The following is a 72089-nucleotide window of genomic DNA, read 5'->3' on the forward strand; positions in this document are numbered from 1 at the left end:
ACATTTATATTTTTCGTCAAACAGCTTGCATCAAAATAAGAATATCATTACGTTTTATACAGCTTTGTTCTTAGTGATAAGTTCACAAGGTAACGACAACGTGTTTAGAATATATAGCTGGTCTTTAAACCTGAATCATAATTTTCGTTTTTATTTTACATACATTCGCAAACATTTATTTTGCATTCCAAATACCTAATAATTTGCACATGTATTACCAATATACACGTTGTGTTTCATTTGCGATTAATATCCAGATTTTAATCGAATCTGCCTTAATTCCGTGGTTAGTGTATCAGACTCAGAACCACAATTGTGCTGGCCTAAACTTGGTTTTACTACACTTCCCAAGGCGTGATATAACCTTTCAGAATTTGATGAGCCATCATATACCAACAAACAATTTACGGCACAGAATGTACTTATTCATCTTCAATGAGAATTTGCATTCATAAACCTCATGTTTGCTTGTCCCTCATTATCTTTGTCGTAATCCTCAACCTTTGCCAGGTGTTTGAAAGCATAAGCTAGTATGTCTGCTGCTCCTCCAGATCCCTGCAATAAACAAAATTTAAAGATGCATATTTTCCTCCGATGATTGAGGAACACAATTTTTCATTCTCCTTTGTGGTCTTGAATTTTCAGTGTTCACCTAATACGAAAATATTTCCAGCTTACTTTCATGACTTAACACATGTAAGAAACAAAATTCAATCATTTTTGTGAAACCGATAAACTACGTATATGTTATGCATTTTCGGAATATTCTGTGTATACTCAAACTTTTGTTTTCATTTATATTTCATTATGGGAATATTAGTTCAAACTCTTGGTGTTAATGTATCCATGTTCAAGGAAGAAAGACCATTCACACATTCTACATGCCTTTTGTGTGTTGTTATGTAAACCATTCTCATACTTTTAGAAAACAGTCAACTCTGAATAAAACAATCAGCAAAGGACCCAAATCATGATATAAATTATGTTCCATATTTCTTATAAATGTTTTACATAATACTTTAGATAAAAATGGAAAATGATTGATAAGATTCAATATTTTGTTATATCTGATATGTTGGAATTGTTGACTACTGTCACATGTGGTATAACATCATGAAGCCACATTAGATGCTTAAGATGACTTGGCAGTAAGCATATTTACTGCATAATTCTATCGCTTTGTACATGGTTTATAGTATTCACTCATTAGTTCTGTTACTAAAGAGAGGCCCGGATAGGTCGAGTGTCTAAAGCGCTCACCGTTACCGATCATTGCCATCTCACCTGTGTGCGTGGGTTTGAGTCATGGATTCGGCCAATGTGGGTATGTGAGAAAGCTTGCCAGTAGCTTCTAGTGGGTCGGTGGTTGTTTCCGTTTTTTTTTTGCCAGGTTCTTCCTGCACCAGTTATGCTGCCGTGTTTAACTACAACTACAACAGTTACTAAAGAATTGACTTTTAATGGTTCCTAAATTAGGAGAAATTTACAAAAATCACTATAATTTTTAATCGTAAATAAAAAGTTCCAGACCCCTTCCATTAAATTAAAAATCATAATTCATTATAGTAGCTAGTTTTGTAATGGCAACATGTGTACTGATATGTAAAGTATTTTCACCTGTTGTGATTAGATTGTCTGCTTATTAGAAGGCATGCTGCCTTAATGGCAAACACTGCAATAACTTGCACTACGTAATATGTATAAATTCAATTTATAACAAAATTCATTTTTCATTTTAATTGTATGCAATGTTAAATATCAATCAAAACGTTGCCCCGATTAAAGTGTTACATTTGTCAACAACAAATTTGGTTTCAATGTAAATGCCTATCCTGGTGATAGTCAAGGTTACCTTGGATTGTATGATTCGTAACTTACAAACTTAAAAAGGTTGCAACAAATTAATATGTATTAATATGTAATGCACTTTAATGTTAGTGTGATATTTAAGAAAATGGGAGAAAATTGAGAATATCAATGACCACCTTGAATCGTTCATATGGGATTGGACAAAGGACCACATATGTGAAAAGCTGTTCAATTCTATATTTAAAACTAATATTCTATTATTATCAGTCAACTTTTAAGTATGTTTGCATTAGTCGTCTGCACCTTAAGTGTTACCTATACTTGTGGCATAACTTCCCAATCAAAAGCAAACTTCCCAAAACTTTGCATGTCTTTGAACCGTTTGGATTATTGTGGGTGTCAATCTATAGCACTGTTTGTATATAAGCAATGTTGTACAATTGAGAATAAGTTATTAGGTCATGCAAGCCTATAAAAAACGACTGGACAGTTTCATTAACGCTAAACTTTTTCTCACCACTAACTGGGTGATCTACTTATTCATACTTAATTACAGATCTTTTTGAATTGTTTTCAGCATTGAAAATGATCTTTTCACACCTGCATTGCTGTGAATCGGTGTAAAATATGCATTCGCCAAATTGTTTATTTTGTCAGCTCTTGCAATTCCTGTTTGTGTATTATATGTGATATTTAACATTTTCATTGCAAAAAGGGATCACCAGTTCATACTGCTCCTAGCATTAAAATTTTATCTACCAAGATCATTCTGCTTAGCTTATTATTGAATTACATGTGTAGAGGAAATTCAAACATTTGCTGATCACAAACAATTCAATAATATTTAACAGCGTTCCCATGCTTTCTTAATAGGAAATTTTGGTTTGTATAATTTCTAATGAATTGGGTTGTTCCACTTTGTAAACTTTATATATGCCTGCTAACTACAGCAATGTTGAAGGTACCAGTAACACAAAATAGCTCAAGCTACTGTCAATAAGTGGATGATTATTTATCGCGTACTGCGTTTAACTTTCAAATCATATCAATGGCAATTAACTGTATTAAACAGCAAAGGAATATTAATGTTTCAAGAGCATATACCATGATGATATGGCAATCACAACTGTTTACTGTTTACACGGTAAACACATGAACATGTTATATGCTATATGTTTTAAAGTGTCATATTAAGAATATTGTTTATAAAAGTACGATTGTATTGGACGGTTTGGCTATAACACTTTCGCTTGTTTATATTGCAAACAAGAAATCGGACTAGAAACATCATCACAATACAAATATTTTCAAGGATTTAACAACCAGTCCTTATTGTAGTAAACATCATAGGTTTAGTTTTCAATCAAAAAAGCCTACTAAACACGCACATCAGATATAACGATACATGATTTGCATACGAATGCAATTAATGTAGACCTAGGTTGACCATTGCTCTAACTGAACAACATTATACTATGTTTGTTTGAAATTTACAGTAAAAAGAATATCTTCTATGCAGACGATCCCGGTCTAGGTGATACACATTTGATTCATCTTGTTCTAGTGTAACTGCAGTATTAAATGTTATAATTTATATACAATTCAGTTTTCTGTTACCTCTATAATGACAACCGGTGTATTGTCCTTCAGAGCATTATTAACTGTCGTCAATGTACGACTTCGTCCTCCTAGAACCATTATTAATACAAGTACTGGTAGGACATCTGCAATGAATGGTATAAGAAACACAGATTTTACATTCAACACAGCATGCTTACAGGGCATACTTTAACTTCATATATGATATGCCACGAACACGTTACTTTACATCAATCTTTGTCCTTTTCATGTAGTTGCCTCAGACTAAACGTCACGCTGCTGAAATTACAAGATCCTGAGACGTTCCTCTGGATCGGAACGTTTGCTAGATAGAATAACCGTTAAACCAAAAAGTAATCCAAGAACGTCACAATTGTGTTCTCCAACAATATGATATCGGAAACCTTTGAGAGTGTGAGGATGTACATCTATTGGCACTGCAAGATTTTTAAAATGCTGGAATATAAGAATACATAATTTAGCGAAGGGAGTATATACAGCTCAACTCGATGGTGTAGATTTATTTTATCTGTGATATGCTATTTATAAAGACATCATGACATCTTTATATTTTAGGAGAAATACTCAAATTGGGCATGGTGAGTTGCTGATAAGAAATACACAGAAGCAATAGATAATTATATAAGTGAAACAAATATTTGTTAAATAACTCATATTATAGTAACGATATATAATGCACAACTCAGGAGGACCTTATAGATTCTCTTAATGTTGTAATCTAGCCTATAATTGGGACCACCTTCAATGCCTATACTATATTTAGTGTATGCAAGCAATGATGCTTTTATCACCATGTATCTTCTCACTAATGATACACTGGGTGATAAAGGTGCGAATAGACCACAACGAATACAGTAAACCCTGATCCATATACTGGAAGACTTGTCTTTGCAGATGATATTAGTCTGATGGCACACACTCCAGCACATGCAGCTAAGGAGCTTATTTTCTCGAACCCAAACTAACAGCCTAGAGATACCTGCCGACCATACGAAATGCTATTGAGAATGTCGCTAAGTTCCAATACTTTGGCATCATTGTTAACAAGTCAGGAGGACAGATGAGGGTTCCAAAGGCAAGCACTCTCGGGCCACTGGAGAAACAAAACTTCAACTCCAGTGACTTCATCTGCGCTGGTTCATATGGCAGAGACCGGGAGACAAACAAACTTGAAACACCAGCTACAGATTTTCGTCACTACTTGTCTCCAACAGATCCTGTACATCAGATGGCCACATTGAATCAGGAACCAGGAATTATGGCAAATGACATTATATACATAAATATCCAACTTAAAGGAACGCAACAGGAGATGGACTGGACATACCCTATCGAGAGTCCAGCCGGACATAGCACGCCATGCCCTGGACTGGAACCCTGAAGGCAAACGCAGAAGGGAATGATCAGCCATGACTTGTGTAGAACACTCTGTACCAAATTTAAGACCATCCCCATTTGAAAGAAGGTGGAATAACAGATAGCCCTAGATAGAGAGCAGCCGTGAAGACCCGAAGTACCAGTCTGAACAAAGAGGAATGATGATGGTCTAAACATTTTAGAAACCAAGACTTTGAAATACAGCAATTCTTAAACATACAAACTCTATGTGTGAATTTATTTTTATATTTTGATAAAACATGACACAAATAATTTTAAACTATAGATGTTGCCTACATTACCAAACATTTACATTCAGCCTGGCTCATTGCATAAGATCGGAATCTTTAAACTAAGTTTTGAAATTATACTTCAGTGTTTAGGACTGAATTTGTACATTAGAACGAATGCATATCTCTTCATTATCATGACAATATAAGTATGAGATGAAATTGAATAAATATGTCCCAAAATATTATCTTTTCCTTGAAATTATTTTAACTTCCATCTCCAGAATATGTTGAACCTTTCTGCACCTAGTAAGACCGGAAGATACTAAATTCTTCTTTTTCTACGTTACATTTTTACCACTGATAATAATAATAATAATAATAATAATAATAATAATAATAATAATAATAATAATAATATTATTATTATTATTATTATTATTATTATTATTAAAAATAATGAGCAGTACATGCGAAAAAAGTACATTTAACTGTGATACGTATAGATAATGTGATGTCAGATGAGACCTGAATATAAGAAAAACTTTTAACTTGATTGTGAGAGTGAATTTCCCTAATCAGCCAATTTTTGTAATGAACTACAAAAATAACATTGTTTGTGATTGGTCAACAAAAAATCTAAAGCTGAAACCCAGACGTTTTAAAGTTTTCGTTGTCTGCTTACCATTCTCAGTAATGAACTTGTTTTGTATGTGATTAAGTGATGGCAGATCTGGTCATCACTCTTTACAGACAGACATTGCTTGGATGCAGGAAATTATTAAATATCAAGAAAGAGCATTACCATGTTTTTTGTCTGTTGTCATTTTGGATATTGCCTGTTCCAGTCGAACCCTGAAATCACTGATACTATCGTTCTCAGTTTCAATCTTGTGCTGGATTCCATCATCCACTAAAATATAGTGACTGTGATTTGGGTCCAGAAAGCACTCATTTGAATTTGGCTTCCCGTTGATATGGTATTTCGCAGGCTCAGATGTCCCCTATATCAAGATAAAGTATCACAAGTTATAAAAAATCGTCCATTTGTTTAACTGATATTTTTTTCTTCTTCTGAATTTATCATTTTTATGTTATGCAGACATTAGCATGGTTGAGAAAGTGAGGGTTGACTAATTATCTAACAAAGAAGAAAAGAATTATGTTGTTTCCACAGAAAAGTCATTTTAATTGCTTATTTGAAAATGAACTTTGAAGCACACAAAACGGATTTACGGTATTTTTGTAATATATCATTTATATCATTGCATATTAATTAGAATGGCGGAATTAGGATTATGAGATACTTAGACTGAGTATCTGCAAGGTCAGTGATGTAATTCCTTGATCAAGCTCTATTTAGGGCAGTTGTAAATTAGGGATAATATAGTTATTATATTTGTGTGTAGGTGTCATTATATTCGCGTGGTCTAACCGATATTGACTGGCATCCTATACAGGGCTTGATGCCAGAGTCTGCCAGCATTGGTTCACAAACGTAGAATCGATTTAGTCATTTAAATTTGAATAAAGCAAATTTATATTCTCCTATAAAGAAAAAGTAAATGGATTAATGCAGGCGTGGAGACGTTTAGACCCATATCTTCGTCAATTAAATTAACTATATTCTGAGTATCAGCTTGTTTATGGCAGAGCAGTATGTGTGTATCTATAGGGCTTAATTATCACATCAGTACGAATTTGGCTATATAGTGCCAATGACACTAACTATTTTTAAAAATCTTCTATTTACGTTTGATAGTTTGTACAGTAAAAGTTCCCACTTTTTAACAAACATGCAACAAAGAACATAGTGAACAGACTTAATAGTTATTTTAAAAATTACATGGATAAACAACATCATATCACACATAATATCACCTCTTTGAGCTCCAGGTCCCTTCTGTTCTGAATGACTCCCCATGGTGCTATACCAATGGCAACAGCTGGTTTCCGATTTCTAGTGTTCATTGGATTCTTTCTTACTGCTTCTCCAACATTTTTCACAACACCAGCATAGGTCCCTCCAGTTATAATCCAGGCACCTGAAAGAAACGTAGTTGTGCTATGTTACGTCCCATCTATATCTTGAAAATCAAAAGGCACAAATAAAATTCCATGCAATGCTAAGTAATTGGAATTACTTTATTACCTGACAATACTATTAGTGTATCACATTAAACAGAATACAACTGTCGCCACGTCAAACCCTTTATTTGGAGGAATTAGCTGATTTAAGCAGAATACTAAGAAAGTATTCTCGAAAGAGGAAGTTCTGGTGTAACATGTATTTACTTGAGCCGATCATTGTCAGACCCTTTAGTCAGGGTTTGTCTAAAACCTATGATGCTTCTAGATCAATACTGGCCTGCACAAAGACAATTCTGGTAAAAAAATAAACTGTTAGGATATAATGGTTAATCACTTATCAACATTTAACAATGGAATATATACGTACGTTTTCGGCAATGATGTTACCGATTGAAATTTGAATTTGAAACAAATCTGATGATTGCAATTACAACTGTGCGTTGTTGCAGTGCACGTTGATTTTTACTGGAAAATCAGTTTGAACCAAGCTTATCAGCATCTGGTACAACTGACTTCTGAGCGCACGGACTCCATAACAAACTAGTCACAAGTGCCATTGATTGACATTAACACTAGTACGTTTAGCACATAATCATCCAATAATGTTACACTTGTTCAAGCAGCGGAAGGGGCCCAACTTAAAAATCATTTTGTATACTCCTACTGACAAAAGGACGGATCCTCCTGAAAATGATTATCCCTGTCAACTGATTATGGTCACCATAAATCCAGGAAAAGAATCTTCGCGACCGGACACTTTCTTCAAAATACCCGTACCCCATACCAATCAAGCGTCGAAATAAAACACTGAGATGCCTGCTCCAACCTCTGCTGCTTTTTCCAGTAACATCATTTTCAATGTATTAACATCACGTTAAAATTAATTGGAAACATTATAATGCTAATACGAATGATTGGAAAAAATTAAAGCAAATGGCTCCACAGAGGAAAGACAACTTATTATTGGCACATGCCAGTGGTGTACGTAAGCGGTGCAGACGGTCCTATTCCATATAAGTAATGAGTGTGGATGTGAGGTGAAAAACTGTAACGCACATGGTGGGTGAAGAAAAAAGACGGTGGAAAATAAAGTATGAATTCTCCTAACTGCACGCACTAAATAAATTATCCAAGGACAAATGAAAGGCACTACAATTGTCGACAATCAATTGTGATCTTTTATTCTTAAAAAAACTATACAGTTCAAACATTTTATATAAGTTTGTTCAAAAGAATTAAACCCTTTTATAAATGCATAATTCCTTGCTCATTTGGGAGGTATGATGCAATAGGGCCTATTAAAGCCTTAAAGATTGGGTGTCACGTATTTTTGATATAATTTAAATTTGATTTAATTTGTGCTTGTTTTGATTTGATTGCTTGTGGGTTTTGCAATCTTTTTCTTTTCTTTACCTGTCAATTTAATGTAATTTTGTTAGCTCGGAATATGATATTTTCCAGAAAATTCAGTTTGACCTGAATCTTTCCATAAATGCCTAATAATAAAATAAACTGTTTCTGGCCTTGACTGAGCGTCAAATAAACAGGATTTTGTCTGAGCAACATGATTGGGTTTTATCAAGAACATACAGGGGCTACGTAATTTTTATATGTAAACATGATCACTTGTCAAGTTGTTTTCTTCTGCTGTAACCAGTTTTAAGTTTTTTAGTTACATTTTCATTTTTCAGATTCTAAAAGATTAATTCGTTTCTCTGTAAATTGTTTGTGCTCATAAAGAATTCTTAAACAAAGACATTACTTAAAAAATTAATTTGGATTTCCAAGACCGGAGGATTAATTATTGTTTTTCTACAAGGAACTGTAAACTTTTCAACATAGTACACGTTACTGTATACGACATCGACTGTCATCTTGGATTCTTCGTCGGGACTCGAACTTGAATTTAATAGAACATTTTATTATTTGGACTTCAAAATATTATTCTTGGATTATTCTTGGATTATCTTTCGATTTGATTCTTTTCTAATATTTTTTTTTCATTTTCAAAATATTTTAACAGGGAAATAAATTATCCTATTTTTGAAATCTTGTTCCTTTCACTCTTTCCGGTGTTACTGCTTATTCGAGCCTAAACACGTAACATAAGAGGGGAAATAATTCATGTTTCCTTAAACCCTATCTTATGCACCTTCTGCATGAACGTGCTTTAGGTAGGTTGGCCGATTTTATGATTTACTTCTAATGTTCTCGTTATATATATATAGATATGCCAGTCTGTCATTTTTATTTTATCTTTCATTTTTGTTTAATTTAATTTTGTATCTATTGTAAATATATTTTATACTTATTTTTTATTTTTAACTGTAATGGAGAGGGGGTGAGAAATAAGGCTGATCAAGGCTTTTCTGTTCATAATTGAGTGCTTCTTACTGGCAATAATGAAAAATTTCAAAAGAGTTTTTCTTAAATTCGGCATGGGAGTCACCATAAACTACAAGATATGTACCATTTTTTAACATCATGTTTTGTTGGCTAATGTATTTCCTTTTCACAACTCTATTTCTTAAAATGTATGATACAGATATAGGCATACGGAAGTGTATTAGAGGAGTTAATGATACAAGCCAAGCACATCAAATATTTGTATGCTGTAACCAAAACATTGGAAGTTTTATGACATTTAATACGATTTACCAACGAAGTTTGAGGGCACCTGAACTTGATAATATGATTTCACGATATATTAGAGGATATTTAAAGCATTAATATGTTGATAGGCAAAATGTATAATACGATTTGACAATCATATTCAAGGATACATGTATTCCTAATATTTAACATAACTTAAATTCTAGGATATCTGAAAAGAATTATAATCTTGAATTGTTTATAAGTGGGATTGGCTACCATATTGAATTTGGACTTTAAAGACCATCTTTAAGCTATTTTAGTGTCTGAAAATGAGATTATTTTGATTTTCCGAGGGAACCATTCTAAGTTTACAGACGCCTGTGGCAATCAACATGAGCCGTTTCCCACATAAAATAGATTGTGGCCTACTATCAATATGCAAATGTTTCAATAATTGTCTTTAGCAACTATTTAATAAACAGGTGCCCTGGGAACCCTATATCACCTGGTTTTTCAGTGCTACCACTACCACTACTCATCTCTTCCTTATTTGATTTTTTCAACAAAGTGACAGAAAAGCTTAATGGCCTAGCAAACATTTTTTATTTGGCTTGATGACTTATGCCGGTTCTCTTGTATTATATTACCGCAACCCCAACCAAACCACACTGATGAATGTTAATGTTCTCGCCAATGCATTTTATGTCAGATAATTAAACAAATCAAAAGGATTATGAGACGAATGTTTGTGTAATATCATGTTACAATGTATAGGACAAGTATGAAATAATCTTAAACAAGATGTTAAATACAAACCCATGTTGTGTGCTGCTTTCATCAGGCCACTTTCAAACGCTAATTGTACACGTGTGTCCATCTTGAAGTCTTCTTCATCACCAGTCACAGAAATGATCACGTTTGGCTCTTCCATTCCCCACATTTTCATCATTGTCATCATCTTTGGCATTTCAGTTTTTATGTCAACACGGACAAACTGCGAAATTGAAAATAATATAGCATATGTTGACTTTTTGTGTTTGATTGTTTATATGTCGAACTAATTATAATTTTACAGCCTTGTTCAAGTATGTTAAACTATAAACCTCCAATAGGTGGCTATCTCTTATTACTGTGAAATCTAGCTGGACATAAATAAATAATACGGCTAAAATTACGCACATAGTTATCATTTGAATAGGCTGATTACCATTATGATACAAGTTTACTTACAAATCAGTACTTTGTTAGATAATAATTGCTTGATTGGTGCAAAAGATAGCATTTCATTTGTTACATATATATATATATATATATATATATATATATATATATATATATATATATATATATATATATATATATATATATATATATATATATATATATATATATATTTGCCAAATAACAAATGATGTTTTGCATCAGTTAGTGAAATAATGGGCTATGAATGCCTACATGGCCATTGTGTCTTGTACCACAGTCATGTACACAATTAACCTGATTCTACACAAGGTCAATTACAAATTACAATTAAACATAACACATGATTAAAAACTAGCAAACAATAAAATTTAAATATGCGTAACTATATATATATATATATATATATATATATATATATATATATATATATATATATATATATATATATATATATATATATATATATATGTGTGTGTGTGTGTGTGTGTGTGACTTAAAATGGATAATTATATTAAAGTACCAGAGTAGTTCCAAGAAATACTAATTGTGACCTAGGTCAAATACAGTGTTTTATAATTTTGTATACTAGAACAATTATTAATCCATGCGATAACATTTGAAGCAGACATCATTAGTACTGTTGCGCTCAATTATTGATTTGGTTGGAATTGTTTTTAAAAAATACTATTCTGTGGAATACCAATGTTCTTAAGAATATTCTTGGAAAAAATCATGAAGATGGAATTATACTGCATTCAGACATCGTGGATCATATTCAGATTCATCAAAAGACTGTTGGTACATCATCAGACCACAGTCCAAAGGTATATCAATACATTTAAGACTACAGGCATATCAACACAGTGTTGGATCTCTTTTTGGAACAGCACTAAAACGTAATCAGAACGTTATTCATTAGGACTTTTGATAGAACTTTGTGGACTATTTGGAATTTATTTCACAATGCTTTAAGTTCTTTTTAAAATTTTAAGACAAAATATTGTTTGTTGAAATTTTCAAAAGCTGTAATCTTCATATAAATACACATATGACCTGTATTTTAGAGAACAAGGTTTTAATTGTATACATAATTTTGCAAGTGTGTCATGTCGCAATTGCGGCGAGAGAGATCAACTGGTATACAGTCAATCTTACTTTTCTTTCAATATTTGCTACATCATCATCAAACTGAATCTTCCCAAAGGCATTAGTAGGTACAGGCACTGTGTCCATATCAACATTCCATTCTTCGTTAGCTCTAGCAGTTTGAATGGTGTCATGGTCCTTTTTGAGAGTCCCACACTTACAAATTCTGCAACAAAGAAGTATACATTGTGCATTGTGGCACGATAAGGTAGCATGCAGTGTTGATTAATAAAGATAACTTAATATCCCTCTACAATGTATTAATATGCTTTAAGATCACATTTGAAAATATTTGATATATAGTGCCTATTAAAATAAAATTATAAAACTGAAATGTTGAAAGAATTGCAGAAGAACTTTAGGAACATAAATCCTTCAAATTTCATTCACAATTGAAATAAAACAAGATAAAACAAAATATATAAAATCTACGTAACAATGCATTCTCTAAAACTATTAGAATGTAGGGTTTTATTTCATTATATAAAAACACACTGCGAACGATTTTCGCGCTAAGTACAACATCATACAGTTTCTAGGACAATTTATCAAAAAAAAAATAAGGTGGTAGTTGTTTCATAGACAACACCACGTGTTTTTCCCCGAGTGGGAGGAAAGAACGAACTTGATACGGCATTGAAAGATCAAGGCCATCTTTCTGTCTGCATTCCAGATATAGATTTACTCTGTAGCTTTGAATTTGACTACAGTGATGCATGGGACATAGGAATGGATTAAGTCTACAGTCACATGCAAGTGGAGCCTTTCCTTAAATGTCAAACGTAAAGTCACACTTCACTCGACTTACAGAATAGACACTTAACTTCCAAACACATTTCGAGGTATACTTCACAGATTAACAGTAATTATAGATATTAAAGTTTATACAAACGCTTACTGATCTCAATGCATTCAGGCTCACTATTGTCATGTTTTCGTTTAGTAAAGACAATATTGATGCATTGAACATAAAGTGATAAGTTTTGCATAAGTGATTCCGTAGAGATCGAAGATTCTGCTTCTTTCTAACCTTTACAGAAACACGTAATATAATGCAAACAAAATTTAATTTTCTCATTATTCAAAATGTGCATGAACTTAATTATGCCAATGCTGAGTCCATACAGATGACACATTTTAAAAATAAAAAAGCTCATTATATTGCAGGACACTTTCTGAAGTTAATTGTGCAGAATCCGTCTACCCTTGTAAAACCATAAATATGTTCTTCACAAAATACATACTTTATTGTGGAAATCATCTCCATTCTGAGGTTTAACTATATACAGCTGCTTCGGATAATGGCCACATCTTGATAAGGATACGATTTAACGGATTCATAGAGTACTTTTGTATTGATATGTTTGGCAGGTGCATGTAACCAACTGGCTAAATGGATTCGCAAATAAAAATGTCTTTAGATATAGATAAAAACATACTATAGTATACAATTCAATTGTCTGATATCAGTATCCTATTCAATTCCTACAGTTTGATTAATTAAAATGCTGACGTCCTAAATGCCCACTACAATTATAATCCAATCATTGGAACTTTCATTGATCAGACTACTAAAGGATCGTATGTCTGCCTAACAGCATACTTACATATTAAGCAATGCAGATATTAAAACAAAAATGAAAAACACCATCAAAGATAGCAGCAACAACAACAAAACATTTTACAAATTTGTTGAACCATTACGAAATGATCATGGCTGCGCTACTTTATAGATTCACCGGAACAAAAAGATATCCTACATGTAAGGTATGTATTGGGGAGCAAACTCAGAAGAGAATTTAGTTTATCTGTTTTAATAGCAGATCCATATCAGTATAACTGTCAAGGATGACATTATTGTATGAATAGATGATCAATATACATGCACAAATCCACGACAATGTATGTATGTATGTATGTATGTATGTATGTATGTATGTATGTATGTATGTATGTATGACTGACTGACTGACTGACTGACTTTATTTCCTCTTTAAAAAGAGATTACATCAGAATAAACAAACTCATGATAATACAAGATCATAAAATAAAACAGAAAATTGACAAAAATACAAAAGTAAAACTGTGTCAGCTACCGTATTGACAAAACGAAATATCTCAATGCCTGCAATTATGCAAATCTGCAGTCATTTGGCGGAGCAAGGCACTAATCTTTTAACAGTTGCTTGATGATGATAATATTTCGAAAAGTTAATACGTCTATAGTGTTATGTGCTTAACATTAAGTTCGAGATAGTAACGAAAATGAAATGAAAAACTTATAACAGTGTAATTCTATATGTAGTTTTTTTTACTTCATATGACGCATGTATTTATGCATATATATACTTGTTTGCGCGTATGCGTGCGTGCATGCATTTATCTATGACTGACTGTCTAAATGACTTAGTTACCTCTTCAACAAAGAGTATATCAGGTTGCTAAGATACATATTATACATATCATAGGATTATGAGACACATCATAGACGAGAACGCAAGCATGATATATACATCGTCAACTAATGCATTTACAAAATGAGATATATAAATACAGAAACCCATATAGAAATCTCTTGGAAATAAACATAAACAAATACATAAACAAATACATAAACACACACACAAACAGCTGTCATACAACAAAATTTGCGGATTTGACAAGAAGACTTTGGCCTTTAATTGTTTATATTTAATGTTAATTTACTACTTAATTTTAATATCATTTTAGGGCATGTTAGCTGATAGTAGGGCACATATTTTATTGTAGAATGAAGCTATGCTGTTTGCGGTCACCAACATGAGCCTATCTGATACGTCATCGTCAATAGACGACATGCAGTCAACCCTGCTTCCAAGAAGTGTCTCCAACAATATATCGTCTTCTTGATTGAATAAGTTAACCCCGTCTCTCACTTCTAAAGAGTCAATCACTCTCTCAAAGAAAACGTTTCGTTCCTCAAGCAGCATTTCGCAGCCTAAAATAAGATGTTTCGCTCTGTCGTCAGTCTCTTTTCCACAGAGTTTGCATACCATAACTTTACCAACAGGCATGATATATAGTTTCATTACTTCAGAGAGAGGCCATAACATGGATGGAAATTTACGCCCAAGAAACCATATATTACTTGGTTTTAAGTCCAAATGAATGTTTCTGAAGTGAATTAAATCATCCCTTAGTTCCATATTTGCTCTCCAGGTAGTTTCTTCATGGATTTGGATAATATCAATAATATGTCGATTCCAGATGAGTTTTTCTTCAGTTTGTACTCTTTCTGCATAGTCTAAAAGAACACTTCCCATACCATATTTCTTAGTTATTTTGTCAATATCAGGTATAAATCCCGTCTGTTTTAGCGGGTTGTTCAGATATTGACATAGGCGCATAATGAAAATCTTTTTCCAGATAAAAGTCCAATCGCCCTTACACAATCGGTTGAAAAAGAGAAATTTAATCCTATCTATGTATGCTTCCATTGATCAGAGTCCTAAGGTACTACTCGTTGCCTTCGTAGGCGAATATTTATCGAAAGCTTGCATACGTCGCGCTGCATATCTCTGGCATAACTCAAGTTCTTCTATATTCGAGTTTGTGATACCTGACCATAGTTCACATCCATATAGGACCGAGGGTAGAATAATTCTTTTCCAAATCTTCAGACTTGTTAGAGGGTTCATTCCTCCATCTTTGATACCAATAAAATATAAAGAGTTTAACAAGTGTTTGCCTTTATCACATGCTTCTTTTATCGCATCGTTTGGTTTTAAGTTGTATTTTAGAGGTATGCCGGCATACGTCTTACTTTTGACTGCCGGAATTGGAGATTTGTCGAGCATAAAGGAAGGTATACCAGTCGTTCTTTTGTTAGTAAACAAGATGGTGCAACTTTTATCTGCATTATATCTTAATCTCCACCTTTTCGCATAGTCGGAAATTGTATCAAGCAGCTGTTGCATTGAATGATGCGAGTTAGACATTACAGTTGTGTCATCTGCAAATAAGACACAAGGCAGGTGGAGATCAACAAGATTTAGACCTCGCAAAGTGTGATCTAACTCCGTGATCAAATCATCTATCATTACAAGAAAGAACCAGGCAGACAAGATACGGCCCTGTCCTACACCCTGCCTAATATCGAAGCGTTTGGACAGCTTGTCCGCATATAAAACAGAGCTTGTTACTCTCTCAAACGAATCTTTCATGATGCGCCAGGTCTTCCCTTTGATGCCAAGTCTGTACAACTTGTAGAATAACCCGTTATGCCAAACTGTGTTGAAGGCTTTAGCATTATCAAGAAATGTAGCATAGACAGGAGTATTTTTATCCAAATAGTAGCATATAGATTCTTTGATACAGAACGCTGCAGTGATACTACCGCAATTATTTCCAAAACCATGTTGCAACGGATTTGGAAAAGAAATCTGCTTAGAAAATATAAGTAGTCTACTATATATAATTTGTTCTAGAACTTTCTGAAGCACTGGAATTATAGTTATATCGCGGTAATTATTCATATCTAATTTGTTCTTTCCCCCTCCTTTGAATATTGGTATAACCAAACCTTGTTTAAAGTGGCACGGGTACTTCTCGGCCTCGTACACTTTTGTGAATATAATTTCAAGTAATTGTACACTGCTTGGAGGGTCCGCAAACAGTAAATGCTCAGCAACAATACCGTCGTGGCCACATGCCTTATCTTTATTGACAGAGCTAATTGCACTACTGATTTCGTCTCTAGTGGGAATTTTATCAACAAGTTCATCAAAGTGTGAATAGGTTTCTTTAGTTTGTTTTCTGACCTCTGCTAAGACCATCTGGTAATGATTTTCATCGTACAGATAAGTATTGTCAGGCAGTGATAAACTGGAAAAACGATTTGCCCATAACTCTCTAACAGAGTCGTGATCGCGTACGATTTTTCCGTTTGATTCGATTTCGTGAATGTAATCGCGTTTATTTCTTTTATTCCGTATAAACTTATAGAAAGTAGAAATATCGAGCTCTGCAGCCTTTTCAAGCTCATTAAATTGTTCTCTATCGTATATTTCTTTAGCTTTCAATAATTCTTTTGCAAACAATTTCTTCGCTTTCTTATAGTTCGCATATGATATATATTCCCAGCCTCTTGGCCTACCATTAGAAATCCATACCCTGCGTTTCAGCCGCATTTCCGTGTGAAACTTTTTTACGTTTAATAGTTTCCAGTAGGGGTTAGCGTATGGGCAAAACCTCTTTATGGGAAGAAACTTAGAAGCTGCTTCATGTAAAATCTTTACCGTGTCTTGAATAATAATTTCAATATCGACGTTCGTCGCTAGTTCTGCTTTATGCATTTGCGCTAACAATTCATTGCGTGTTGCTTCCTTATATCTATTTATTTGTTCTGCTGAGGCTTTCTTCCAATTTATGGAATGAATGATATGCTCGTCAGCCATTGGTGCCTTATGTACTAAAGGTGTGACCAACTCTATTTTTACAGGAAGATGATCTGAAATGTTCAAAGGATGATCATCTATTATTTCTGCCTTAACCACTAAATCGAATTTACTTTTTTGCAATAGTATATGGTCTATCAAAGATTTTGATTTGCCATCAGTTGAGAAAAAAGTAAAATCTGGCCCTTCACAAATGGATTGACAGATATTAAATGTCTATTGCTCAGAAACTTTTCCAGAATAGTGCCTCTAGCGTTTGATGTTAAACAATTTGCTTTGGAGCTAAACAGTGAACTTAGCTGACCATTGAAGTCTCCGGCAAGTACGGGAATGCCTTCTTTGCAGAAAATATCAAACTGATCCTTTAGTTCTTCTATTGTTTCGGAGTAACTTGCAATAGGAAAATTAGTTGATGGCAAAAGTGCTCCGAAATATAAAATATTTAAGTCTATCATTACATTTTACCTCTATCCCTAAAACTCTGTCACTGCCAGCGCTCGACAAGGGATTAACGCGGAGTGATTTCCTATAAAGGATTGCTATTCCCCCGAACCCAGTATGCCTTAGCCTTTCTTCGAAATTTACTGCTAGTCTTTTGTCAGAGCGTGCGAATGATTTAAAATCTGGATGTATATTATCTAGGAAACTGAGCTGCTCCGGGAGAAGCCAATGCTCAGTAAGTACAGCAACATCTACCTCATTTAGCAAAGAATACAAGTAAGGCGACCCGTACATGACTCCTTTTACGTTCCACGTCAACAAACGAAATGTATGACTAGACATTAGTTGACTTAACGAAAAAAAGATTTTCAACACAAGTATTGCAAAGACTATATAGCAATTTACCATAATATATGTATTTTACTTACTGCTCCTTTATTTATTTACGCCAGTACTGCTGGGTGTCCTTATCACCATAATCCTCATACCATTCTCTTGCCCATACAAAATTTGGTCATAAACCTTCCTCTAAAACTTTCTCAAAGTCTAACTTATCTACCGTGATTAAAACAGTAAAAGTGTCCTTTCCTCCTTTTACTCGCCAATGCTTTAATATTTGAGAGTCAATTACTTCTACTCCTTTAATTTTAGCGTGTTTTTTAATACAGGTTCTCATCTCTTCTCTTGTTCTATCAACTGGTATTCTTGACATTAGAACTCGACGTTCATAAGAGTTCCTCATTCGTGTATGTGGTCTGCAGTTTCTGTTGGTTGTGATAACTAAAATCGGTTTGTTTACTTTATCAGTGTCCTTCAATGAGGTGCCCGGATTGTTTGCTAATGGTGACCTTCTCTCCCTATCGTTGTTCCTTGTGTGTACTCGTGCCGAGTATTTCTGATCTTGGTGATAATCACGTACACCGTTATCTTTAACTAATGTATGTTCTTCGTTGGAGGTATTGAGTATGGTGGACAGTGTTAACGTCACTCCTTCCCTTGAGTCAGTTGACTTGGCCGTATATTCCGTTTGATCCGATAAATGCTTCCGCCGTTTGATATAATCAGAGTCCAGAGCATTTATCGCTGTAGCCCTCTTTTCCGTTTGTGTTTCATTTGAATGATTGCCCATACGCACTATATCAGCTAGTAATGTCTGAGTTTCTGCCTCACATTTTGAAGTTACATTTTCTTTAGCCTTGTTATATACTTTATCACCGAGCAATTGGTGTAGAAACAGCTGGTGAGCATTTATAGTTTCCAGCTGGTTATTCTTCTCCTTGAGTGAGATTCTCAAGGCCAGGTTGTCTTGTGATAACTTCTTCTCTTCCTCTTTGCATCTTCCTAATTCTGATTGTAACCTAGTCGAGTTAACATCTCTACTGAGCAGTTCTTTACGTATCTTGTCAAGCTCAGTTTTCAATTCATTTCTAATGTCATCTTTCATTTGTTGAATACTGCTTTGTATAAAATGTTTTAGGTCTATTATCTTGTATAAGTTCTCTGTTGTTATTGAACTGTCATTTTTATCATTTGATAGTGAAGATACTGAATTGTGATCTGATAACGTTATCACCTGTTCTGGTTTTGGTTCAGATCGCTGAGACTGTTTGTTAGATCCTTTTCTTTTAGATGCTTGACTCACGCATGTACTGTTATCAATCGTACCCGTGCTCGGCTTCTGTCTCGACGCAAGGCTTTTCACTTCAGATAAGTTGTTATCTCCTGTTAAGAAATGGTATAGAATAAATATATCCTCAGCTAATCTCTCCTCTAGAGGAGCACTATCACATCTTACTGTTCTCTCAACTATACGAGTCACAGGGTAATTGATATTTTCCAATTTAGCCAGGTCGTGAAGTGATAGTCTTACATCTTTTAAACTCTGTACATTCAATTCCAAACACATCTTCTTTTTAAATTCATCTCTGTCCAGAGTTCCAAATTTCGAATCAATTTGAAGGTATATATTTTTTTCGGTCTGAGTTGCTATTAAGTCTTCTTCTAAACCGGACCTTTCATCACCACTGTAACGCTCATCTATTTCTAGGTTGTCATTCATGTTCAACGGTTTATAGTGAAGTCCGTATACAGTTGATAAATAGGTTAATACCTGTTATATATCGCACGCACTTGCACTAACGAATGTGAGCCCTCTTCTGCTAGGACAGATATGTAACAGTTGTATGTTCTGTTACCTCTCGTGCATCACTTAACTGAAATTGTTCTCATTGTTCGAATGATGAATGATATTTGGTCTAACTCAGAACTTAACTCAGAATTAACACATGGTAAAGGTACCAAAGCTAACGCATCCGCTACCATAATATTTTGAATTCGTACATATGTGATTTGCTCACTATCTACTCACTATCTACTCACTAAAAAACTAAATATATAACACATATAAGGATATAACTACTGGCACTAGGACTGAGTACACATTTACACTGGAATGAGTTAACGTGAACAACAGTTCACAAAAGCATCTCACAAATACATATAGTATTTAACAACGATACTTAATGTATTTGACATACCCACACATCATGTTTCCAACATCTTGATCCGAATGCCCCAGTGTGAATTTAAATCTTATCTAGAATCTGACTGTAGATGGCAAATCTCTGACATGTATATGGCATATCGTCATATATAGTAATTATGAGTACTAAATCAGAACCTGTACGAATCACAGATCGTGTACGAATTTCAACTCCTTTTTTCGCAATAACAATCACACACAACATAAAAGAGCACTAAGTGTATATATATATATCTATCAGGATATCTCTGCCATTTATAACGTCATATACACATGAAAACTAGAATATCATGTTCAGCTTTTCATCCCTTTGCACATTGTTGATGACCAAGACAAATATGCATTCTATTTTTTTTCACACGTTACATGATTAAATGGAGTGTCACACTCACCCACTGCGTCCATTGATCCAAGAAGATCTTTCAGAATAATCCAAGAAATTCAAATCCACAAAATATAAAATATAAAATATAAATTTAGTCCAGAATATAAATATTATTCACATATAATTCACATCAGTTATGCACAGCAAAGTTAAACAAAAATGGAGCAGTAGCATTTTGATTATTGAGATGTGTAAGTATTTGGTATTATTGGTACTCATCTACATCCTTATGATTTTTCCCGATACTGGTTTATGCACTCGCTAGTACAAGAATATAACTAATTTTCTCTCACATAAGCACAGTGCCAGATTAAACCCTGTCGAGGCCAATAGGCAGTCAAAATCTTGGGGTCCCTCTCTATGACTTATGTACTTTAAGTTGTTAATGGGTACATTTCATTAAAATAGTATTTTCTCTAAGCAGTCTTTAGCGTAAAGTTTTCGTTTCTTTGATTACTTTTTCTTCTTCTATCGTTTGGAAACAATTTAAGAAAGCTTGATTGAAAGTTTCTTTTAAGACCAAAACATATTACTTTGATCCGAAGTCGATGTGCCTGCCCTGCATATTTGGTAATCCGGCACTCCATAGGCACTTGGTGGTAGTTTTGGTATGCAATCGGGTATTATGGGAGGGAAAAGTCAGATCAGCGTACATGTATACACATGTAGTAAATCAAGCAAACAGCCTATATTTCTATGCCTTTAATTTTTGGAAACAAAATCGTTAAACCAAATATGGAGTAGTCTGGTGTGTCTATAATTGTCAAAGCGGAATAGAACATGTTTTGCCATTATACAAGAGACGGTCCAATTGATAACATCAACGTGAAAAACCAATAGTATGTTTGTTGGTGGAAGGACTAATTAATATTTGAGACATATAAATTACAACCTTGGACAATTTTCCTTACCACTACACGGCTTAATATAATGTATGGGTTTATAAAAAAAGTAATGGAATGACATTTCAGATTAATTTATTATAACAGAGATGTACATGCATGCCTTCATCATAGCTGTTAGAGTTCTTGTACTAATTTGTTACGAGTTCCTAGTGGATTAATTGGTCTCCATGAAATGCTAGCGAGTCATCTTCAAACCATACTTGCGGAATAACACTGTTTTCAAATAATGAGTGAGGAACTTCAAGCTTAGGATGATTGTACAAGAAACTAAAATTAGTCTTATGATCCATTTTTGCAACTAATTACAATTAGGGGCAAACACATAATGCTTTGTAATTTAATTTGACCAGAGACGACATCAATTATTCATAGTATGTCATTTTTCATGCCTGCTTCAAATCTGGGATTACAGATTCCATCCGCTTAATAGACACTGACCGCACACGTCAAGTCACTGCAAAACATTCTTCTGTAGCAGCTCAAAATCACAAGCGTTTTTATAATCTCATATAAATAATCTTGTTATATATATATATATATATATATATATATATATATATATATATATATATATATATATATATATATATATATATATATATATATATATATATATATATATATATATATATATATATATATATATATATATATATATATATATATATATATATAAGTTCACAAATAGATGAGCATAATATTTTGAAATAATTTATGGAGATGTCAAGCCGCAGTATGTTTGGAGCGTAAACCATACATATTATATCGGTGTTTTATTTGACAGCATCTTACACATCTGTCAAAGAAGACCAAACGATACTATATTACTTTCCGAATTCATATCCGGAACATGCTCATAAATTAAGTAATTCAAGAATCATCTTGGAACAGCTAAGATTTGTGTTTGGTAAAATACCCGAAAAGTCATTATTTGCTATTGTGCAAGAAACAAAAAAGAGCGCTAACGTTGCGTACAAATGAATGTTGCAATGATTATGATGATGAAGACGATAAAAATGGTTGATATAACAAACGAATGTAGTAGCTGGTGCAGCAAACAACACGAGAAAGATGTTTTCGTTTTAATATAACGATGGCGTCCACACTCATCTGTCTTTTCTATATATATATATATATATATATATATATATATATATATATATATATATATATATATATATATATATATATATATATATATATATATATATATATATATATATATATATATATATATATATATATATATATATTACGGAGCTATGGATGTTATTATCGGCGTGGTTTTGATTATGTAGCTTTTGAATGATTTTAAAATCGATCGTCGTGGTTTCACGGTGGTCCATTTACGATTTTCAACCGCAATGAAATCAACAAATAAATCGTAAAGATTATCAATACGTTAGACAAATTCACCAATCGTTGATATGAATGATCCTCTTGAAAGATAGAGTTAAAGAGCATATTTCCCCATACCAGCCTTTTTTAAGTTCGAGTTATTTATTAACACCAATGTTCCGCCACGGTCGGTGATAATGTAAAAGTCAGTGACGATCGGTGTTTTAAACAGGCAAAACTATCCACGTTACACCCGGCTGGTGATCATCGAGATCAGGCGTGTAAATATCAGAAATACCAGGACGAATACAGTTTTTGGGAATATGCCATTTCTGTTGCAGGTTACTTAGCCAACACTCTAGACGTTTGCAACACTGAACCCGGGTATCGATGTTAATGCATTCACGTAAAATAACAACTTTCATCCGCCTACCCCATCCCGACATAGTCAACGTGAGCAGATCTATGTGTATAATGTATTTCTTGGCTCAATTCAGTATGTTTTGATAAAATATTTTTCAAGTAGCTTAACCGACACAATAAGTACCAGGGTAAGAAATATAGAGACAGACGAGACGTTGCATGCAAACCTCTAGCACTCAATAACTTCTTGATTGCCATAACTTTTATTAAGGTGTAATCAGTCAAACACCACAGAGTAAGATTATGTCAGAACCTAGCAAATATGCAGTTAAAGTATCTCGTCTGTGCGGACTGTCTCAATGTTTCTATGGAAAGCTCAGCTTCAACGATCAATACATAATAAACATACAGCATGCAGCACAAATTGATGAACAAGTCCAATGCGGGTTTTGTTACAATGCTATCAAGCTGAGCCGCCAGTGTTGTGTCGTTGATGTATTTATTAAATCGCTCGGAGTTGCATGAAAATAGATTCTGCAACAGTTCCATTCCCTCGGCGATATGCTTATAATCAGTAATGATTTAAATGGGTTTTGCTTTGTGAGGGTATTTCCAGCATCGTCTGCACGTAAGCAAACAAAGTCTGGTCCAAATTAATTCGCAAAAGTATGGGTGGCTATCTCGATCTGTATATGCGCACCAATGTAATAGTCTCTGATGTGTTAGAGTCATTTCATGACTCCTATGCAAACGTAGAAGCTCGATCTAGCGTAATCGTACTATTTTACCTCACCTAATATGGTTTGGAATGCACTACTATAAAAAGTTAAATTGAGTTGAATTTTGTCGACAGATATGGATATGCATATACTTATCCGGCGCTCACTTAGTGACGGAATACCAAAGGCAAGGCATCGAGGTACACTTCAAACAACACAAAGAGTGATCTCTCTGCCCCTAACAGTCACATCTTGCATCTTTACGACAAAAAGCTCAATGAACAAGCAATGATGCATCCATCACCAATTGGTGGTTTATTGTGGACTGATCCCGCTGATGTTGACAAAACTCACATACACGATTACAACAGCAACTACGATCACGGATATTTCAATGAATTTGATTTAAAATACCATAAAGAACATCGCCACGCTCATTAATCACCAGCTAAAGCTATAAGCAAAGTTAGTGTCTGGTGATTGGTTGCCACCTGATCAATGAGCAATTATTGATAAATCATGACGTATATTTCCAAGGTTGTTTCAGTTGTCAGGACGACAATGCGGTGAAAGAACGAAATCTACTGTTGTACCTGCGAATATGAATATAAATATAATTCAGTGATTCTTTTGGAAAAGGGCTATGATGGCGGCGTATGCAAAGATTAATGCGGATTTACCCACAGCCCCCACCAACAGCACTGACAAAGATTTCTTCAAACTCTCGACAAATTTCGTATTTGGCAAACCGATGGAGAATTTACGAAAACGGATTCGAGTCGACCTTGTTTGTGACAGTGAACAAGATAAGCTATGAAAACGTATTGCTGATATGTCCTTTAAATCCTGAAAGATAATTGATTGTGGACTTATATCCGTTCATAGTCAGCAGCAAAACTCAAGTGGGCAAAACTACTCTCTCTCTCTCTCTCTCTTGGTTCAGCAGCAAATGACTTGTCAATGCTGTTCATGAATGAGTTTTATTACGACAAGATGAAACCATTTTACCAATATCGTATCAACATGCATATTACCAGCATCAACTGCTGTTGACGCATATAACCACCGTTGATGTGCATTTGGAAATCGCATCATGCACGGTTGGGAGCCAGTTTGACAGCAGCAATTGTCTGAAAAACATGTGTTGCTTAGTTTTCCTAATATAGAGTTTGTTGGCAAAGTCAAATGCGAATGCTAGAGGCAACTAATCGAAGAATATGTTTGACGTTGACCTAAAATGGATTAAGTTGTAGTTAGACAGCAAAGCGGTTTCACTGGTGGTTCTAAAGGCCTTGGCAAGAGGATTAAAATGGCGAAAAGACATCCCATCGTTATTTTTCAGCAGGATCTAAAGTATGATATGTATGTGGAATGTCTTCGAAAATGATGTAAATGCACACAGGCAGCTAAAATCATCTAGTCTCGGAAACTAGCATGAGTGTATGTCTATGTAACTAGGTGAGTTAGTCCCCGATTAACAGTACACAATGAATATTTCCCGATGGAATTACGACATATTTGTTTGGTCATTATGCGTCTGCATATCAACTTGTGATTCATTGATGCACTCGTGCATTGATACATTAACGTAAGAAAATGTTTCATGGTGGTAATACATCATCGGCTGGAAGGGCTTTCAATTTATCTTGCACAAATGCTCTGCTTGGTTTTGGTCTAACAGAAGAAGACCTTATAATTGTCCTGGTACATAGTTAATACCGAACAAAACTATTTACTATTATATATAACCGTGGTGCTTATAAAATTATATTTTGATTAATAGTTGCTCTGTACAATTGCAGCTAAATCGGATTACATTTGTAGTTGTATTATTCAATGATGTCATGATTAATGGAAGTCGTACTACCGATTTACCATTAGGTCAAAAAATAATACTTGCCAAACGGATTTCCGAATAGCCGCTCTTCAAGGGTGAGATAAAATAATTCCACCATAGCATGGTTACTATGTATTTTGCATGGCAAACAAGAACGCTCACATGATGTTTTCTTAATAACGCAGTAGCATATCCGATACATTCTTTCCCTGTATCGTCACATAATTATCGTCGCCTTGTAAAATGTACGCGGCATAGATACGTTCGAGTGCATCAGCGACACTCACATAATCTTTGTATCGTCTTGAAAAAGAATGATCAGTTAACGCACACCTGTATGTGTGTAGACGACAGTTGTCGTTTGCATCCTAGTCGTTCATGTACAAGATGATGTGGAAGAAATAAGAGATCACTACGATGAGCATCCGGTATCTGGACATAGGTCAGTTTTGTTTTGGCACTGATAGGTAAATTTGCTACGTGACATGTTTGACCAACCTATAGGTGACCTTTGCCGCGCTTGCAAAGTTTACAGCGAATGGTTCACCTCTCAATTAACTCAGGACTGTAATACATTTTGGATATAATCCACTCATTAACAATTATAGTAACGTGGTTTACCTTCAATGGTAGAGTTAAACAGGTTATGTCCCTTATCTTGTTTTTCTACAGGAAGGTTTTAGGGTGCCAGCGAAACTGCGGTGAAGGAAATATAAGTTGGATGAAAGAAAGAAGTGTAAGAAGAGAAGGACAAGATTTCGGATGCAGATAAGTATTAATACCAGCAACAACAATAAAACGGTGCCTCTCTTAGAAACAGATTGTGGACTTTCGAATGGTGAGTTATTATTTTAAATGATAGGCGAAATACTATGTAAATTTTACTTAGCAGAGACTGAGAACTTGGTATTGAATATATTTATTAAATATACTCTTTATATTTTGAAGAGTCTTGAGGAGGTATTTGTGTTTACAGTGTCAACTTAATCAGAACTGCGGCTCGAAAGTTTTTAACACACACATTCCTGCCTATTATCCAAAATGCTGTAGCAGGTTCATGACAGTATGCTTGTATTATATGCAGTAATTGCATTATTCAATGGCATCACCAAATGGAAATTCATTGTCCTCGAGTTCTCTGCACTTACAAATGCACCAAATCTCAGCGACATATTTCCACACTCATTTCACGCAATAATGATTAGTCCTGCTTGATCAGGAAAAACCCATTAAATATCATTTTACAATTACTGAAACGAGATTGTGCCCTCAGCTGATGACCAAGCCTATTAAAGTGTACTCAAGGATTTAAAGAAAGGAAATTATCAGGATGCCAAACTTGCCACGTGAGTATAAGTCACAGTTGCAAACACCTCCTTACTTTAAGGAATCAATGCCTGAGATAATCTTCACAAGTCCTGTGCATATCGTTCTTTTCTGTCCGGACAACTTGAATAAGAACATGGCAAAATTACCATCAGAGACACGTGATGAATACATGGAGAATAAATGGACCAATATAGTGCTAAGGGAATTTACTAAAAAGGAGCATTGCGTTGGTGAGCGGTGGAATCATTTTGTAAAAAGGTTAAAAGTATTTAAAGAAGGACAAAGTTAGGAAGGTGAAAATGTATGGAGGAAATATATGATGCCTTAACGAGTATAAACAAGAATTGAGAAGATAACATGCATATGAGAAACAACAACAAGGTGTATTTCAAAATGAACGACACCGTGCATATGAGGAACAACCACAAAGATGGCAAGAATGTATAGAACCTTTAAGAGAACAGTTAACAGCAACATTTTGCAACAAAAAGCACACTCTAAACATCCGTACGATCCTACCCAAAACTCAAAGAATTTAATAGGGTCGTGAAAGCAACAAACAACAGAAGGAAGAGGTGTTTGTAGATTGTGTGACCTCAACGACATTGTGGACCAAATGGAACCAAATGTGGGATCAGTTCGCGCTGTCAGCAATGCAACAGGCTGAGGCCACATTATGAGACATTAATGAGGCCTCATCGATTTCTCAAGGATCGTTCACTTAGAACAGCATGGACCAAAATAGCATGATACTTACTGAAGACGTTGATGACGTATATTACGATACCGGTGATAATTATGAAGTGACTTTACCTGCAATCTATGCAGCGATGAAACGTGTTGTTGTAGAAGACCTCAAACGTTTCCTCAATGATTACAATCTCATTACTACAGCCATCATTTATTGTGACTTTATCCACAGCTGGTGTTGCTGGTGAATCAGGTACAATCGAAATTGCATTCATCACATCCGTTTGGTGGTCATCGTGCGAAAATAAAATTGTGTTTTCATCAAAGACACCAACTTAAATGCTATTGTAATCCATCCATGCAACGAAGAAATTCGTTGACGAATTAAATTTTTGATCGAAAAGGAGCCTACAACTTAGATAAGAGAACATGACCCCACGCTAATTTCAGTCATTTCAATCAATTCAGAACGATCTGCGGCTGATATTAAATGGTCGTCAATAAGATCCGTTTTAGATTGGCCTGACTCCATTTTAGATGATAAACTAATTATAAACATGGGCTATCATATCACGCCTGACATTTTCAGGATTACATCAACAATTCAAATCATTTAATACCTGTATCAATGATGCTATAAGGAGCAGTTATGAAATCGGATCTGAAAAGACGGACATAGCATACTATTTGTGTTTCCACAAACTCTGCAACTAGTTCTTTTAATATCAATTACTCCTGAGTTGCATGTGTAAATTCCATGTCAGAACAATCGTTTCTCGCATATTCGTTTTACACTCGTTGATCAAGACGGCACATTGTTCATCTTCGTAGTAAAATATTGACCACGGAACAATATTGATCTGCATACGATTTAATTTAATGATAATCTTAAGATCACGTATAATATCAGTGTGCGCGTTATTAACGTGTGAAAGCCCATTTTCCAGATATATTGCAACACTAGCCTTAGTGATGTTTATCGTGCATTGATTCCATGGGTATCAAACGTGCTCTCGGATTTGTCATTGCGCGCTGCGCCAATTGCTAAACAAATTACAATGCGAGTCGTTGATAGTTCAAAACATGTGATCGCGGATCGGTTGAAAAATCTGGGATAGCGAGCGGTTTAATTAATTTGAAATCTACTACAGAGATTAGTGACTAATGCGTCATCAAAAACGGCTGAACCTAATTCGATTACATTGCCATCTACATAAAAAATACCGGTTGAGGCTGGTAAACCTACTGACGAAGCCTCTCAAAAATAAATAACAATAGGGAGCAGAATTGAGTGGCAAGCACCTAGGTATTTGACAAAATCGAAAATATATAAACAATGCCTCAATTCAACTATTGTTTTGATACCGCATTGGACATGTATGTGCCGGTGTTGATGGATCAAAAGCCAACTTTTTCAGCATATTCATACCAGCTACGTTTCCTAATCAATTAAAAGTATAATTAAAAGTCCATGAGACATCTAGTTTTTTTCTATCATTGGAAAACCTATTCATCACAACATTGCTGGTGATGATTGTTACCATATTTGGATTTTTTTAGAATGGCAGTTTGGTTATGTTCAACAGTGCGCGTTATTCAAATGATGAAAAAATAGTCGAATCAGTTCTTGATAACCATGACATTTCAGGAAGAATATTGGACTCGCGAGATACAGCAATGATTATGCGATATAAGCTAATTCATCTATGATCATCATCATGATAATGTAGTATTTAATTAGGCGACCTCGACAACGTAATAATGACCCGGCTACCAAATGCTGTAATTACATTTACATCATATCACAAATTGTTGACCCATGAAGGAGAAATAATAAACAACAAATGTTCAAATTTTTAAAACTGTTTTATTGGTTTTGATAAACATAGATCTTCCATCAGGGTCAAGTATGCTAGATTTGCATGCAAGTATTGTTTGCCCACAGCCTTAGCAACCTCAATTTAAGTTTTCATAGGCGTAACATACATATCAGTCTCTGATTCCCACGTCCCCGTGTTCACTGAGTGCAGGAAGCTTCTTCGCTATAGAGCCTTTGTATTAGAGAGCATTATATTACATTTCCGCGTTAGACATTTGTAATTTACCAGATTGATCTTGAAAAATCACAAGATCGCATAAGTATAGGTTGGTAATAACAGCACTACTGTTAAACACTGTCACTTTGCTGTAAAACCTGTTTGGATGCGCAATACGATATCTAATTGAGTAACGTCCGGTAATGGTATTAAACAGTTCGCACAATATTAAACATACTCTAATTCTAGATCATAACCTATTAACCAATGAAGAATAAAACTGATAATTATTTTAATATCAAATGGTCGAATTTTTTGTTACTTTAAATGCATTTGATATAACTAAATCACATATCTTAACGACACTCTAGTCCCGATCGTATGTATCTATCATATTCGGTTAATACAGATGGAGGGGTAAAGTAACAGCATCTGTAAATAATCAGCCTGATGCATGATTACTAATATGGACGAACCATGACTAAGTTTTTTCAAATATTTCATATTTACGAAAGTAATGTCATTCGTAGCTAAATATAAAATTCATTTCTGCTTAAGATTAATTTTACCACTCCATACAAATAATGGATTCTGACCGCGATAATAATGTTGCTCCCTTGAATAAGGGAGTGTTAAGCCAATTGACAGCGGATGCTGACAGTGATGGTGATCTTGTTCCATCTGTCGACGAATATCTGAGTCATGGTTGTGTTATTAAATCCTCGTATGCACTGAAATATAACCGATTCAGATATAAACTAATAGATGGGACGAACCTAAAGAGCGAATACCAAGCAGAGGTCAGTTTGGTATTCTAACATTATCACGCTCAAATCCACCATTGTCTGGCGCACTCATGGATTGTCTCTACAAAGACGAAACGGAATTCACTGCATTATCCACCATGGATACCTTCTCCAACGAATATGTAAAACCAATTTTAGCTCATTTCATGAAGTCAACGCTTATCGTGTATCTAGGCAAATAGTTGCTCAACAAAGTTTCAAAGGCGCATCAATGCGTGTATTCAAAGCGGTACATGGAGCGCGCAGTGGGCAGACAGTTACGCAAATGAAATTTGAAAAATTAGGAGTATCTGAAGTTTCTCTACGATTACACTTTTATCACGAGCCATTCAAAGGCATTTTACTGGAACATTTTACAAGCAACCAAATCGTACGTGTATATCGCAAGTTGGTGTCGTTCATGGGCCTTGCCAAAGCGTTGACATCGGTTTTCCAAGAAGACTTCATTCATTTGTACCCGATTTATTACTTTTTGCTAGAACACCTAGACCTAAACAATCTATGATCAATATGCACTTCATGCATGTGCAACTGAGGTGACCAGTGGTTGTATTGCCTACTCATGCTCCTATGCAGATGTATAAATGTACGTGTATCTGTTAATATACTGTTGTTGGAGGGCGGAAGTAGTCGAAGTGGGGTATTAATTGTGATATGGAAGTTCCGTATTTATTTATGTTGTAACTAAAAAAGCATGAATACAAATGGGGTTTTATCATTAATTTGTGGTTGGCCTTGGCCCAAAGCAGCTTGCAACACTACAAGTGCAATATGTACGAGTGCGAGATCGCATTAATGACATCACAGTTGTCCAGGCCGCCATGAAACTAATACAAAAAAGGTAGAATCATTACATTTCTTTAGTCAGTTGCAGCGTTATTGGTGACTGAGGCTTCTGTGGTTCCAAACTTGGCTGCATTAGTAGCAATTGGAAATGCAGCCGGGATGACTTTATGAAGGCGTTTAGTAAAGCATCGGCGACTTTTCTGGAGGCCGCATAGGGTCTCAAACATACGAAAAGCTCATCGAATACCCTGGACGATTCTATATATAGCCTCAAGCAGAGGTCTTAAATTACCCGGTACAACTTGCAATAAACCAAATGTCAATTAACTAATCTCGATTTAGTAGCTATGAAATAGTCAATCAAGCATATATCCCGAATGGTTTCGGAGCCACAGACTCTCAGGCGATGGTCCCCCGCAAGTGGGAAACCAGGATTATTAACCTGGATTCATTAACAGCACCTGTCGTTCTTTGGGTCGCATATGTTGAAACGCCTTGAGAAATTTTGTATTTTTGCTCGTTTGTGGTTGCTCCACCACTTGAAGTTGATTATTTACTCCGAGGTGGTGGAGGGCGACAATTGATTTATTCGACTCTGTCGTTGTAAACTCGGCGGAAAGGCCAATATGTTGAAGTCTTTCTTGTTCATGCACTGCGTACACTTGTGCATTCGCAAACGCTGTGTGCTTGTTAGGTTTACCTCGTCACTTAGAAAATACAACTGAGAGTACATCAAATGACTATTACTAATATTTAGTACATCTGTGTACATTTTAGATGCTTATTCGCGCTTGTTGAGTTATGGTCGGCTGCATAGTCATTTTGACATTCTGTACAGAATATTTCCAGATAAAAGAGTATGTTTAAAAAGAGGCAGCTGCACGTGTAATAACGCAACCCTAGCTAATATGGCCATTTCGAATTACTTACCAATGCCACATGAATAAATAAATGTATTTGAGACATTACGCTCAACCACATGGGATTTCAAATTGTTGTAGTCCTTCTGGACAACTTGAATGGCGATGTTTTCCATGTGTTTTGAAGTCAACTTTGATCATAAAACATATTTAGAGATTTTCATCCGTGTGCAAGAATACTGTATGCATTGCACAATATGCATTTATAACATTAAGCTCATATGTAAGTGTCACTCTCAAAAGAACTGTACTATAATGTAACAGATCGTGTGATAAAAATAGACTCTCATCTACTATTATATGCTGGTTTAGATCCATGTTCCCAATAAAGTCCTGTTGTATATTGTACATTTAAATCCTCTCTTTATCAATGATTGAAGGCGAACAGCAATGTTCAATCATGAGAAGTAATAATTTTCCAAATGTCATTCTTGCGGAGTGTTTTTTTAATAATCATATTCGATCCGACTAATCGTTTTTGAACATATGTAAGTAGAAAGCTTTATAAAATCAGACAAAAATATTTGCTTAAGCTAACCATTTTTCTCCGATAAATTCCTGATTTCCTTGAAATTTGTCAATCAATTAATTAAATAAATACCATCAATGGTCTGGCGCACGTTAAAAAGTTATGAATACTAGGCATGTGTACGGTTTGCAGTGATATTAAATGTGAAATGATCAAGTAGTTGTAGATGTACATACCTCCTTTTTAAATGAAGTTGTATGCATTACCAATAAATGGGTACTTTTTACGAACTCTGTGTTTCATTTGCACTTGTAATACATGCATAATTCCTTTCTTTTGGTTCAGTAGCATTAAATTCACTTATTTCAGCAATTGTTTTACTATTTTTCGTTAAATTCTCAGATATTCATTATGATTTGTCTTCATCGCTTCTATTCTTCACCTAATTTTGTGAACATATGATATTTTAAGTACATGTGAAAATTTATAGTACCTGGGTTCCAGTTTCAGGCTTGCTCAATATGAATATGTGAGAAAGCTTGCCAGTAGCTTTCCGTAGGTCGGTGATTTTTCCGAGGTTTTCCCGGCTCTTTCCCCATTAGTTATATAGGACGTCATATATAGCCTATCGTGTACTGAAAAATGCCTTTAAACCCCACAATAACAACAACAAAGCAAAATTACGGATTATGTGTTCGCAAATATGGTTTAGTGCTTCGTTCGATTTGATAACAGAATATTCAGATGCATCTCTAATGAGACGATGATATCATAGCATTCTTGGTTGTTTTTTTGTATGTCTCAACAAGATCAATGCCATGTTTTGAAAAGGCTGGAAAAATACCTCTCAGTTCAAACAATATGATCTTGGATTATCATGTCGTGGAACACTACTTGCAGCTTGAATATTATGTTTAACATGTTTGTTTTGTTTAGTTTGTGTTGTGCCTTCGTAGTTCTATGTTGCACGATTGTCTCTGATAGGCAGAGACAGCACGACTGATAAGCCATATGGATAAGTAAAGATCATCACGCCTCCTTGTTTTTTTAAACGATTGTGTATTTTTACCTGTCCAATGTACAATTTGGATCATCACGCCTCCTTGTTTTTTTAACGATTGTGTATTTTTAATTGTCCAATGTACAATTTGAATGAAATTCAAAACAAGTTAAAATGTATCCAGTTGATTGTATGTACTAAGGTTGTATTAATGATGTCAGCACAAACTTTATAGTAACTGGTCTTAGTATGTGATACTGAAATGGAGGCTGAATTCATATTAAATGCATGATCAGCCAAATACGATAAATTGAGTGTTTAGTAAAATATTGTAACACAATGCAAATGAATAGAAAGATCTTACTCTTTGTTATTTTCATCGTCCGACGGCATATAATATATACATTTTCTCATGTTGATGTTTTCTTTGATCCATTTCCACCAGGCTTCATTCTTTAAAGAGAACACAATTCAAATTAGTCAATGAAAAATGAATAATAAATGTTTCATGATGGCACATACGTTTATGACATATAAAATTACGTATTTGAAAATGAAAATAGAATGGCATACTAATACTTCCTGACAAGCAGCAACATATCTGTGATTCATAACAAATTTGGATTGTGAAAACAATTCCGAATGAAAGCATCTAGTTACTGAAACCATACCACTGCCAATGAGGCACGCAAATCCTTAATCTTTATCTTATCTTACCCTATTTGTATCTACTGAAAACAATTTCGCATCTTGGTGAAACGTTTGGTAAGTTTGTCGGAAATGTTTGCAAATTTCAAGAAGAGGAAAATTTTGCGTAAAACACTCCTTCATGAAAGCATGAAAATGCATTCAATAACTTCTCATGCAAAAGACAAGCGTAAAGAGAAACATTTTCAGAGAAGATTAGCTAGGCTTATGCAGTAATATGGGATGTAATCCCAACGTTCGTTTCAAATTCATTGTGATTCCACTATACAAAAACGGGAGGCCATCACGGTGTACATTTGAGTTAAATGCAAAAACAAAAAGTGAAGCATTTTATAAACATATGATATAATAATAGTGTGTGTATTAGTATGTTGACTCATCACAAAACTCTTTTGTTAGTCATTCTACTACATTTTGACGTCTGATTTATGTACAAATGCAATAGCAGTTAGCATTAAATCTGGATAGGTTTATGTTGAAACAGTTTTAACGCTATTTTCTGCATATATTATAAAAACTGTTTCGTAAAGATTTTTTAGCTTTCGTATCTTCATCTATACGCGATCGCATATCAGAATTATTTTCTTTATACTGCAAGGCCACTAGGCAAGGATTCTCTGTGTTCATGTGGATCAAAAAATGTCAGAAAATTATGTAAATGTCGTCCCACCAATAGTAAAAGAAACGAGATTTGATGGCAGAATGCCATCGGTTGTATACGTAAAAGGTATCGAAACAATTACATCCTCGGTCAAATTTATTCACACACTTTTAAGCAATATTCAGAACAGGTTATTGAGTGGATTTGGATATTTTACTATCTACAGCTTATCTACAGCCATATTTGATTTTTTGACTGGCATAATAAAAAAAACTTTAAAACCATTCATGCAAGAATATTTTTTGTTAAATTAGATTATATTTATCTGTTTTTGATTAAAAAATCATTTAAAATAATCTCCATTAAAGTAAGTTAATACTGTTCAGATAAATTATTGCCATACAGCAAATTGACAAACCGGATAGAGTAATGCCACAACATATTTCATCAATATTTAATTTAGTAGCGAAAATAAAATTTGTAAGAAAGCTAAACACATTTACAAACAACGCTCTAGGATGAATATAATGTTTAAACTATACCAGACGCTTAAAAATAGTATTCTTATGTACATTGTAAAGAAAATAACCGTATTAGTGTTGCTTATGCTTATAGCGATTGTATGCACTGTACTATTTTTCTTTTCTGAAAACAACACACAATTTGCCTATCTGTAAGACCTTCCTGATACGAAACCTAAAATGATATTTGAAGCTTTTAAATTTCAGCTCCGAAATAAAACACGATTTAACTTTTTTTCCAGTATAGATACAACAATCATAGGATCGTCGTCTTTACTCTATTCCAGTCAGAAATTGTTGTTACCTTAAGTCATCATGCACCAAAAACGGTAAAAGGAAATGTAACTGGAATTCAATGTTTGGTTTAACGTTTAATTTAGTAAAAATATATATTGAGCCATATTTTAGTTGAACTGCACTCTAATGACTACAAATCTGATCACAATGCAACAAATTAGTATTAGATCCTTTAATGCTTTAATATCAATAAATCCATACAGCTTAATCTTTGCAGTATTTTTTTTTAAAACCTAGATTTCAAGCCTCTTTTATATTCTAATTATATTAATATATTTTAAGTACAAAGAATATTCCAGATTGTATTTATTAATATGCCTACAACAGAAGCAGCCGCTTTTTGTGATTGAAGCTTGTACTTCGTGCTCCTGCTCGTGATCATCTTCGATATCCCGCCTGTATTATATTCTCTGGAGCTTAGCACTGATCCCATGGTCCTGAGGTATGATCTCTTCCCTTTCCTGTATGGTTATCTTGGACAAAATAAAAACCAGAGGTGATAGATAGTGATTAGGTCTTGACAAAAAGTGACTATAGGTAAATAATATTGATATCAAACATGAAATAGGACGTTTTGATGTAAGCGAAATATTAACATTCAAACTCAGACACACTCGATGAATTTTCGTGCAGTCAGATATAATACATGTATTCAATTCAATTTGAAGATTTGGGAGATTCGTGAAAAACTATCAAATGTAATATTTAAGGATTTAATTATTAGTATTGAATTTTTATATAATATTCCAATTCAGATCTTTAATATACAGCTCGTTTCATATTTGCTTCCTTTCTTGTACATCATCATCGTGGCAAGAGGATTCTAATATATCATGCATCCATCAAATCACATCTACCCCTTAATCCACCGCTGCCTGTCTTTTAATCACTTGGTAAGCCTAACATTTTGTCATTTGTAGGTTACATGTGCAAATGTAATGAATGTATTAGCCCTGAACGTTCTGATTAAAAATCAGGTCTTTCTATAAAATGTTTCTGCTATCTATCCATTTAAGTATTTCTCTGAATTTATTTCGTACAGTAATATCAGATGAAATAGCCATATGTTTTAAAGCAAGAGCAATTTAGTACTGAGCTTTGCCTCTGGCAGCTAATTCTTAAAAACAGTACTGTTTTAATTGAAAAGAGTGGTTTTCACGAATCCTTCCAAACCCACATGAATGTGTTATTTTTGTTTTCAAATTAGTATTATAATTGATATGGATAGCTGTTATGGTATGTACATCGTTAAACAGTATTTGCTAAACTGCCAGAAATAGTACGTTCAAATCACGTGTTTCTAGGTGGATAATAAAAAGCTTAAAAAAACTGAAACTATTTCCGGTAGCCCAAATGTCTTATTCTATCTTCAGACTAGTGTTTCTTCACATGTAGTTCAATCACACAGAGATAAATATAGTTGGCATCAGATTTTGTAGAGTAGTATTCCAACAAAAATGACATTTATTGAAAAACTAGAAAAATTATAATTTAATGTAGCAACAAAATGTAATAGATGTTATTCAACAAATACATGATTGCGTAAAATTACTCCACTATAAATAGATTGTGTACGTAATGTCAAGTCTCAGTTAATTACACCTAGAATCCACGCTGAAAGCAAATTAGCCGACACATGTGTAATATCTGATTGATGACATACGAAACAAAACGTTTAATATCATGAAGCTTATTATAATATAGATTAGATTGTTTTAAATTCTTACTATGGAGTGTTGAATACAAGTCTGCTGGTAAATGCATACATTGGCGTGCCTGCAGCCACCAACCACTATACCCAATACACCCTGAGCAAAAAAATGCACTAAAAACAGTATGATACAAGGCCGTTCATTAACACATTTATTGGTAGCAGGCAATCTTTAATTTGTAGTCAATTAATAAACACTAGTCAGCGAAAACGTATGAAACATCAGTGAATGTTAAATGCTTATTTCGTCGCAGCTGGCATAAACTGGTTGATGACCTGTGGTAAACCTCGGAGGTGTCGGTTGGTGGCTGTTCTCCGTCGAGGTGTTTGGCATTTGGTAACCCCTTAATATAGACAGTTAACCTTCTGGATTTAGAGTGGAGAGTAAGTTAGGTTATTAGACCAACAGACACTCCGTGGAACTAGCTGAAAACAGACGTTATATTAGTCACCTTGGCGGAGAAAACAACGTATGCAATACTTTGATAAAACATTGTTAAATTGTGACAGAAATACTCATTGGTAGACATGAGCGACGCTGATATAAGTGACAACGATCTTTTTGAGGACTTTGTTGCAAATTTTAATAGCTGTTCTTAGCGGTGATGACGCGGAAGACACGTGGAAAGGTGAGAGACTGGAGACGAGACCGAAAGACTGGACGCTACGTGTATGATGCAATTGTTTGCCAGGTCCTATTATTCGTCTCCATTCAAATTAGGAATATCATATTCATGATTTGGAAAAAATGATAGTATGCCATTCATGAATTACAGAACAGAAAAGGTAGCCAAAAAAATGCCATACTCAAGATGCGTCGTGCGAGTTGGAGATGATCATTGGATTTATCAAAGTAGTGGTATAAATATAATATAAAGGACACTAAAACTAGTTTAGTAAAAGGAATGGATAGAGTTTGATAAAGCCTTTGGCGAGCTTATAGTCATTACATATTTCAATAAGACATTGCTGCTTAATTTACTATATGACAAGGTCAGTGCTGAGAAAAAGGCCGTTACACGTTTTAGAATTTGAGTTAGGTTGTTAATTGATTACAAAACTGCATTATTGATAAGTATAAGAACACTACACAATGTCAGTTAGATGTAGCTCATTAATAGGCTATCCACAAATATAATACCTACATATAAACGTTTTAATGTGTTGCTTTGCAGAAGGCCTATGACCACGCCAAATTCTAATTATCAGACCGTCAATTCATTGTCTTGAACAATAAATTCAAAACATGTTAAGCTCCGCAAAGAAAGTTTAAACACCTACACAGATGTAAAGGTTAATTTACACAAATAATTTTGTCTATTTGAAACAAAACTTTTGTTTTTTTATAATGAAAAGCGCTACCATCCATCTCAAGGGAGAAAAAACGGGTAAACAAATTGCCATCCACAGTAAAATGAGATAATATTACCTGGGGTTCTTAAAGAGACCATTTCCACAGTGCGTACTTACGAGATCAATAACAGAATGACAAAAATAATGTCACAATAGATTTTTTACTAAAATGCCTCGTTGGCAATCAAGGTATCTACCCACGTGTTTTCTATGGTCTTACCAAATATAGAGTTATTCCTTAGCTGGATACTTCTTTCTCTCCAGCTCTGGTTTCAAATTGATTTATGGGTCTCTTTTCAGTTGTATCATGGTCACATCCATGCTTTGGTCGTACATTACAAATATCCATAGCTCATATTGTCTGCACTTTTAAATATGCCGAAAAGAATGGTAATGTCGAGAAAAGAAAAAAACACTAAGATGAGTAAGTGTTTTTCGCAGAGCTAATATATATGCATGTGTTAATGCAGAACCAGTATTACGAGCAAGACCACTTTTTAGCACTGAATCTTGCTTTGGTCATGGACAATGTCTACGTCACCGTTTTGCCGGTGAAATCATTGATATGAAAATATGTCAGGTAGTCTTGAAAGCAGACACCATCTACATGGTTTATTAGGGCCGGTAGAGCGTTTGGTCCGCTCTCGGCATCTAGTTGATTGTTATCCCTATGTCTGGTCAGCAGTAGTTATAACACAGTTGATTTTTTCCCGGGATACTTGCTACGGGGCAGCCTTTCAAGATCGGCATCGATGTCGGCGCCCTCTGATACCAAGTAACAGAGTCATACTTAATGATAGTGTACACTTCTTGGAGAACAACATTTTAATAGCTCATACGGAAGTTGAATGACGTAGCTATTGCTGCATCTCTTGACCCGCTGGATGAAATAGACCAAGTTCAACATTGTATTTCCCAGGATGACAGATTGCAAATGTTATTAGACCAACAAGAACGCCGCCTTTTTAATGCGGTATTTATGACGGGATGCTAAAGGCGCACAATCTCTATATTTTTACTTCACTCAGCTTTGCAGCCCTATCCAAAAATAATTCTTGACAGCGCATATATGGTTGTCTGCTTCCGTTTTACTGATGTTCATTGAATGAATGTGCACATTGCATGCACCTGGATTGGCACGAGTTCTGTCATTTCTTTGACGATACAACGAGCATTCCCAACAGTTTCGCTACCAAAGACCTTAACAGCACAGGCAAAGTTATTTTCAGATGGCTTTAATAAGGTGTCGGTTTTATCAAATTGTATATGTCAATGTGTTATGAATACTTTTAAACACCGTGTGATTTAACACACTATCAAGTTCGAAAGACATGATACAAACGTTAGAGGTGTACATGGTATGCAGCAACGATCTGTGTGATATATTAAACGCCTATCAACTCGCCAAGGCTGATGTCGTCGTTCACTTCTAATTACTCTAGCTAAGGTGATCGATGAAATCGAATACACAGGGGCTTAAATCGCATTGGTATAGGGACGGATACCAGCAGGCAAAAGTGCTGTCCAAAACCACTTCAAAGGATTGTTATTTGATTTGTATTCTTTATATATATATATATATATATATATATATATATATATATATATATATATATATATATATATATATATATATATATATATATATATATATATATATATATATATATATATATATATATATATATATATATATATTTCTTCGTTAGTTTTGTATTGTCAGTATCGTACAATATTTGTCCATGCAACATGGCTTCATACTGCACGACACGTGTGTCTTAAATAGTAGCGGGAATTAGGAACGAGTTTGTAAAATACGATGTACGCTCATGTGGAAGTCGCTTTAGTTATGACTCATGAGATTTGTTAGTGGATGAACTGAACAAGCTGTTTCGTCCTTTTGAAAGTAGAAATATAAAGCTGACGATGTGAACGAGTATACTGACTCGCAAATGAATCTTTCAGTCAAGACAAAATATAGACGTGATATTTAAAATACCACTCTGATCATTTAAACAATTATTAAGAGAACCATTCGGAACAGTTTGCAAATATAATAGAAATAGCCTACTAAAGCATAATGAGGCCAAGTGCTATCACATGTCTATCAGATAATAACCATTTTACAAATCCGTCGAAAACCTAAATTCGAGAAAAATTGCAACTGATGGTTCTGGATGAAACTAATGGCATTAGAGCCAATAAACCACAACGCGGAAGAAGTCTTGTTTCAACTGGTTAAATTGACCGTCACTCTCTGGCTGCTTTGCAATTTCCAAGTTTAATTATTTGATAAAATGTTAGGAAAGTAAACGAAACCATACAGGTCATAGCTGGGGTCCCTTAAACAAAGAACATGCATGAGACAGGGCATAAAAGTACGTCTACAATAGCTGACAATACAAATAACAATAAATATACTTACATCTATGCATCATGCGTTTCTTCACAATGTATTTTTTTGATAATTTCAAGCAATAAAATCATGTTTTCCCCACAATATTATTCTAAATAATCACTGACAGAACCGAAACACAGGTACAGTTGAGTCAACTGCTCAAATCACATGAACTTTGTACGAAATTGACCCTATAGGTCCAGTCCATCACAAGCGGAATTCAGTTGGATCAGCAATATCCATTCATTCCAGACTAAATGGAAAAGTTGTTTCGATGCGTATTCATTCACAATATGACTCTAAATTTCAATTTTAAGTAAACCAAAACGAAAATATTTTTAAAACTAAATTGAAGCGCGCGACCGCGTTCAAAGGTCGCTGAGCGGTGCTATGTTTTCATTGATGTTTTTACTGTGTATTGATGAATCTTCGGATGTGTACTTATTTTTTTGGAATAAAAATAAAAATTCAGTTATTTTGTTTCTGGTAGTGTACTTTTTATAATTAAGGTTTAAGTAAAATATCAAAATGAGTATGTAAAAAAAGGATACTACTACATTACTAGGTCATGCAGTATTACTCGGAAGGACACTTTCCTATACAGTATATATTTACTCATTTACAATTGTTCACGTTCGTGTCAAACAGCAGTGGTGATTTGCTTTTTTGTCCCATTTGGGTCTCTGGTACATTTGACAGCCTCTACGGCATGATTTAATTTGGGCCACATGCGATCCGTGCATGTCAGCATTTAATAATTCCGGAAAATCACCAGTCAAAGGGGGGTATAGATTTTATGATGTATATCAGTGACCCAAAGAGTCCTATAAGAGCCTACCGGTATTATCACTACTTGCATTGTTATGGATATATACAACATATGCAAGCACATATTTTGAGATTGCATGAGACAGCGATCGATATTGCCCAGGCAACTTGCTTATCAATCGATATATCAGGTTTTATGTACTAATTATAAAAAAACAGTCGTTTAAACATCCGGTATAAACCAAAGTAGTGTGGATTTGGGCGTGCTATGAAAGATCCAAAGCGAAGTTTGATACTGGCTTAAGTGGTACCGTGTGTAAAACAGAAATTTGCTAATATTTGTATGTGAACGTGAAATTGTAATTTAAACTGACGTATTTCCAATACTATCCTTGTTATGTGATGATCTCATCACGTGTTTTTAAAGCAATTTATTTACGTCAAATACAATAATTGGTATTCAGTCTGTCGGCAAAGTCAGTGGTTATTGGAGTTAGATCGGCTAACTTTGAAACACAAGACTGGCATCGTCTCTCAAGACTAACGGATGCCAACACACATTTCTGTATCTTTCTTGTTTTCCTTAAACCCCATGGTTTGCCAACATCAACTCTGCTTATATGACCTTTGCTGCACTAATTGTTAGAAGAAGAAAAGAAAAGAAAAATAAGTTGATACCACCCTGCACGCCCAAACTAAAATGTTTTTAACATTTTAACAGTTACATAATGGCATATTGTGCGTTAATAAATTTCAAAATTATATTAAAGATTCAGATACTTTTAGCTAAAATTTCTTCACACGACCATGTAGAACTAAAGCAGTGGCAGATTGTAGTCGATCCAGTAATAAAGAAAAGTCATAATTAGTTTCTTGTTTCAGTATTGTAGTATTATTAAATGTGATTATGTAATGACACCGTGACATTTGGTCTATTTACCGTAAAAGCTCTTTGTCCAAACATATCATAGTAAAGAAATCAATACTTATAAAAGAAAAAGGTAAGGAAAAGATGTCAAAAGTGCGAAAATAGAACAAATATCAGGATACACAAAGTAAGAAAACAAACGACGACAGAAGAATAAATGGAAACAAATAGACAGACGGAACACAAATTTGGTAAAGGAATCAAAGACAAAATGAAATATAATGCATAAATGGAAACAATTAATTATATTAGCAACAGAAACTAATTTATATATCTATATGGTTAGTTTTTCTGGGTTAACTACGAATTTTTAGCACATGATGGGCTAGTCATTGCGGCCAGTATATTGTGTATGGAGAAACTCTGAAATTCCCGGAAAGAACCACTCACCCACGTGAAGCTACATTGAAGCTTTCTCACATTATTACTCATATTGGCGAACTCATTGATCTGCAAAGCGCAGACTACCAGGTCATCCGGTTTAGAAAGTACTCTCACATTTTCGCCCGGTGTCAAACTACCCTAATGCAGATTTGTATCTACAAGTTTTAACACCATTCATTCATTCATATCTGAGGTGGGTCTATAGTAAACTACTTTACAAGAACATGTTGAACAAAGCCTCAATGTGACTGAGATTGTAATCTATCTAATTATACAGGAAACGCTTTAATGATTTGTGTCATGGAGGGTCTGCGCTTGTGAGAGAACTTGTACTAATATTATGTGGAAAGCAACATGATAATTATTGAAAAGGACTCTTTTGAAGCATGCGACTTCAATTTTTCAACTATTCAAGTAAAATGAGGCCTTCACGACATATAAAAATATTTCTGCAGTTATAATTTATGATCGTATCATCATTTATAACATTCTCAACGCAATGGTATATTAACGTTCTTCATATTCTTATGTTAACTTAGCTCTTGCTTACGTAATATGCCTTATGTTGGTATTGTGTGTGCAGTGAACTTAATTATGGGGAAATAAGAAGTCATTGAACACAGAGGTGAAGTCAACGTAAAATTAAAACTGTTGTATCAAGTGAAAAACTATATAGTAAAGATGTTGCTTTTCAGTCATTTATAATGAAATTAAGAATCGAAGATGAAAAAAGCAGGTATTATTGTGTCAGAAGAATAAGCGAACATTTTACCCTTTGAACTTGATCTCCACGAACGATACCTGTTCCATTCCTTTTCAAACTGTAAAATTAGTAGCGACAACTAAGGAATAATTGTGGAAAGTTTCATGTTCCTGTCTTTTAACATAACAATGTTGTTACGTGGAGAAATTGCAATGTACATTTTTAAAATAGCTCCATTTTCATCATAACGGGACGGCTTGTTTGAGACTCTGCGACAAAGGAATACTATTCTGTGGAGAAATACAACATGAGGATTATTCAAAAGGACTGTGTCCTGTGTTGATGCTTGTGATTTCAGTGTTTCCGCTATACGATCATAATTAAATCATACAATAATAATAACACATACATGGTCTTTATATGGGCTTTGTGAAGGTATTGTGAATTTTTGTGTGTGTGTGTGTGTGTGTGTGAGAGAGAGATAGAGAGAGAGAGAGAGAGAGAGAGAGAGAGAGAGAGAGAGAGAGAGAGAGACTTGTGTAAGATGAAGTTGCATGCATATGTAGCATGCATATTAAAAAGAATGTTGGCAAACTTCTATGTTATGTTCATGTACTGTGGCTGAAACGTCTTTGGCTATTGTACTTGTGGAAATTATGCCTGCTTTAAGCATAAAACTAATCAAAATAACAGCTTCCATGTGCTGGAACAATCAGCCATAATTAGTTTAAAGTACAGTATATTTTGCAGTTATTAAAGTAAGGAAAATAAAATTTGCCAGAATATACAATACTAGCTGAAAAGCGCATTGAATGAATTACCAAGGATATAAACTATACAAGTTATCGACTCTTTTTATACAAGTTTCCTCTGAGGTCCAGAAAGTGCAAATGATACAAGTTTCCTCTGAAGTCCAGAAAGTGCAAATGACCAAGTGTAGCTTGCTGTTTTTGATAGGTGCACATCTGAATTAAGGGCAAACTGTATTTTCAACGAGCAAAATTAAGCATATAATTATACACCAAAATTAGTGGATTAAGGTTCTTACAACAAATATATATATATATATATATATATATATATATATATATATATATATATATATATATATATATATATATATATATATATATATATATATATATATATATATATATATATATATATATATATATATATATATATGTGTGTGTGTGTGTGTGTGTGTGTGTGTGTGTGTGTGTGTTTTCTTTCTTCAAAAACCCATTATAACTAGTAATTCTAGATAATTGTTTCTTTCAAAAAATAAACCTAAGCAAAACACGAAACTGTTGAGCAAAACCTTAAATCAAATATAAATATTTGTGTAACTAATTTTCTTTTTTCCAAATCATCATTTATGATGTTCTCAATAAAATGATACATTAGCAAAGATGTTTTGATCAAAAATAGGCTAATTAAGCCTTTGTTCTCTTGTTTACACAATATGTATTGTGGAAACATTGCTTTTGCAATGACCTTAATTGTGGAAAAATTAGAAGTCTTCGAATACATAAGTGAAGTCAGCTTAGCGCTGTTTCATTTAATGAAATGAATATGATAGTTATAATGTTTCTTGTACAATGAAATCAAACAATATACGATGAAGAAACAAATTTGATCTCTTCCATGTTTTATACTAAAATGATATGCAAACATTTGACTCTTTCTTTGACCTTTGACCTCCATGAACCTTATATATTCCATTATGTTGTAAAATCTAAAATTTATTAATGAGGTCTCAGGAAAAATTGTGGCAAGGGTGTCTTTCAGCATTACAGTGGTTGCTATGTTAACAAAATGCAAAGTGCATTTGTAAAATTGCTCCATTTTCTCCGTGTTAAGAGAGGGGGAGCTTATATGGGACTTTGCCTCAAGTGAATACTTTCTTCTATGGAGACAAAAATATAAGAATTTTTCACAAGGACTATCTTCCAAATGCGTTTTGAATGCTTCAGATAGAAAACCAAAATTAAATCATACAATAATAATACTTATGTGGCCTTTATGGGGCCTCTCGACATATATTATGAGCTTCTGACAGCGTGATTTGTGGAAGGTGAAGTTGTTAGCATTGGCAACATGCGTAATGGAGAGCATGCTGACAAACATCTATGTTACTTGATTGTACTAACGCTGAAATTTATTTAGGTATTGTACTTATTGCTCTAAGCACCTAACTAATCCAATGTCTGATTCCTCGTCCTCCAAAACTCAGCCAGGACTTATCTAAAGTACACTATCTTTTACAGTTATAAGATAACGAATATAAAATGTGCATGACTTGATAATACCAGCTTTTGAAAGTGCCTTAAATTAATTACCAAATAAATGAAATTAAAAAGCGCTGTAGGCTCCTTTTGGCAAATCTCCCGATGAAGTCCCGAACTAAAATTACCAAGCGGGTCTAACATTCTGTTTATAGGCGCATATCTGAAATTACGTCTAGCTGTATACTGTACTTCCCAAATCAAGCATATAAATCATATAAATAAGTAAAGGGAATTACAGGTTCCTACAACAATATATATTATATACTAGGCCTTTTTCAAATAACTAGTAAGTGAGTAAAGCCTTGGAAACTCTTTTTCTTTAAAATTATAACATCATGCAAAATGAAATACTGTAGAGCACTGCCTTATAGCAAATTTGAAACGTTTTGAATGACTTTTATTATAAACGAAACGATACATAAACATTGAGGTTAGGCTTGAAAATACCCTAATTATGCTTACCTTTACTCTTCTTTGCATGATATGCATAGTGGAAGTAGTGGGTGTGCAAATGCCTTAATTATGGAGAATGTAGAAGTCTTGGAACACAGGAATAAAGCCAACTTAAATTTTAAAATGTTGCATTAAGTAAAAGGAATGTATAGTGAAACTGTTTCTTTGCATTCTTTGTAATGAAATCAAGAAATACAGTATTACAAAACACATTCACGTTCTTTCATATTTTAGTATTAGAACAATCAGCAATTAGGTTACTCTTTGAAGTCCATGAAGCATATGTGCTCCATCCCTTTACAAACTGTAAAATCATTAGTGACATCTCAGATATAGTTTTGACAAATTTCATGTTTCTATCAGCATAACAATTGGTTGATGTGTTGGGAAAAGGCAATGCACATTTTGAAAATAGTTCCCTTTCCATCATAAAGGGGGCAGGACTGGGCTTTTTCATGACTCTTCCACTAATGAATAATATGATGTGTAGAAAACATGAGAAGCTTTCAAAAGTACTGTTTTGATGCTTGCAACTCCAAGATTTCACCTATATTATCAAAATTAAATCAAACAATACTTATACAAACGTGGTCTTTATATGAGCGCTCTACAGACGTTATCTTCAAATCAACAAATATAAGAAATAAACTTTCTCAGCTAAAAATCTTATAACAAGATTCTGAAATGAAAACGTATTAAAAGGAAACAATGCGTGTGACTTTCAATATCTAATGAATGTTATGCTGACTTGCACAAGCTGATTATGGAACTCATACATTTTTTATTGTGTTAATGTTGACAAGATTGGTTTGAAAACAAAATGTAATGATTTCAACGTACTAAGTGGTCATATCTAGAATATGTCAATGCAATCGTGTATCCAGTCATAAATATTTAAGAAATGCTAATGGAATAGCTATGAAAATCATAGCCGATAAATGTGCTTTATTTAAATCTAATTGGTCGTGACGTTGGTGAATTCAGTGAATGAAAAACATGAAGTGAATGTGAATTTAATTCAGAGTACAGGTTAGGTTTCTCGGGTAAATTTGATAATGTGCAACCCATTCGTGGGAACTGCATTGCAACTTATTATTCTGCACATTAAATGATGTGCTGCATGTTGGAAATTGGAAGGACTGAATATCATATCTGGAACAAAACATTACGAATTTACGTTACAATATTGGTAAGGGGTGTTAAATGGCACCTTTTAGCCACAACATGAGCTTATTTAATTATCTGAACATAGCAGGTGGTTGAAAGATATTGCTATAGTTGCTCTGAGGCCAGGCACTTTATTGCTAAATACGTTCAATGCCTATAAAAACGCCCAAAAGTTCACAGACGTTATCTCTGTCTGCTCAGTAAGCAAATTCGAAACCATTCACAAATGAAGCAACTATGTAATACAAGATGCTATCTACCTTACACCGTTTTTTCGGCATGGGCATTCTATAGATGCAATTTATGCTCAGATTTTATATTTACATAATTATGCATACAGACAGACATAGCATAAATACTATAGGAAGAACGAGAGACGGAGCTTAATTAGGACATACCAGTAGTAGTAAAAGCAGTACAAGCAGCTTTGATAGTTTGAACCCGTCGATGAATGATTCCGAATATGGCTATGAAGACCTTGTGACAGACTTGATCTTCACCAGCAGGGTCGAAGAGCGCAGTTAAAGTAAGCATGAAACATAGTCAAGAACTATGTTTTCATTGATCCAGAAATGACATTAGTAGACTTTGATCAACTCTCATGAGAAATAATGTAGGGTAACACCTGAAACGATTAAGCGTGTGTTAACAAGGTATAATAAAACTGTCACATCTAGAATAACAAGTGTCATGGGAATGTTAGTCTGTGTTCATTGTGGTATATATATATATATATATATATATATATATATATATATATATATATATATATATATATATATATATATATATATATATATATATATATATATATATATATATATATATATATATATATATAAGGGTTATCACTTCAGCACTAATTGCAAATATTCAGGCTATGATAATAACTCACTAAACTAATAAAACCCTCACGCTTTAAATACAGTCCCTCCCATTTGTTTTCATCCCTATACAGCTTTTATACAAAGCATCAAGGATATGACAATGCAAACAACTTAGTCATTTCATTGATTGATTTATTATTTCTAACCTGACTGCCACAAAGGGGTTCCTAGCACTCTCCGATGAGTTGCATGTCAAAGTAAACGGAATTACAAAATGTAAACAAGCAGACAGACTGCTCACTGTCATTTCATGATTACTATAACAGCCCATTTCAGTAACTCTGTGTCCGCATCCAATAGTGTAACTGTATAGTTTGAATATTTATAAAATAAATTGAACAACTAAAACGAAGGAATGCTAGTACACATGCATTAAAAGAGATCTGACTGCAAAATTTACTGAATTATTGCGATTATCGTAGACAACATCACATCTTTTTCTTGAAAACAATGATTAACCCATGCAAATATGGCAACCGGCTGACTAAAGATACTCTGGCTTGAATCTGAACGATAACAAATTGATAGTGTTTAGGACCACCTGGCGACTATCAGGTTAGAACTTATAAATTAATGAATGAATTGAGTGTGTTTTGTGCATTTTGGACATTATTGATGCTTTTCGTTTTCAAAATCGGTATGTGGGTACTTACAAACGAATGGAGTATGAATGCTATATACTAACCCTAATTAATTCACGGTACTAATTGTATGGACAAATGGGAACCAGTCTTTAAATGAGTGAAGATAAAATAGAGTTTATACGAGTTAGGCTGGCCATGATTGTTTTAGAATGAAAAGTAAGATTTTAGTACATTGAATCTTTTGACAGCTTATCCTAGGTGTAACTGAATATAACCCAGAGAGATGGTTTTATTGACAGATCCAGAAAATGCTGCAGTTCAGAAGGCTTTTACCACACATATGCTGTCATGAGCTCACAGAAATGTAAAGTGTTTCAATTTTTAATATCATGAAATTCGCATAGGTTTGCTATGGGATCTAAATTACTACCGTGATTCCTCAAGTACGTTGGGAACACATGTATCTTTACTGCTTATTAACACATAGTGCGGATGGACTTTACATATAAATACTGTATTTTTCGGAGAGAGAGAGAGATACGAGAAGGGAATCAGCAATTAGACGTTTTAACAATATTCAGTGTAGGTGTTATTTTTTCCCATGACAATGCCTTACCGACGGCTATCGGTAAGGCTATTTAACAAAACAAATTTGCGTGCGATAATAAAATAATTGAACAAACAATATTTTGTCCTTTTCTGTATTTTCTTCAAATGAAGATAGATCTCCGCTTAAACTATATCCTGAAAATCATGACATAGAATTATAATTTTCCAATTACCATTAGTAGGCGTAGTAGTAGTAGTAGTAGTAGTAGTAGTAGTAGCAGTCGTAGTAGTAGTATTGACATGCTCAAAATTTTATCTTGGATATAGAATAATCGGTCAATAATTCAAACACTTCATTCATTGTACGATAGTTAGTCTCTGTCAAATTACCGTCTAGAATTTTACTTATATATTCAGTTGGGAGCGGTGAACTGAATGAATTTGAGGAGTAAAACACTAAATCACTAAAATTATAACCCTTTGTATGTTATATAGCAGATTCTTAAAAAAAAATGTTTTGAAATAATATTTATATGCAAAGATGCAAGGTATTTTTAACATCACAACATGGTCTTTCTCATACATATTCAACAGATAGAAACAGCAACATGGATAGGTAGATTATATAGAAAAACCTGAAGTGTGCCGATTTAAGATTCTGAACTGAATACAAAACGGTTTCCAGACAATAAAGTATGTGTGTGTCTGTGTGTGTGTGTGAGATGAAGAGAGAGAGAGTGAGACAGAGAGTATAAAGTGATCGATTGAATCGACTAAGTGAAATGGTTTTATTAAATGTACGACTTGTCCAATATCCATAGCTGATTGTGGATTAAATGACGTCCTAAACAAGTATTACAAACATGATATTTCAAACTATGAGTTCCAGTACTAAATGATAAACATAGTGAATTACATTTTATTTCGTTTCAATTGACGTTTGTTTGTAAGAAATAGATGTCTCATCTTTTTTCCCAAAAATGTAAAACATTTCAGGGTTTCGATTGTCTGTAAACAGAGTTTTACCATGTTGAATATTGCAGATTGAAATTGCCAGGCTTCGTTGAGGCTGTTGTGTTGTTCGTCATTCAGGTTAATACTCTTTGTCTACGTCATCATATTATGTACAGAGTTGTCATCTCATGAGCTTTAAAATCAGTAACAACTTTGTTTTGGACCAAGCGAGAAAGGTCCCTAAAATATTCTCTCTACCATCTATAAAATAAAAATGCTCGTGCTATTTAACCGATGTAAATATATATTTTTGTTTCATTTGATTTTTTTAAGTTAGGTTCAGTCTCTGGAGAATGTTTGGTCTCAAGTTGTTCGATGCCTCAAACATTCACGTCTTATTTTTTAAAGTTCCAGTGAACGGTTTGCAAGTTGCCTAGGAAGTTTCATTTCAGAGGGTGACATGCCTTATGGGAACTAAACTTATGTTCTTACCAATCATATTAACATCTTCATTTGTGTGCTCACTGTCTTTTATTAGTTTACAAGGAAATGTCGAAGCTTGTATCAATATACATTCCAAGTATAACAGAGATTACTTGTCAGCTGATTTGAAATTTATAATTTATTTCAAATATAATTCTGAATTAGACTGCGTATATAAAAGACTAATTTCAAGATTGTTATATATTGAGTAAGAAAGTTGCGTAAATGCCTTTACCTGTGTTATTAGAAATCATATATCTAGATATACAGTAGCCAATGACAAATTTAAAACACTGGGAAGGAGAAAAGATGCTTATAAAGTGCAAGATGTAAAGTAGAAGATATATTAATTAAGGTAAAGGATAAAATATCATGGATGAAACGAATATGTTATCTCTATAGCAAAATATATAATTTTAAGAACACTAAAACGAAATGTTAAAACAGACATGATTAGTATGTTTTAATGGAGCTCCGAGGTCACCGTTAGTTTTTCCCAATGACTTTCCTTATTTTTTCCATTATGACAACAAGATCGCAGACAATAAGTATTCTCATCATGATCGGCGAGCTATGCTGTGGTCTCGAGCTATGAAAACACATTTTGTCTGAATAAACATCTTAGAAAATGATCTGAGGAGCTTTTGGAAACAAAATATGTGTGAGCTCAAGAGCCGTCTATGGACATATTGCCATTTAGAGTTGCTGATCTCATTTATGTACAACTGATGGCTACATGAAGCTTATACAATGATTTAAAACAAATTTGATAGTGATGATGATAGCAGATGCCTGCATAAAATAACTATGTTAAACTAGAATATATTTCTGTTCCGTTTTGGAGAATATATAGTACAAGCAATTGACTTGACTGCTGTCTCACATAATCTTGTGAAAGCGGATCAGATGAAACAGAAGTCTTCAGATTGGTACTAGATTATGCCAACCAAAATGCGTGGCTTTGTTTTCATCACAACCCTTGCTTAATGTTCATTTGCATCTCATGAAAACGTAGCCAGAAAAAAAGACATGGAAAGAAAGAAGATTTCGTAACTTAGACTTATCTTTGGGAACATTAAGTGGACCATTCATCAGAAAATATATTGGTATCACCAAGGGAGGGAAAGGAACTAGAAACAACGGCTGCATCACAAAATAGACGAATATAATTCGAATGACTATATACTAAACGGCACTATAAGTAGGATTCTGGAATGTAAGTGTCCATTTCTGAGACGTCAGTTAGCTGCCTGCTTATTATTTGCCACATATGCTGTCCAGATCTAGATTTTCTTTCATAATACCATAAGATATAAACATACTGTAGATACGATGTTTCGCAAGTTTTTGCTAAGTCAATCTGGATTCTACCCAAAGTATGACCAAACCTGTAACATTAGAGACTATTACAGGTATGAAAAGGATTCGATCGCGATAGGCATCATTTGATTCGGTGGTGAGTGTAAAGCTCTTTTCGACTTCTACGAATCTACTGAGGCAGGGTTATCGTTGTTGCGGAAGACAGAGCTGCATACAGAATATGGATATGTTATCGCCAACGAGATTGCATTTCAGCCGCGATATTTAATAACAACGAGTATTTCGAGAGACATTTATTTGCCGTCTTGTCGTAGAAGCTTTCAGACTTGCTTACAATTATGTCGCTCGAGTGCCAGAGTATGACAAAACAATCAACAGCGATCTATCAAGATCGAGAATAGGTGTATTTAAAAGATAGTACTATACTGTACAACCTCGATTCAGAATAAATAATGGCAATGTACAAGTATGCATACAACGCTGAAGGAAAATTTTCCATGGCAAGAATATTGATGTCATCTGGAGGGTATAAGAAGTACGATCGTTGAACTGTGCATGCAAGTTGGTCAAGGACGTTCTCACAATAATTTATCAAACGCTAAAGGAACATACACGACGATAGTTATAGACTTCGAAAGACGCCCATACTAGCAAACTAACTTTGTACGAGTTAGCCAAGACAGCACCAAATTTTAATTCAGGTATCATTTATATTTTTGCACAAATTGTCGAATACTTGCTAACAAAAATATGGCTTAGTCCTACCACGAAGATTTCTACAATTCAAAATTATCTAACTAAATTTGCCATGTTAAATGAGCTGCCACGCACATGAGGTTTGATCTGGTTCAGAAGTTTTGTGTACGTGACATAGCCGTAATTGCGATCGTTAATGTAAACTCACTGTCAGTAAACCGATGCCACAGTGCACAATCATTCCTACCGTGTACAATCATTCACACATTGTTCAAACAATTATACCACTCAAGCCCCTGCGTGTGGATTGCACCTGACACTTGGGGTGTATCTATAAGTAGTATTTTAATAGAGGCATTTGCTGGTTACCTGATCTAGGTCACGGCCTTCTAAACCACATCACTATCCTTTTGCATTGGCACCTGTTGGTAACTTTCACTGATCGCATAAATACGCATGTGATGTGAGGACAAAGGTATTTGGGGCAGATGGCTGTAACCTAGATCATTAACCAAGATCTAAAACCGGTATTATAACACTATTTGAAATTAATCAAATTATGACAGCAGTTAACTTAGTAATGTAATGTATTTAGTTTCGTTTTTTGCTATTTTTAGATTAGTTAAATGATCGCGGTTATGAAAATAACAGCAATGTTTTCCGATCAGGCCGATTAAGATAACCTAATTCATCGTCTGAGTAACTTGTTTCAAACTGAAAAACATGGACAAATGACTATATGTATCTGCATTTACGTATTTGTGTCTGTGTACAAGTGCACGTGTGCGTGCGAGTGTGTGTGAATGACAGAGAGAAAGAGACAGAGAGACGGGGGGACGATAAACAGTTTCTATAACATATTTGACCATTAACTCCCTTGACGATTTGGGAGTTACTGACCTTTTATGCGACATTATCTTTAGGGCATTCGAAACTTCTCGGTCTGTCATACAGATCATACCATGAATATATGCCAATAACTGCTACTAGCTGTCATTCAGACTAATTCTGTTAATTAATGAAACAATGATTGACAGATATCTTGAGAATGTTTCAAACTATTTTTTTCATTCGCTTATCAATTATATGGTTAATCCAATCGTTAAAATTCAGAGGTGGTTCGAAAAGATTGGGGTCTCTATTTTGGCGAAGATTGATTGATTGATTGATTGATTGTTTGTTTTTTTACGGCGCATCAGCGCTTTTAGGCTATTTAGCGCCAAAGAAAGTGTTACCTTTATAATCTTTTAAAACTTATAAAAGGTTCTATATCGACCAGCGATATAAAAGAACAAATGGTTGAAATTAAAAACGGTAAGATGGTAACGGTGCAAAGTAAAGCTTCCCGATCAACGGGAGATGTAAAAAAGATGAATAGGTATTAAAATGGGACGGTATATATATTGCATAAAACTCACAAGGTGATAGCATAAAAGTCAGAGTTTAGAGTAAATATTTACGGCTTTCAAGAACTCGATAATACGAGTGATGTTTATATTATCAAAAAGTTCTTTCATGTCATGCACAACGTAATAACGATCGCGCGTAGGTTGTAGGTCAAAGCACTCTATCATAAAGTGATTGACAGTTAATGGTTCATTGCAAGAAACGCACTCTGGTGGGTCTTCACCTTTTAGTATGTGGGTGTGGGTGATATAAGTATGACCAATTCGGATTCTTGCAATGACTACCTCCTCCCTACGAATGGTTCTGTAGGAAGGAGTCCATTCTCCTAGAGTTGGTTTGATTGCATGAAGTTTGTTATTTACAGCATCATTCCATGATGCCTGCCACTTCTGACGTAAGAACTTTCTGATACAAGGTTTAAAATCAGTATATGGTATTTTAAAATCAGATGGTTCTTGAGAAAGGGCCATTTTAGCAGCGCGATCTGCTTTTTCGTTACCTTTAATACCAATGTGGCTAGGTAACCAACAGTATATTATATTGTGGGAGACACTCAGCTCGGTATTTTTTACAAGTATGTTTTTCAATAATGGGTTCTCCAGTTTTCTATTGTGTAGTGACTGAAGTACTGATAGCGAGTCGGAGAAGATGATACAGTTTGAAATACGATTCTTTTCTATATGTTGCAGAGCAAGGTCTATTGCTCTGATTTCGGCTGTAAAAATTGATGCTCCATTTGGTAAGCGAACTTGCGTTGTGTGATTTCCACAAACAAAGGCTGCAGCAGCCTTTTCCTCATCCTTTGATCCATCAGTGTAAATTCTCGTGTAGTTTTTAAATTCGGTGAGGAGTTCATGGTAAGAGTTGTGGAAGATAGAAGGGTTTGTTTCGGATTTTTTTCCATCGTGTAGCGTAAAACGTACTTTTGGTTGTTTAATTAGCCAGGGTGGTGTTTCGGAGATGGATGTTTTCTGAATTTTTGAAAGATCTATATTTGTAGTGTCAAGGCTGGATGATATTCTAATGCCAAAGGAAGGTATGGCGTTTGGTTTATTTTCGTATAAAGTTTTGTATTTGGGTTGAAAAACAGCCGAAAAAGCCGGATTCAGAGGGTTTGATTTTAATTTGAGAGCATACTGTGCTGAAAGCATTTCTCTACGATGCGATAACGGTGGTTCATTCGCTTCAGCTAGAAGGCTTTCACACGGGGATGTTTTAAATGCTCCCAGAGCCAGTCTTATTCCCTGATGATGAATTGGATCAAGCATTTTAAGATACGATTTTCTGGCAGAACCATACACAACGCAACCATAGTCTAGTTTGGAGCGAATAAACGTTCTATATAAATTCAGGATGACTTTTCTATCAGCACCCCAGTCAGTGTGTGCTACTACTTTAAGTAGGTCAAGTGCTTTTAAGCATTTGGCTTTCAAGTTTTTTAGGTGTGGAATAAAGGTCAGTTTTCTGTCAAAGATAATACCCAAAAATTTTGTTTCCTCAACAACTGGAATAGGTGTTCCATCCAGCGTGAGTTTAGGTTCATCGTGGTGTCGTCGTAATTGACAGAAATGCATACATACCGTTTTTGATTTCGAGAATTTGAAACCGTTCGTACTAGCCCAATTTTGAATCTTGTTGATATTTTGCTGTAGTTGTCTTTCAATTGTATGCATGTGCTTTGACCGATAACATATGAGAAAATCATCAACATATAGTGAGCAATCCACACCAGGAGTCAAACACTTGGTGATGTTATTAATTTTGATATTGAAAAGTGTCACAGATAAAATACTGCCCTGGGGCACACCCATCTCTTGCTCGTGCAAATCTGAGAGAGTACAGCCCACTCGTACCTTGAATTCTCTGTCGGAGAGGAAGTTGGATATGAAAGAGGGCAGACGGCCTTTTAGACCTAGATCGTGCAGGTCTTTTAGTATCCCGTACTTCCATGTTGTGTCATAGGCCTTTTCTAAATCAAAGAAAACCGCTACTAAATGTTCTTTCTTGATAAATGCATCGCGAATGAATGTTTCTAGTCTAACCAGATGATCGTTGGTGCTCCGTCCATAACGAAAGCCACTTTGGAAAGGAGATATTAAATTGTTAGTTTCCAGGTACCATACAAGCCGAGAATTGATCATTCGTTCCATTGTTTTGCACATGCAGCTTGTGAGTGCAATAGGTCGATAGTTGGTAGGATCTTCACTATCTTTACCTGGTTTGGGAACTGGTATTACTGTTGCTTCTTTCCATATTTTAGGTAGGTTACCAGTAATCCATAAATCATTGAAGAGTTTTAAAAGAGATGTTAAAGATGATTCTGGAAGATGTTTTAAAAACTGGTAATGTATTTTGTCAGGCCCAGCGGAAGTATCATGGGCCTTGTCTAAAGCCTCCATAAGTTCTGATAGTGAAAACAGCTGGTTGTAGCTTTCCGAGTTGTTGGATGTGAATTTTAAACGTGACTTTTCTTTTTGAGTTTTCAATTTTTGGAAGGCTTCGGAATAATTAGATGATGACGAATTTTTAGAGAATGTATCAGCAAGAACATTTGCTATGTCACGTTTTGAGCTAAGATTGTTATTGTTCACTTTTAGATGTCGGAAAGAATTGTGTTTTCTCTTTCCGTTTATTTTTCGGATCGTGTCCCAAACTTTCTTAATTGAGGAACGAGAGTTTAAAGAGGAAACATATTTCATCCATGATGCTCGTTTACTTTCTTTGATTGTGCGGCGAGCTTTGGCCCGGAGAATACGATGTTTACTTAAATTCTCGGGCGTCGGATGATTGTTAAATTTTTTCAAGGCTTCTCGGCGTTGCCGTATGGCTTCCTTACATTCCTTAGTGAGCCAAGGTTTTAGGGTTCTTTTACAGTTTGCTGAGGACTTGGGGATAGATTCTTCTGCAATGTCGGTTAAAATAGATGTAAAATGCTGAATGGGGTCGTTAACATTGAAAACTGTATCCTCATTCAGCCTGGTTTTACAGAGTGTTTCGAATTTGGCCCAGTCGGCCTTCTTTAAATTCCATCGTGGAATTACTTCATCAATTGTAGAGTTATGATTTACAAGGGAGATTGGGAAGTGATCGCTGCTGTGAAGGTCATCAGCGACCTTCCATTCATAGTCCAAAAGCAGCGAAGGAGAACAAATTGTCAAATCGATGCATGTGTATGTACCCGTGCCTGGGTGTAAATATGTAGGTGTTTTGGTATTATATAGACACAGATCGTGTCTAGAAATAAAGTCTTCAACTTTGTGACCTCTGTCACTTACATGATTCGATCCCCATAAAATGTTATGGGCATTAAAATCCCCGAGTAAAACAAAGGGTGCGGGAAGCTGTTGAACAAGATTATCGAGTTCGTTTGGTACTAGGTTAGTGTTTGGTGGTAAATAAATAGAGCAAAATGTAATCACTCGATGTAGAGTGACGCTTACAGCAATGGCTTGTAAATTGGTGTTTAAAGGAATGAAACTATGAGGAGCTCTGTTGTTCACAATAACAGAAACTCCTCCTGATGCCCTGTCAACATTTGGAGAGCAGGTGTTAAACAGGGAGTAGTTTTTAAATGTGATATTGTCTGTATCTTTCAAGAAGGTTTCTTGAAGGCATAGTACCGCAGGATCATGTTCGTTTAAAAGCAGGAGAATATCATTGTAATTTGCTTTAAGTCCTCGACAATTCCATTGTATGATAGTGTTTTTCATTATAAATTTAAATTAAAGATTGTGGAGCTAGGTTAGACCTTTCGCAGACGGAATTTGTTTTGTTATTTCTCTGGAGGAAGTACGGGGGTGAATTTTTTGTTTGTAGGTCTGGAGTTCCCTTGGGCGCATGGAGCAGATTCTTCTGCATCCATGCTCTCGATGTCTCCAAACCTGTTATAAAGTTTGATGGGGTCATCTGACCCCTTTTGTTGCCTGTTTCCGTGAGATTTTTTATTCTTTGGTGATTTAGGTTGTTGGGTATTATTAAATGTAGTCTGAGTAGATGCCGTGTTTTTCTGTGCTTGGTAATGGGGGGTGTTTGAATTTGGTGTTGAATCGGGTGCTTCTGTTTGTGTTTGAGCGTCCTTCGTTGTTTTAGGATTGCTCTTCACTACAGTGGAGAAGGATGGGCCAGGATGGGCTGTTTTTGCCTGTACAATTTTTCTGGCTTCTGGATAGGGAATATTATTTGTGTATTTTACCCTCGGAATTTCCTTCTCCTGTTTCCAGGTATCGCAATCCTTGGAATTTGCGTGGTGCTCTTTTCCGCAGTTGACACAATGCGGAGTTGCTCTACAATCAGATTCATGATGAGCATTGTCTCCGCATCGGCCACATATTTGGCTCTTGGAGCAGCGGTCTTCGTGATGGCCGTATTTTTGACACTTATAACACCGAAGGGGGTTGGGAATGTAAATCTCTACCTTTACTTGCAAAAAGCCAACTTTCACCACTTTGGGTACAGTTGGCCTGTTGAAGGTGAGTACAATGGTGTTGGTGTCCTGCAGATTGTTATTACGTTTAATACGTATTCGTCGGACTGCAGTGACACCTTCATCTTTCATTCCTTCGATGATGTCAGCGTCGGTGACTCCAGCCAAGTCACGGCAGCGAATCACGCCTTTGGACGTATTCAGTGTGGTGTGAGCGAATGAGGTTACTGGGATATCAAAGAACGTTTTCATTTTCCTGATATTGTCTGATTGACCTCGTCGCTCACACTCAATAAGAAGACAACCCGATTTCAACTTTTTAACACTTTTAGGTGTGCCAATCGATCCTGTGATAGTCTTTTCGATGACAAATGGAGATAGTGCGGCAAGCGGTTTCGTGGCATCTTTTGACTGTATGACCATGAAGCGTGGAAATGACTCCACACTAAATGGTTCATCGTCAGACTCTGATAAGGGTTTCGATCTTTTATTTTGATTTTTTTTGGAATTATCCATGATGGCTAGATTAAAAATTCAGCACCCGTGCTCCCCACCCACCAAGGAGCCCAACAAGGGGACACTTTTCAAGTGTCAGGGATACACAGATGCCATACTCAGTTGATAAAATTACCTTTGAATGACCCTGAAGTCGCCAATTTCTAAGGTCGGTAAAATTACCCCCCGATTGACCGGTTAAGCCACCGCCTTCTAGGAAGCCTTCTAAGACTTGGAAAAGGGAAATATAAAGGAAAAGAATATAGGGGCAACGGTGGTATCAAGAGAGATACAAGGAGAGAGAGAAAGAAGGTGAGAAAGTTAATAAAGACCTCCTAGGGCTCGGCGTGACCAGCCGATTTGTCGGAACCGGGCCCATCCCGACCACCCGTCTAAGAGAAGTAGAGGCCAAAGTAGTGTATTGCAGGGAAAGCCACTGCTCAACTACCAGGATCCTTTCCTCCCCCGACACGGGACGCAACCCACGGCAAACAGGTTGCCTCTACTTAGTCGCCTTTTACGACACGTAGCGAGGCACGTCGGGCCAATTCTACAACCCCGGACCCGCAGGGGGTATTTTGGCGAAGAAACTTGGGGCGAACAAAAAGTATTGTTCTGCAAATTAGTACGACGTTATAAATCAGAAGCATACATTTTGTCTCACAGAAGTAATCGAGATCATCCAAATGGGATACAAATGCATCGGGCTGCAAATATAAAATTAAAAGCTTTTCAAATTCTGTCTGTCTAGTTTTCACACATTAACAAAGAAGACAAATCGTGAAAAAACAGTGTATAGAACACGATATTACCCTTACATGTATTTATGTATATATGTATGTATGTATGTATGTATGTATGTATGTATGTGTGGATGGATGGATGGATGGATGGATGGATGTATGTATGTATGTATATATGTATGTATGTATGTATGTTTGTATGTATGTATGTATGTATGTATGTATGTATGTATGTATGTATGTATGTATGTATGTATATATGTATGTATGTATGTATGTATATATGTATGTATGTATGTATGTATGTATGTACGTACGTGTGCATGTATATGTGTGCACACACACACATACATGCATGCATGCTTACATAAATACATACATATATATGTGCACACACACATATATACATACATGCATAAATACAACCATATCGATATATATATATATATATATATATATATATATATATATATATATATATATATATATATATATATATATATATATATATATATATATATATATATATATATATATATATAGATAGATAGATAGATATAGATATATATATAGCATGGCTTTTAACGTGTTGGTGTAAAGCAATTTGATATACCAACAATACAACAATACCGGCACAATAATACGCAAACACAAACATTCTTGCAACTGTGCCATGCGAGTCTAGGCCTATAGATCAATGATGCATTTCCAGTCATTAATCACTAGCAGCGTATGAAAATAATGATAAATAGTATTAATAATCCCCGTTTTCCAAATTAATTTAAAATCGTACTAAACTTCATCGCGATTGTTTCAGTTTTCGGTTCCCTCTCCCCTTCTAATAAATAAGGGACACACTATGCAGAAATCTGAAGTGAGAGAGAAAAATAATTTGTGCGGATGAACATCTTGAAACTGAACTTGTACCAACTAATCTAAAAGAACATGGATCGTCGTAATGGTATTGTATACACTTCCTTGGGATTATCTACATTGTTTATATAATCAATGATACAACGTTGCAGTAGCCTGTCGACACTATGTGGTAGGTTAAGCGGAACACATATTGTAATATCATTAATGCTGTGATGTTGTTGTTGTTTCTTAACCCTATTATAATGTTCTAGAAATCGATTATTACCGAAAAAATATGAAAATGACCAAAGGCGTACTCTCACTCTCCCTCTCCCTCTCTCTCTCTCATCATAGCGAGATACGTGCGGAAATCCACGAAACGATGAACGTAAAGAATTTTCGCATGTGTCATACGACGATGTCTCTGGACCTAGGAATGGTGGTGAATGTTAAGTCAAACCAAGAAAAGAAAAAGGAGAGAGCGAGAGCGAGAGAGATAGAGAGAGAATTTAATGGTCGGTAGTAATGTTAACTGAAGCAGAGTAATATCTTGGATCAATGTGAACATATTAAAATATGTAATAACCCTTTGTTGGTTCGTCCTTTCGCTTAAGTTCTATTCCACACTAATTTCCATGCGTCGGTACTTGAATGGCTGAACTCTCAATGTTCACTAATCTAACATGTGTTTGTAGTTCTCTACTTTCTTCATTAAAACCATCTTTCGTGTTTAAATCATAAGTGTGTCATAATTATCTAATGAATGTGAAATAGAAATACAAACTTAAAGAAGAAAAAATCAACTTACCAATTAGCAAACGTAATTTTGAATTGCCACAAACGACACAGAACTACATTTTTTTGCGGACACACTCGGCAGGGATAATGATGAGTTAGTTCACTCGGTCAATGCACAGTTGCATGTAGTTAATCTAAACTCCGTTCAAATATCAAATGTATGTATTTGTATGTGATATACATAAAATATATGTATAGTAACGATACACCAGTCGCTGTGTACATATTCAGCAAAAAGGAGACTCGGCAAGTCTCGTATTCTTTTAATGAAACGTTTGTACATCTCCTGGTGTATCACTAATACAGCGTACATACTATACATATATTCTCTCTCTTTCTCTATATATCTATCTATCTATCTATATCTATATATATATATATATATATATATATATATATATATATATATATATATATATATATATATATATATATATATATATATATATATATATATATATGCATGTTTACGCAAAACCGTTTTTGTAGCTGGCAAACGTGCAATGTTTTACACATGTCGAAAGTTGTAGGTATTGGCGAAAAATGTTTCTGGTAAACATGCATGGGGCGCTGATAAAGTTTTGTTTTTAAAATCTGTATATATTCTATTATTCCTGATCCCCACATTAAAATGGAGTACATATACTGCAAAACAGTCTATAAACCCGATATTCCCCAAACACTTTACCTAGTAGTCACAATAAGAAGAAATTCTTAAATAAATGTATGTATGTTCATTGAAATCGTTTGTCTGGGTAAAACGGCATTGTTTTAGAACTGTCGAAAGTCACACGCAATGGTAATTAGTTCTTTTCGTAAAAATGCAAGATGTGGCATCCCGAAATAAATTCAAACTATATATATTCTGTTATTACTGTTAGCATACGTTAAGTTATAAGACAATACCTACAAAACAAGGTATAAAATATGATATTTCCCCAAGAAACTGTACGAATAATGGACACTGAGCGGAAAGTCTTAAATGTGGTATGGTATGGTATGTATGTATGTATGTATGTATGTATGTATGTATGTATGTATGTATAGAGTGCACAAAATGACGCTTTCTTGCTGTATATTCGAGCGTTCATCCATTCTCGCCTCTTCAGTACTCATTTTCACACCAGAGTGATCGAGTGATTCGTGCATTTAAAACCCCTGACATATACGATAATCCATTACTTACAACAAGACATGAAAATTTAATAACATTTTTAAATGAACCAATAAACTGTGATTGAAGTATTTATGCAAGTATCATTGGCTCCCTTTAGGGAATGCTCATGGCTGGCGTCTAGGATGAAACCTTCTCGCAATTGTAAATTGCGGAGGAAAACTTAGTGCACCTTTTGGTTAATTTATCAGTGGCTCAGGAGGAAATTTGAAAACATACATACGAACGGACAGATAGACGTTCCAATGGGGGCGTCATAATATTATTGCAGTTGTTTTTTTGAACAAGAACAATCATAATACTTGACTTACCTGTCACTTATGATATCGAATTCCTGTTGACTGAGATAGAGATGTCGACTTTTGCATGAGCACCATTTCAATCATTGATTTCTATAAGTTCATATTAAATAAATAAATATTAATCACGTCCCATTATAGTCCAATAAATGAGTAACCAATACAACCCGTATTCAGATTGCAGAATTTGTATCCGAACAACCACTCTCTTTGTCTCTCGTGGCTGCAAAAAGAAGCCTTATGTGTTGTTTTCAAGCCGATGTGACGAACATTTCCACTATACCATTCTCTCCTTTCGATTTCGCCTTTGTACATTTCTAGGAAAACTGCCACACACTGGCTAAATTAGTAATTGATTTAGATTATTCATGCGCTACCTTGTATGTACATTGAGTACGTGAACGCGAGAAAAATAAATTACTCTAACGTGTTGCATCTTGTCTTGACCGTATACAATATTTTAGTGTTATTATTTTTTCACCCATATTTCCAATAGTAAATTTTAAAGGAGATAATCAATTCAAGAACAGACTGGTAAACAATATAAAACTAGTCATTCGTGCAATTTTACAATATGATACTAATATCAAGAATATAGGTTTTATGGAACAGATTATGCACTTAAGAAAATACTATATCTGTGTGCAACACTAATGAACTATCAGTATTTTATTTTAACTCAGCACGTACACAGTTTATCACGTTAGCCAGAAGTAGTTAAAGGTAAATGTCACAATCTATTGAAAATTGACTGCGTTCGTGTGTGTGTGTGTGTGTGTGAGGGGGAGAGAGAGAGAGAGAGAGAGAGAGTGACCGATAATTTCAATTTGAATAATAATGATATCTTCTCCTCAATATGGAATTATATGCTATTCTATTGGTTAATTAGTTAGTTAGGGTACCTCTTCCTCCCCCATTTAGCTCATTCTTATGCGTAGAGTATGCAAAATACCGAAACCTCTGATATCGTAATCATCTGAGCCAAATGTATCAAGCAAACCCAAACTTGGGTGGGGCGGGAAATGCATCATATATGGAGACTAATCCAGATAATGAAACCTTATATATTTCATATTTGTGGCAGATATCACTTATGAATAGTACATTTCAAATTCATTGAATGTATCATCTCACCTATAAAGTCAATATCTTAAGTTGTGTCAGCATATTGTTGATGGACGAAGGACTCGAGCCCTGCACAAAGTTAACTAGGTGACCTCATATTCGTTCTCAAATAAACCTGCTCACTCTATACTCTGACATCATTCTTCGAATATTTATCTCCTGGTGAGGTGACACACCTTCATCCAGTGAGCCAAGAAGCTACTGTTAGCTTTACCAGCCCGTAAAAGTAATAAGAAGGACGGAAAACATAATAGCTGTCACCGTCAAACACTGTCACCGACTTGCTGGACAAGCCATATATAGTTGCACCAGCTATTGAAATTAGTAATGTAAACACAAGATGTGTAAGTTTATAGGTTCAAAATGGCACTCTGTGGTTAAAACGGTTTATGGGGTCAAAAGTGTTTGTAGGGTCAAAGGGGAATGGTGCATGGTTTTAATGTTGAGTTGAAACCAACAGACATACACATACATAAACGCACACATGCATGTGTAACTTTATTGAGAGACGGTAGAACGGACGGTAATCTCGTCCGGAGACAATTGTTTTGAGAGACAGACAGACAGACAGACAGAGAGCGAGATTAGAGGAGAGAGATAGAGAGAGAAATTAGAGGATGGTAAAATATAAAAACGTCGGCACTATTTTTGGTTCTGTTATTTTGTGAGGCCTTATAGGTATTGCTTCAAAATACACTATGGACAATTTGTTTCTTAAAGAAATTAGATAGCAGATATTTAACGGTACATACAATGACCGGTGTTCTCATTTAGGTATGTCCTTCGTTTTAGGCCACGCTGTTAAAAGCATTAATAATTTTACGGAAAAAGCTGAAATGCTCATTGTGAACATAAAAATTAAAAACTATAATCTTTAATATATAAGGTCTATTAAAATAGTGCGGTATTAGTTACATTAATTTATAATTTTTAATTGATAATTATGTAATGATTACGTTTCATATAATTATAGAAGTTTCTTCCACTCCATTTTGGAAAGTCATACTAAGTGTGATATTTTATTTAAAATTTACTCATTACTATGTTAATGAACTTTGGAGAATATGAAGCATTTTATTTTGCGAAAATGCTTTGATGGTTATCCACCGACATTGGAGGGGGAAAGTACAACCTTAACTCAAACCTTTGCATAATAATATGTAGTAAAGACATAAACAACTTATATCGAAGTGATTGATTACCTTGTATCCCTCCTTTTGCTATATTTGTATGAAATCATTTACATAACCAATCAGCAAGGACTTGCACAGAATGATAGGAAATATCAAGGTCAAACAAATTCTGTAACTTTAATGCTTCTGTTGCTATAACGTCTACCTAGTGATAATGACATATCACCAACAACGACAGTTGGGCTGTAATGCACACACACACACACAAACGTGCACACATATATAGCCCTGACGTATGATTCCCGCCCTGACATTCTAATTCTGCATGCCAAATAGCAAACAAAATTAGTGTAAAGTCAGTTTTCCTGATGGAGAAAGCCTTCTATTTTATTTATCGCCACAGGACATAATTTATTATCCGATTAAATTATAATCTACTGTATCTACCATTCCTCGCCCCACCCACAAACGACCCCATTACATTTAGGAGCCCCGTAACCACAACACACGCACATTTTCCTTTGAATTTATCAAACTGATATACAAAACAAATGGTAACGAAAGGCTACGTGTGAAATGTCAATTACAATTTGTCCTATTTATTTTACCATACAGATTTTAGGATTTACAGTTCATGCATTCTCATAACATTCGAGCCTTTTAATGTCATATGTCAAATGTACTAGATCCAACTTCGGTCTAAAACAAACATACAATGCATATAGGATATTTGCTCCATATGTAGCGGGCAAGTCAATGTGACTAAATATTTCCACAACAATATTTTTTTCTTTCGATTTCTCCTTTGATCCTTTGTGAAAAAATTGCCACACTATGGCAGACAAAAGAAATTAATTCAGTTAATACCTGCTATACCTTGTGCTTTACATTGTTAGGTGTACGCGCGAAAACTATTTAGCTTACCTGATTTTGTCTTCGTCTTATATGATATATTAGCCTATATTCAACTTAATCACATTTCCACTGTAATAAACTCAGTTCAAGAACAGGATGCAAAACAATGATACATGTACCTTTGTTATTCGTGGTATTTAAAGCAATAAAAATACTATCAAGAAGAATCGTGGAATGGAGAATACTTGTAAGCAAATACTACATCATTGTGCAACACTATTGAATTACTAATATTTTATAATGTAACTCAATTCATCCTTGTAGCCAGATGTAAAACGCTATTGAAAATTAACCGCATGTCTCTGTTTGTAACCAGTAACGCCAATGATAATACAGTTTGCACCTCGAAATGGAGCAATATTCGATAAGGAAATTGTTTTCTGCTAGCGTGTTTGAATCAAGCAAGCTCGAAAATAGATCTGGCGGGGAAAGCTTAAAAATGAAGTTTAGTCCAGAAAATGAAACCTTATTTTGTTCATATTGTGGCAGATATTGCTCTTAAAAGGACATTCCAAAGACGTTGATAATAACATTTCATCTATGCAGTCGTTGTCTGGGGTAATAGCAATATATTGTTGACGGACGAAGGACGCAAGCCCTGTACTTAATTTAAGTAATTGAAATCATATTATTTCTCAGACAGATCCACTCCGCCCGTACCTTGCAAATTTGTCTTTAAAAATTTACATCTTGGAGAGGCCAAACCGCTTCATCCATGGCGCCAAAAAACTAGTGTTAGCAGTAACAGCCCTTTAAAGAATTAAAAAGGAAAAAGAACAAAAAAGAAAAAGAAATGGCTCTCCTTACCGACAATGTCACCAGCTTGCTGTACAAGATAGTGTTATCTGTACCTGCCCTAGACAGTACTAACTAGGGAAACAAAAATATGCCTGTCGCTTTGGTTATTCACTGTCAGGATCGAAAATAAGGGCGATTTGGCTAAATAGGATGAAATTTACATATTCAGATAAATTTGAAACGTCTCACAGGTCTCTAACAAAACGGCTATACTTATTTTGAGCATATTGCCTACTTTTAATTTACAATTACTTGTAAAATCAATGTTTGTTATTCTGTCTGTCTTTGTCTCTCTCTTGAAGCAATATCCTGCAATCTAGTCAGTCTAGCTGATAATGATTTGTATTGTTAATTTATGTGTTCACAGTAGTCAGTCTTTATTCTTTCTTCTTCGTCTTCTTATTCAGTTAGTTCTCTTCATTTTCTTCTTTTTATTATGTCAAGAACGACACTGCTGACAAGACCTTCAATAAACAAACTCATTTGGATAATAAACGCAACTCAGCATATGCATTGATATCTTAACCTCTGAGCTGACAATTTTAGTGAAAATCTAAACGCAGGTCTTGCATGAGTAACACAAGATTCCAGGCTAAGGAACATCTGCCTAAAAAGTACTTCATGAACATTTCAAATGAAAGTTGAATACGCCACGTATAGATAAGTTGCCACTAGTTGCCTTTGCAAAAAAAAATGTTAAATGTGTAGGTGCTAATAACGTAGAATATTCGGTAATGACTCCATAATTTTGTATATTTATTCTGAAATGCTTTAGTTTCAATATGCCGACCGCGCATTCAATGTTTGAGTTACGCATTATACCTATTCTGTTGTAACCTGCCTTACCGCATACTCTGTAAAAACAAGCACAAAACTAAACAAACGAAAGGTACTCAGAGGAAACAACAGAAAGGAACACTGAATGACAGAAGAAGGAAGAGATACAAGGAAATACAGAAAGAACAGGAAAAAGATCAGCAGAAAATAGCAGAACAATTAATTTTAAAAAATAATCAATATATACATTCATCCATTGCTCACCTTAGCGAGATTTATCTATTTCAGCCCGTCATTGATGTTGTTACGATTATATATTCCTACCTTGCAAGGTGTTTCTACACCTAGTCGATTTCATCATTTAATACCCATAACGCACACAGATGGTTATATAGTAGGCTTCTTTCCTCTACTCAAGAATCGTGATTATGAGAGCCAAGAAGCAAACAAAAACAAATAGTTAATGGTATATTTTCACCGATCGAAAAGTACCTCACTTTTTTTCACCGTAGGGCAGAATTATCCTCCTAGCAAATTCTACTGTAGTCTCAATTACGTTTCCTCACACCACCCACAAACGACCCATTAGTTTAGAAGGCAATTACTCCAACAAAACGTTCCCTTAAAATAATCACCGTGATGTAAAATCTTAAAATGGCAACGAAAGTTAATAGTGCAATGTCAATTACAATTTAGCCTATCTTGTGCTGACAATGACGTTAAACCCTCCAACAACAACTTACATCAATTACCTTTAAATAAAACCTCCTGACCAACCAAAAACCTATAAGACAATGTATGTTACAGGGGTACTGATTGTGTGTAGAAAGAGACGTAAGGTGGAGGGTAGGGGTGGCAGGCCAAGCATGGCATCTTATTGATCATCCGTCGAGAGTTATGGAACATGGCGTGTCTTATGATCGTCGTCTGTACGCCATCAAAGTAATTATGCAAGTGTCGTCAATCATCCTTTAAAGCTTCATTCAAGCATGCTAAGGGATTTGGCCTACTTTCCATTTCGTTTACTCTCGAAAATACGTTATCATTTTCTATCTAAGGAATTCTGAATCCAGTAAAAGGCATGGAGTAGCAAAGGCAAGATGGCCGAAGACTGGAATTGATTTATACATTTTAAATTCATGTTAAATGTCACAGGGCATCCACTGTTGTTGCTTTTTGCTGTTAACGTCAATTTAATCCGGCACTATATGACAGGTTAGTTCGGTTAAAACCTTCACTTGAATTTGCAAAAAAATTGCATGCCTTTTTAAAATGAGTATTGTAGTATTACACCTTCTTCTTAGTTTACACCTTGAGGGTTTATCAACGGCAACTCTGCAAAGATAGCATCGTTAATACCATTGTTCGAGAAAACACATTAACAGTAATGAAACTATTTAGTTCAAGATGATCTCTCATCCGTCATCCCTCAACCGCAAGCTCAAAATATAAAACCTTTCCTATTTTAGTAGTTAACAATATGCGCATTGTGCATGACTCAATTATATTTTTTAAAAATTAGAAAACGTTTAAACATTCATTGTTCAGGTGGGTTTAACTTAAACTACATGACATGAGCATGGTAAACAAGGGCTCAATGTAACTGAGATTGTAATCTATCCAATTATAGGAAACGCTTTATGGAGTTTCTTTTGTCCATACTATGTCATCTGTTTTACGTGATTATCTAATAACGCCGTCTTATTTGCTTTATTTACTGTGGAGAACTCGATGGTCTAATATATGATTTATGTCCCGATATTTAAACTTTACCTATTTCTTTAATTATAAGTTGACAACGTCCACTTATTGTTTGTAATGTACCTGGTGGCAGGCGGAGAAAAACCTAAAGTAAAGGAAACTATAACAAAAGAAAAAAGAGAAAGAGCCACAGTAATAGAAAGAGGAAAATATATAAAATGGAAAAGGTAAAACGTATCAGAATCAGAATCAAGAAAACAATGGGTGAATCAACTAAGGAACAAATGAATAGAAACACATACATTTTATATATATATATATATATATATATATATATATATATATATATATATATATATATATATATATATATATATATATATATATATATATATATATATATATATATATGGAATAGACTGACAACGAACAGTTCGAAACTTTACCTAGTAGTCACAATAAGAAGAAATTCTTAAATAAATGTATGTATGTTCATTGAAATCGTTTGTCTGGGTAAAACGGCATTGTTTTAGAACTGTCGAAAGTCACACGCAATGGTAATTAGTTCTTTTCGTAAAAATGCAAGATGTGGCATCCCAAAATAAATTTAAACTATATATATTCTGTTATTACTGTTAGCATACGTTAAGTTAAAAGACAATACCTACAAAACAAGGTATAAAATATGATATTTCCCCAAGAAACTGTACGAATAATGGACACTGAGCGGAAAGTCTTAAATGTGGTATGTATGTATGTATGTATGTATGTATGTATGTATAGAGTGCACAAAATGACGCTTTCTTGCTGTATATTCGAGCGTTCGTCCATTCTCGCCTCTTCAGTACTCATTTTCACACCAGAGTGATCGAGTGATTCGTGCATTTAAAACCCCTGACATATACGATAATCCATTACTTACAACAAGACATGAAAATTTAATAACATTTTTAAATGAACCAATAAACTGTGATTAAAGTATTTATCGAAGTATCATTGGCTCCCTTTAGGGAATGCTCATTGCTGGCGTCTAGGATGAAACCTTCTCGCAATTGTAAATTGCGGCGGAAAACTTAGTGCACCTTTTGGTTAATTTATCAGTTGCTCAGGAGGAAATTTGAAAACATACATACAAACGGACAGATAGACGTTCCAATAGGGGGCGTCACAATATTATTGCAGTTGTTTTTTTGAACAAGAACAATCATAATACTTGACTTACCTGTCACTTATGATATCAAATTCCTGTTGACTGAGATAGAGATGTCGACTTTTGCATGAGCACCATTTCAATCATTGATTTCTATAAGTTCACATTAAATAAATAAATATTAATCACGTCCCATTATAGTCCAATAAATGAGTAACCAATACAACCCGTATTCAGATTGCAGAATTTGTATCCGAACAACCACTCACTTTGTCTCTCGTGGCTGCAAAAAGAAGCCTTATGTGCTGTTTCCAAGCCGATGTGACGAACATTTCCACTATACCATTCTCTCCTTTCGATTTCGCCTTTGTACATTTCTAGGAAAACTGCCACACACTGGCTAAATTAGTAATTGATTTAGATTATTCATGCGCTACCTTGTATGTACATTGAGTACGTGAACGCGAG

At 34.7% G+C, this 72089-nt stretch overlaps 1 protein-coding gene across 1 annotated transcript; it reads right to left on the bottom strand.

Moving 5' to 3' along the window:
- Positions 1-206: 206 nt before the first annotated feature.
- Positions 207-48964, bottom strand: LOC149791408 (transient receptor potential cation channel subfamily M member-like 2). Its single transcript, XM_089969195.1, has 9 exons — positions 48754-48964; positions 36522-36672; positions 34437-34525; positions 12081-12237; positions 10539-10716; positions 6918-7081; positions 5842-6040; positions 3427-3533; positions 207-555 (listed from the first exon to the last, which is right to left on the bottom strand). Exons 2-9 carry the CDS (start codon positions 36630-36632, stop codon positions 433-435), a joined length of 1128 nt encoding a protein of 375 aa, XP_089825321.1. The 5' UTR covers positions 36633-36672; positions 48754-48964; the 3' UTR covers positions 207-432.
- Positions 48965-72089: the final 23125 nt, after the last annotated feature.

The sequence above is a fragment of the Sinohyriopsis cumingii genome, chromosome 9, assembly GCF_028554795.1.
Source record: "Sinohyriopsis cumingii isolate HCF-2022 chromosome 9, ASM2855479v2, whole genome shotgun sequence".
Lineage (NCBI taxonomy): Eukaryota > Metazoa > Mollusca > Bivalvia > Unionida > Unionidae > Sinohyriopsis > Sinohyriopsis cumingii.

Excerpts from the sequence above, each read along its gene's own strand:
- LOC149791408 (XM_089969195.1), bottom strand. The coding sequence starts at position 36,632 with ATGGGATCAGTGCTAAGCTCCAGAGAATATAATACAGGCGGGATATCG. Across the intron at positions 34,526-36,521 it reads AAAAAGCGGCTGCTTCTGTT|AATGAAGCCTGGTGGAAATG; the intron begins GTAGGCATATTA and ends TTCTCTTTAAAG. Across the intron at positions 556-3,426 it reads CACCGGTTGTCATTATAGAG|GGATCTGGAGGAGCAGCAGA; the intron begins GTAACAGAAAAC and ends TGTTTATTGCAG.